At 41.5% G+C, this 72,089-nt stretch overlaps 1 protein-coding gene across 1 annotated transcript; it reads left to right on the top strand.

The window, feature by feature from the left end:
* The first annotated feature begins 31,633 nt into the window (after window positions 1–31,633).
* COX7A2L (cytochrome c oxidase subunit 7A2 like) lies at window positions 31,634–51,588 on the top strand. Its single transcript, XM_089529193.1, has 3 exons — window positions 31,634–31,801; window positions 49,985–50,119; window positions 50,735–51,588. Exons 1-3 carry the CDS (start codon window positions 31,730–31,732, stop codon window positions 50,876–50,878), a joined length of 351 nt encoding a protein of 116 aa, XP_089385319.1. The 5' UTR covers window positions 31,634–31,729; the 3' UTR covers window positions 50,879–51,588.
* The last annotated feature ends 20,501 nt before the right edge of the window (window positions 51,589–72,089 follow it).

The following is a 72,089-nucleotide window of genomic DNA, read 5'->3' on the forward strand; positions in this document are numbered from 1 at the left end:
ATCTTGATTTAACTTCTCCTGCATCTAAACAATCTTGCACATGACTCTGAATAATAATAATAATAATAATAATAATAATAATATAGTTTATTTATACCTCCCACCTCTCCCATGGATCGAGATGGGATTACAACCTTAAAAGACACTTAGTACAATTTACAATCAATACAACAATAAAATACTAACACTGAATTTACCAAGAATTCCTATTCTCTAAAAATTGCAGTTCGTCCATTAGCCAACAATCAGAGTCAAGGAAGAGCAGTCGTCATAACCTTTTATATGGCCATATTCTAAATGGAGACAGGATTAAATTCTGAGAGGGAGCAATATGTTCAGTGGTTATGAGAATACTGACTGCTTGGTCTGAGAAAAGAGGGCATCCTTTATAAACATGAATATAGATAATTATATCCCACCACTGTTGCCATGTTTTCATTTTCTGTTCTTTTTTATGTGGGTATCCATGTATCTTTTTTGCCCATAATACATTATAGGACATTTACAGCTTTTCTGGGGAGTCTTTATTTTCACCAGGTGTTGTGTTTTCTTGAGTGCCATGAAAGGGTTGAATACCAGTCAACTAATGAATGAGACTGGAAACTTTTGGCATTTGCTGACAGTTTGAGGTTGGCAAAAGATATGAAAGCAGAGAAAAACTGGCAGAATTAACTGTTCTCTGTTTCTAACTTGTTTGTATTGTACAGTTGTCATAGCTGTTAGAGAGGAGAGGGGTTAAACTTTGATTTTCTTTGTTCACTTTTGCAATATTTACCCCTTGGGAACCCACCTTTCATTTGTCTCAGCCTGGGAGGGTGTGCATGCTGGCCTGTGTGCCCTACATGTCCAACAATTTTGTTGTTGTGTGCCCTCAAGTCATTTCCAACCCTAAGGCAAACCTATCATGGGTTTTTCTTGACAAGTTGCTTCATTGCCATGCTCTGAGGCTGTGAGAGTGTGACTTGCCCAAGGTCGCCCAGTGGGTTTCATAGGGAGCTGATTTGATTGCCAGCCAAAGGAATAAGCCTTGGTAGAATTTGTGTGGAAGACCAATTCTACCATTGGCTGTGAGGGATGATGGCCCTCATCGACCAAAGGCTGCTGCATTATTCACCAGATTTGCTTCTGAGTAGACAGGCATAGCATTGCCCTGTAATTCCTGGGCTAGCTATTGCTATGTACAACTTGAAAGTAACTGTAACTTGGCTCTTAAGTGCAAACAAAGAAATAATATGCAGCATCAGCATGGAAGAAAGCACCACGTTGAAGCAGCCACCTCAACAGCCAGTTAGCAGTGGGCTCACCATGGGGCTCAGTTGAACACAGAGTGGATTGACAGCCCTTGCCAAAGATATGCAGCTGTCTCCACCACTATTCCCAAAAAGGAGGAGGAGGAGAATGAAGAAGAAGAAGAAAGGGCTAGTCAGGGCCCAGGCAGTAACCTTAGGAGTGCACCGCCTCCACTGCTTCCATGTTTACTCCTTCTCTACCACCGAGTCATCTCCCTCTCTTGCTTGCCTAGGAATCCTGGAAAAGGTTAGTAGGTGGCAGCAGCAGTTCATCCCCACCATGGCAGAGGTGGTCTCGCTAGTGGAGGGGGACAGCTGGGGGTTGACAGCATGAGTTATCAATCCTAGTGACACAAACCCTAGTGATGCCACTGACCATAGCTCAGTGCTTTGCAGTTTCAGTCCCTGGTATCTCTGAATAGGGCTGTGAGAGACTGCTGCCTGCGGGCCTGGAGAGCTGACAAATAATTATGCAGACTATGGATGGGAAGCTTGTTGAAATACAACTCCCATCATCCCCGATGACTGACAGTTCTGGCTGGGACTGATGAGAACTTAAGTCCAGTATGATCCAGAGGGCTGCATGCTCACCACTCCTTGTGTTGATAACAGTGAGCTAGATGGATGAATATTTTGATTTTGTATAATTTGTATGATTTTGTGTGTCCCACTTTGGCCCAGTATGGAAAGATTATTTTGATGGACAAGTTGAGGTCCAGTGACTAATCATTCGATACCAACATCTGAAGTAGCCTCCAAATCCTGGCTGCTTTAAGAACATGGCACAGAGATAAGGTTCCGTATGATTGTTCATCAACTTGAAGACACCTCAGTAGCCATCCCCAAAACAGCCATAATGGATATATCTCAATTTTACCTCCTTTAAAACATTCATGATATGTTTTAAATGGTATCTGAGGGGGGGAAATGAATAGTGATTTCCTGATGTCAGTGACAGATATAATGCCACAAATTTGTAGCACAGACAAAAAAAAGTTGATCTCCCTTCAGCTTCATATTTTATTAAACAGTTTAAAATGTAGCTGCATATAAATCACTAAAGCATTTATTTTCAAAAGAGTCTCTCAGTCTAGCATAGCAGTTGAAAGTTAATTGTTGGGAATACAACTCTCAGAATTCTCACCCAGGGGTTTCTGGGCGTTGTAGTCTCCCAAAGTAACATTTCCAGGTTCTCTTTGTGACTCATACACTGCCCACTGTGAACTGCTCCACAGCTGGAATTTGACCAAAGTAGCTTTATTGATTCTATGATAAATACGTACATACTTTCATTTGTCATATATATATATATATATATATATATATATATATATATATATGAGAGAATGACTTATATAACACCCAACTGGCAAAGGGTCTTAGGATGGCTTACAATCATAATTGTACAATCATAAATCTAACAGTTAATAAAACAGCAACCATAACAAATAAATCAGCCACTTCCAATTTTGAAATCTTAAAAGCTGTAGAAGTTTAAAAGCAAGCAATAAAACTGAGTATAAGAACAAACTGAAGATTGAACGCCTGCCAGAAGCAGATAGCTAAATGAATATAATGAAGATACCAGGCAAAGCTGCCTAGGGAAGTTGTTACACAGATGGGGGCTGCTACAGAGAAAACGTTTTATTTGATGGACAAGGTAGCTGAGGCTGTAGTGAAATGACTAACCATTTGATAGAAGCTACCATAGAACAATTTGACATGGCCTCCAAGTGATGATCACTGTAGCTGTCAGTCACACCATTGTGGCATATCCTCCAGCTTGACTGATTTGGAAGGGACAGTCCTGATCAGTTTTCTGTTGTCCCATCTTTTTTAGCTCTAGCAAGTGGAGTTCGTGGAGCAGGGGAATTGTATGATCATTCCCATACAACTGCAGCCACTCCCAGCTAACACTAGCTGTAGCAGTGGCGTCATGGGGAAGTGAGAGGGGTTCAGACCACACTGGGTGACACCTCAGAGGAAGGGTGGCACCTAGTTGGGCCCTCCTCCCCCTATCAAGCCTTCCTGGCTGCTCCATCTCAGGGATCCCTCCCTGGGGAGGAAGCCCAGTGATGGAGGAGCAGGAGAGGGGAATGCGTGCTTTTCCTGGGTGATACCCTCCACACCAGGTGATATCTAAGATAGTGATACCATTGAGCTGTAGTTCTTTGTAACAAATTTCTAAACACTCTTCAAAGGCAGCCCCAGATACAGTAAAACAAATAGGATGTTACCAGGGCCATATCACCTTGCTTTCTCCAGGAACAGACACACTCAATGCATAAGCTTTGCAAAAACACTCCTGGATGCTGCAGAAACCTGGATCTATAGGTTCAACACTGAATCCAGGAGTAAACTGCACACCTGCATCTTAAGGGGAGTGCAAGGACGTAGCCAGGATTTTGGGAAGGGGGGGGGGGGGTCAAGACTAAGTGCCACCATTTTGAGAGGCTAAGACCCCCCCCCCAAGACACAAAAAGAGGGTCGAGCGTTTACCCGCGACACCTTGATGGCACCACTTTAACTTCCGTTATGGCTTCGTGCAATGGAATCTTGGGAACTGTAGTTGAGTCATCTGTCAGGTGCCACAACAAACTACAAATCCCAGCATTTCACAACATGGAGCCAAGGGCAGTTAAAGTGGTATCAAACTGGATTATTTTTTCAGTGCAGATGCAAACTGAGTCCTTCCTCTGAAGGTGTTAACATCAGATAAATTCAGCTCGATAAAGCAAAGTGCAGCTGCTCGAGCAATGAGCGGCAGCCACTCTGTTCATGCTCAGAGACACTCTGCTCATGCTTTGAGACACTGTATTCCAACATCTGAGCTGAGCTACAAACCCAGGCTGCATCCACACATTTCATTCCCACTTCCAAGAGGGATTTTTAATTTTGAGATACACACACACACACACACCTTTTAATTCCAAGACCTATCTATCTATCTATCTATCTATCTATCTATCTATCTATCTATCTATCATAATTTTTAATTCCAAGCCATTATACGTTCCTTTCTTTTTATAATAAACAAACCCCTTTAAGAGAATCCTATTTTGGGAGAAAGGCAGGGTATAAAATCAATCAATAAAAAATTATAGTGCAATAGTCCATCAGTGCATGGCTTACATTATAAGACTTTATACCTTTATACATTTAAAAACTATTAAAATCACAGTAGGCTCAGAGTGCTACAGAATCATGGAATCATAGAGTTAGAAGAGACCCCTAGAAGGGCCATCCAGTCCAACACCATTCTGCCATGCAGGAACTCCCAGTCAAAGCATCCTCAACAAATTATGTAATGGAGGTGTCCATCTGCATTGTAGAAAGATATACTATAGATTAATGCTATGGAAAATCACCACCTTGAGTCTGTATATTGGGAGAAAGGCGGGATATAAGAAAATAACAACAACAACAATATCTGGGTATTGTAGTTTTGTGAGACATTTAGCCTTCTTTGTCAGAGAGCTCTGGTGGCACAACATACTACAAATCGCAGGATTTTCCATAGCATTAAAGCAGTGTCGAACTGGATTATTTCTGCAGTGTGCAGCCTTATTAAACTGCAGTTCCCATCAGTCTGTGGTGCTGCTGGATGATGGGGCCTGCAGTCTAGCATTGCCTGGAGCAGGACCATAGGACTCCACAGCCACGATTCATCATCTTAGATTGATTCCATATATTAATTAATTAATCATAAAAACATAGAGTTAGAAGAGACCCCACGAAGGGCCCTGATCCAGTCCAACCCCATTCTGCCATGCAGGAACTCTCCATCAAAGCATCCCCATTGACATGCTGAAAAAGGGCCAGCTAACTGTATTTTATACTATTTGTCTTTTAAAAAAGAGAAAAAACAAGGCTGGAAGGAAGCCTCTTGCCTTTTTGCATCACAGACCCACCTCTTTTTTGTTGTTGCAAAAATCCAGAAATGACTGTTTTTGAAAACCTGAGTCCATTCTCAGGAGAAATGTCCAGAGTAGAGTCTGAGTCTCCTTTCTCTGGACTTCCAAAACCCCAAACTGACCCTGAGAGCATCTGGTCTGACCCCCAACTCAAGGAAACTTGGAAATCCTGAAGGTTTAGATCAATTACTGAATTATTGAATTATACAAGGCATAGTGGTCTCAGGGTTTTGTTGAAGCTCAGTATGCAGAAGCACAACATTATTTTAAAAATATTGTGCATTAAATTACCTTCAGTCTATGTCTATGAGATGCATATGAAACATACATGGATCCCATCTCCCAGTATATCCCATTAGACATACTGTATATAAATATACCAAAATCTGAAAAACTCCAAAATCCAAAATACATCTAATCCTCAGCATTTTGGGTAAGAGATGATATTATTATTATTATTATTATTATTATTATTATTATTCTATATTGTACATGGATATAACAGCTAAAAGTTAGAAGTCACCTTTTCCTTCTTTTCTTCAGTTCTCCCTGAGGGAGGAAGGGGGGGGGAGGAGGAGGAGGAGGAGGAGGAGGAGTGGAAGCCGGACTCTGAAGGAAACGAAAGCAAAAGGAGTCACAGGGACTCCCTCCCTCCCTCCCTCTGAGCTTTCCAACACTGGCGTTCAAGCTCCTTCCTCCTTCCTCCTCCCTCCCCCCTCCATTAAAGCCACAGAGCAGAGGGAAAAGAGGAACTTTTGTTTTGTCTTTCCTCTGTTCCCTCGCCGTGGTTTTAATGGAGGGGAGGGGGGAGGAAGGAGCTTGAACACCCCCAGGGCCTGATAGGGGGGGTTCCGACCCCCCAACCCCCCCCCCCGGCTACGTCCTTGGGGAGTGTAACCTCATCCATCACAGGCTGTATCTCTATTCCTTTCAATTGACCAGGAACACCACTGTCTTGCCTGGATTGAGATTCAACTTGTTTAGACTCATCCAATCCATTAACGATGCCATACACTGATTTAGAAGAAAATAGCTTCCTTGGAGTTAGATTGAAAAAGGAAAGAGACTTGGGTGTGTCATGGTTTGACCTAGCTTTGTTTCGTGAAAGGGAGTGGTACTGGTCAAAAAGAGGGTCTGCAGTCCTTTACATTTATTCTTGCTTCCAGAAACTTTTCTGCTGTCACCAGGTGGATGGCATTATTTGTGGCTATCTAAGCAGCCTCAAACTTTAAATTCCACAAATGAATCCCCCTTTTTTAGAATGGTAAGGTTTTAGGCATAGGGCGGGCAACCAATAACTGCAAGTCACAATAATAAATCTTTATTAATCTAATATAAAAAACAACAGGAAAAAAAGTTTTCTGCTTTTATTGCTCACAATAAGATCCAAAAATGGTTTAACAACAACACAACAGTGATGGTGGTGATGATGATGATAATGATGATTGTGACGTTTCATTTTACAGTAAGTCCTAATTGAGCAATAGGGAAACAAATAAGAATAAACAGATTCCTCTAAGCCTAATTACAGTCCCTAGGATCTATAGGTCTAGCACATCTTCAGTTGTCTTCCTCTCAGGTTTCAAGCAAGTAATACTTTGCAAAGGCCTAGCAGCAAGCTTTTCTCCCAAACTGTTCTCCCACAGATCAGGCTTCATACTCTGTCTATTTCTGTTTCCAACTTCTTTCTTGGGTTACTCTTGCTGGCCTCTTTTGACTTCTGCTCTGTCTTCTCTCCACTTCATTTTAATTTTACTTCCAGCTTTCTTTCAGCTCTCCCATTCACCACCACCCACTCCTAGACCTAACAGACTGATTTACTTACACACACACACACACACACACACACACACTTAAATGGTGGCAACAAGAACACAGACATGCTAAAGTGTGCATGTTCATGTTGCTGCCATTTAATAATATGAGGCATGTTAATCCACATATTTTTTGTATTTGTGTGAGGTCCCATAACCAAACCACCATGGATCCGAAGGGCCCAATATACAGTAGTTAGGCATGGTACACACTGTCAGAAAGCAGTGTCCTGGCAGTGATAGTAGGGCTTGGGAGCGTGCACCAACCGCATGCTCCTGAGCCCTATGACGTGTGGGTGGCGCCATTATTGAGCGCACTGCCCACACAGGGGGCACGTAGATGACGTGTGGGCATCTATGCACCCACACGTCTTTTAGAGGAAGCAGCGTCATAGGGCTGCATCACAACCGATATGCAATCACAAAAAAGAATCCTCTCTAGGCGGCTTATTTTTTGATGTGCAGTGTTGCCCTGTGGTTTGGTTGCTGCGGCAACACTGTGCAGCAAAGAGGGGCGACGTTTCACTGCCAGTGTGTACCAGGCCTTAGTTTCCAGGCCTTCTTGCTGTTTGGCTTTCAAACATTTCCAACTTGTGGCAACCCTAAGGTGAACAAATCACAGGGTTTTCTTAGCAAGATTTGTTCATAGAGGTTTGCCACTGGCTTTTCCTGAGGTTGCAGGAGTGTGACTTGCACTAGGTCAACCAGGAGATTTCTTTGCCAGATGGAGGTTTGAACCCTGGTCTCCCAGAGTTGTATTCCAGCATTCAAACCACTACACTGGCTCTTGAGGCTAGGTACAGTGAAACAGTTAAAAAAAACCACCTTTGACTATAACAGCAATTAACTACTATAGTGGCTGGCTTCGGGTATACCTGTAATGTCTAGTCTTTTAAAAGAAATATTCTGAGCTCTGATTCCATGAGGGTTAATGGCATGCTGGGATTAGGCAGGGGGAAAGCCAAAAGTGGTTCGAGCTAGCTGGGGTCTGTTCAGATCGCACAATTATAGCACTATTTATTTCACTTTAATTGCCCTGATTCCATCCTTTGGAATCCTGGGGATTGTAGGCTCAGGACAGACTGCTCCAAAAAGGGTGGGCCTACCACAGCCTATTTCCCTCCGGAGGCATGCCGCAGCCACCAAACCACACAGCGTTCCTCCAGAGTAAAAACAACGTGGAAAAAGCGGGTTCTTTTTATGGTGCCAATGGTGCACTTGTGACGTAAGCGATGCACAGCTACGCGTATATGCTGCACATCGCTTACATCAAAATGGCGTGTGAACAGGACCCTGTTTTCCATTCTGCCAGAAGGCACAGATTGTTCTTGTCAGTAGTCTAGAATAGCATTTGCAGAGGGCTTTTGAAATTAGGCCAAGAGCTGCCCAGCTGTGTCTTATGTAATAAGCTGTACTCTTCCTCATGTTTAGCTGCACACATCTGTTCCTTCTGTGCTCCTGAATTGTACCTTCAAGGCCATTGTCATCTTCATAATTCTCCTCCCTACCCTTTCTATGTTGTCTTTGTCTTAATGAATGTGTGCTAGAGAACCACATAAAACACACTAGTCAAGCTCTAAATACAGCAAAACAATTTTGTCCTGTGCCATAGTATTTCCATCGATACATCCTACTGTGGCATTTGCCCACTGGCATAAAAGTTACACTATACAATGAGAGTTCATTCAGGCCTTTTAATGTATTTCTTTCCATTGTGCCTTTGCTATGTGTTGTTAAATTATAGAATAAAGTTGCTAGTGCTCCAGGCAGAAGTAAATTAGGAATAAGGCCAGCAAATTTCTCTTTCAGGAAACGTTGGTCTTATTTGCAACAGTCGCAGGGTATGTGTGTGGGTGTGTATTCCTAATAACAGATATGCTGTTTCAGATTTACTCAAAGTCTTGAGTTTGCTTGACCTATAAGCAATGGATAACATTCTGGTGTTATTACCTTCCAAATTTTATTTTAACTAGGTACCTTGAAGCTATGTTATGGCTGGTTGTTTTGAATCAGTATGACAAATCCAACCTTCTTCTGCATACTCCTTCTTACCAACAGCTAAGGTTTATGTATTAATATATTTATTTGTATTTCTGTCCTTATAGTTCCTCATTTGTATTGCCGGTCATCCAAACTATTCTCAGTTTCCATTGTCCAATAGACATATATATCTGTTCCAAAACTATGTATATGTGTGTGAATGTGCATGCATGTGTTCTGACTGCCAAACATCTATTTTGCTTCCGTCACAAGTATCATTCTATGACAAACACATTTCTCTTTTCTGTTGGAGTGCTTGTGAGGCTTCTGTAACATCACATAGGTGTAGGGAAAGGACGCAACCTCTTTTTAACCCATGATCTATTTTTGTATTTATCTTTTTAAGACTTCAGTGGGGGAAAAAACTAAACGATTACTTAGGAAATTCATTTAGGAAATGTAAACTTTGCATCTCAATACAGTCAGCCAAAGCAGCTTACGTTATTCAGCCAAATACACACTAATGAAAACAATCAAATCATTAAACTATAAACTACAGGTTGAATCTCCGTTATCTGAAATGGTTGATGTCATGGCCAGCCAAGATGAGCTCTCGGAGGATGAGGAGGAGGAGGATGAACCTCCTCCAGAGCAAGGGCTGATTGAGGCTACGCCAGGTGTTAGTTCTACTCTGCCAGGTCCCAGCTGTGCTTCCCCAGCCCCAGAGCAGGAGGTCCAGCCAGGTCCTAGTGCTGAGGAGAGGCCTCCTATGGTGCCACAGCCTAGTGGTGACTCTGGAGACGAGGCTTGCCTGCAGGTACCTTCTTATCAAGAGAGACGGCCCGAGAGTGCTTGCAGGTGCAGATCCAGAAGGATTGCAGAAAGACAATTAGCAAACCAGCCTCAGGTGGCTCGAGGGAGAGTTTCCCTGATTTAAGTGGGAGAGAGGCTTGAGTTTATTGCATGAGCCCTTGGTGTGATTGCTGTCGCTCTAGCTCCTGACATCTTGTTACCTTGCTACCTTGTTATCTTGACCTTGGACCAGACCTTTGTTACCTCTTGGCTATTGTGACCTCGGACTGTTTTGACCATGCTGATTTCTGGCTTCCTGACTTCGGCTCGTCTTTCGGTATGCTTGACTTTCTGTAACCCCGACACTTGGGGCCAGAAGTGATTAGGATTTCAGGGTTTTTTGGATTTTGGAATATCTGTATTTGGATTTATGTATCTAATGAGATAGCATGGGCACAGTACAGACCGCCCAAAAATGGCAGTCTGCAGGTGCCCATTTTCACTCCAGAGGGATGCCGCAGCGGCTAGACTGTGCTATATCCCTCTGGAGTTAAAAGAACCAGTTTTTCCGAGTTCTTTTCCTGAGGTCTTGGTTATGTCACGAGTGCGCCAATGGTGCACTCATGACATAATGGACGTGCCACGATGTGCGGACGCTATGCGTCCGTTATGTAAAGATGGCAGTGCCCATGTGGACGGGATGCTGCCATTACTCCATCACCCACACGTAGTAGGGCTCGGGACTGTGCAGTTGGTGCACGGTCCCGAGCCCTACTATCATCGCTAGGATGTCACATCCTGGCGGTGTGTACCAGGCCATGGAGACAGGACCCAAGTCTAAACACAAAATTAATGTATGTTTCATGTATGTAGCCAGAAGGTAATATTATACAATATTTTTAATAATTTTGTGCATGAAACAAAATGTGTGTACATTGAGCCATCAGAGAGCAAAGATGTCACTATCTCAGCTATCCATGAAAAAGTTTTGGTATTTGAAATATTTTGGATCGCTTAATTCTGGATAAGGGAGACTCAACCTGTGTTATGATAAATGGACAGCAGATCAAAATGCATACAATTTGTAAGAGTATCAAAATATTAGCAACATAGTGGAATAGTGACAGAAAAATATCTGCTGTACAAAAAAGATTTTTGATGGGGGAAATAAGGGGTTGAGAAGGTCATTTGTTTATAATATTCAACTATCGCAATGGGAAAGAATGTGGTTGAAAGCTTTGAAATTGTGGGATAATCTCAAAGAATTTTTCCCCCAAGATGATATACCATTGGAAGTGTGAACATCAGACAGGTATTTTTTATCTTATGTGGTGGACTTGTGATAGAGTAAGAAAGTACAATGGGTCCTTATTATCAAGAGGGAGTTCATCCCAGCACCTCATCCCACCCCACCCCACGGGTGGGAAAAATGCTGGAGCTCAAGCCCATATTAGTCAATGGTCAGCGTATGCAGGCACTCACATCAGCACACTTGTGGGCTCACACTGCCATTAGCTAATATGGGGCTAGGAGATCCACAGGAACTCCAATTCATGAATGGTTAGTCCACCAATACCAATGACGTGGTTAATGAAATTGATAGACTTTGCAGAAATTGATAAATTATCTACTTTATGGAGGAAATCCATGGGGATTTTCATGAAAGACTGGTAACCCTTGAGTTCTCTTCTTGCAAGAATAGAAGAATAAGATGTCTTGACTATTGAAGCTGATTATCTAGATCCATTTCAAACTGGCTTCAGGGTGGGTTATGGAGTTGAGACTGCCATGGTTGCCTTGGTCGATGATCTCTGTCTGGGCATTGACAGGGGAAGTGCGACCCTGTTGGTGCTTTTGGACATCTCAGCGGCCTTCAATACCATAGAACATGGTATCATTCTGGAACGCCTGAGGGAGTTAGGTATCAGGGGCACTGCATTGCAGATTCCAGATGGTGATGCTGGGAGACAACAAAGAGAGCTGACATCTAGCATCCCTCAGGGCACCATTCTGTCTCCCATGCTGTTTAACATTTACATGAAGCCACAGGAAGAGATCATTCGGAGACATGGGGCGCGGTGCTATCAATATGCTGATGAACACACAAATCTATCTCTCCATGTCTCCGACTGCTGCAGTGACCAAGGATGGCATCTCTCTTCTAAATGCCTGTCTTGAGTCGATAATGGGCTGGATGAGGGAAAACAAACTTAAGTTGAATCCAGAGAAAATGGAGGTGCTTGCGATAGGTACCTCTGGTCCAGGGATGGAGATTTGCCAACTGTCCTGGATGGGGTCACACTTCCCCTAAAGGATGAAGTTCGCAGTTTGGGAGTGCTCCTGGACTCATCTCTACAGTTGTCATCTCAGGTGGAAGCGATGGCCAGGAGTGCTTGGTACCAGCTTCGGCTGATACATCAACTGCACCCCTACCTGGCTCAGAGGGATCTTGAAGCAGTGGTACTTGCACTGGTAATCTCTCGTTTAGATTTCTGTAATGTGCTCTACGTGGGGCTAGCTTTGCACCAAGTTCGGAAGCTTCAATTGATCCAAAATGCCACAGGAACATCAAGATCGGACCATATCACTCCAATACTAAAATCTTTACATTGGCTGCTGATCAGCTTCCGGGCGCAATACAAAGTGTTGGCCATTGCCTTTAAAGCCCTACATGGCTTGGGCCCGAGTTACTTAAGGGAATGCCTCTCCCTACACAATATGTCGCACACTCTTAGAACATCAGGGAAGAAATTACTGGAATATACGAAAACTAGATTGGTCACTACTTCCCACAAAGCATTTACAGCCATGGCCTCTAAATTATGGAATAACTTACCGGAAGAGATCCATCTTATTACCACATTAGAAGCCTTTAAGAAGGCACTTAAGATGGATCTCTTCCGGTAGGCATGCCCATCCGATCTTCTATAGTTGATTCCAAAGAACACTCCCACTTCTGATTTGATAGCATGGAAAACAGATGACGACTTGGATATTTTAACTCACTGGTAGTAATGTTGCTGGCCGTATTGTTGTATTTTAGATAATATTGTTTTTTCTATTTTGTATTTTGTACTTTGTATTTTGCACTGTTGATTTTTGTTGTGATCCCACTTTGATCCACAGGGAGAGGCAGGAAATACAAATAAAATTTATTATTATTACTGTAATAGATCACTGGCAGGTTTGTCTTCATGCTCACTTTTCCCCATGGTTTTTTATCCAGAATAATGCCATTCAGGTTGTTTTAAGCCTCCCTAAATACTCTCATGTCTCAGTTCCTTGTAGATTCCTCCATTGGCTACCATTCTGAGGATCTTATTCATTTTCACAAAGCATTGAAAGCTGTCTTCTTTAATTCATTGGATTAAGCTGCTGAGTGTGCCTAAGGCTGCCATGATAAGTAGCAATGGTGGGATAATGGAGATTTTATTTTTTGTTATGATAGCATCTGGCTGATTGTTTTGTCTTTGATTTTATATGTCCTTTGTGTTCTGCTCTTTGGTGAAAGGGGCATTATAAATAGATGATGATGATGATGATTATTATTATTATTATTATTTTAATTGTGGGTTTTGGAAACTAGTGGAAACAATTGAGTGGTAGAAGCATAAATTATTGATAGTAGGAGAAGTGAAACTCTAGTTTATGTATAACCATTGGTAGGATAGCTGAGAGTAAAACTTGCATTATTTTTCTTTCTGTATTTTCTCTTATATTTTTTTCTTTCAATAAAAGGTGAAGAAAAGGATTGTGCGTGTCTCCCCCAGGCAGTCACTGAAGAAGGTTCCTCTCACAGATATCTGTGTTGCTGAGATGTAGAACAGCACCTCCCTAGTGGATGGGCAGGTTTAGATGGAAAGGTGCAGTCTTTTACCTAGCCTGGTCTTATACTGTTTAGGGCTTTAAAGACAGTAAGCAGGGCTTTAAATTGAGCCTGGAAGTGTGGAAGCCATTAAAAAAGATGCTGATGCAACCAGGGAGTAATGTGATCCAGATAACTGGATCTGGTCAATATTTTAGTTGCTGCTTTTCAGACCAGCCAAAGTTTCCAAACACCCTTAAAAGGCAGCTCCACATAGAACACTTTGCAGTGTCTCCAGTCTTGATGTAACTAGGACAAGTGTCACCACTAATATAATAAGTGAAGCAGCCAGCTTCAACAGACATTTATAACACATAGAGATGCAGTTGCATCCACTGTACTGCCTGGAGGCAGTGTGCGTTGCACTGAATTGTAAAATTGAGGGAGCAGTGTTTTATTACTTTTCTATCGCATTTTGTATTCAAGGATCTTAGTGAACATGGAAGAGTTCTCAGTCCACAAGCAGCACTACATTTTGGGGGCTGACTCCTAAGCAAAAATACATTATGCAAGCTTTCGAAGCTTTGGTGGCTTGTACTCATGCAGGAGAGAAATAGTGATCATGTTAGAGTCACAGGCCTATATTTTGTCTGAGATGTTGTCAATTAGGATGGTATTGAAGGATTTCAATGCAGGCAGAGGCCATTCCCCTTATTGGCCATGTGAGGACTAGAGCCAAAAAGCAATAAAAGACAGATAATAAAATTTCAACTCCTATTAGTGCTGTCTTCCTCAGGCAGCTGCATGACTCTGACCTGGAACTATCAGGCCAGAGTCTCTGGGGATAATAATGTAGATTTCTTGTTGCTTATTAGTATCTGACCATCTTGTCTGTTATTCCAGCATCCTGCTCCTGTTCAGATGGATGCCTCAGCTTCAACCCTGGTCGATGAATTACTTTTGTTCTACGTAGTTCCTGCCTTCATAGCATGATGAATGTCACACCAAGGCTCCTGGCTACACCATACCCTCCAAGTGCTCTGATTTGGCAGTGACAGTCCTGATTAATCCCCTGATATTCCATTTTTCCACTGCTGTTAAAAATGTCACAGTTTCTCTCTTGTCATCTCACTTTCCTCTGTCATCAACTTACTTCTGTTGCTGTAAGCTGAGTTTGAAGTGTGAAAGTAGTTTGCACTCAGGGCTTTATCACACAAGGCCCTGCTCCTCAGAGGGGTACATGTGTCTGCTTTCTAGTATTACCTAATTTGCAAGGGGTTCCAAGAGGCCAGTTCCCTGATAGCAGGTACCCATATTTGAATCTGTCTTGGCTGCCTCTTGTTTGGCATTCTGACAAGAAAAAGAGAAAGGCTGCTTTGTGAGTCAGTTTCCTTGGGATAAGAGAACAATATCTATGGTTGTCTTTATATATATATATTAAAAAACGCAGAATCTTTGGCAGATGTTGAGAAAGCACAACAGGGATGCTGCAACAAAAGTGGGTCATTTTTTCATCCCAAGGCTCATTATAAACCATTCAGAACACACATCCATTTCCCAAGGCTGAAACAGACATGGACAAAGTGCAGTTCTCCACGTGTTTTTGGATTGCATTTGCCATTAGACCTAACTAACATGCTAACAGTGAAGAATGGTGGGATTTGGTGTCCAGAAATAGTGGGAGGGCTATACCTTGTTAACCCCGGGACAGAAAATCAGACGAGTTCAAAAGGTCTCTATTGTCTGAAACACACTGCAGAAATAACCCAGTTTGAAACCACTTTAAATGCCCTGACTCATGCTAGGGAATTCTGGGAACTGTAGTTTTGTGAGTCATTTAGCCTTCTATGTCAGAGAGCTCTGGGACCACAATAAACTATAATTCCCAAGGTTCCCTAACACTGAACCAGGGCAGTTAAAGCAGTCCCAAACTGCATTATTTCTGCAGTATGTTTTGGACTTAACTGCAAATGGTGTTGAATCCATCAATGGGGTTGCTTTTATGGTGTCACAATAATAATAATAATAATGAAATTTATTTATATCCCGCCCCTCTACAAAATGCAATCAGGACAGCTTACAAAGATTAAAAAATTTACAATCCAAAACCCTCACACACCCCTCCTCTAAAATACTATTAAACAATGTAAGAATTAAAACATACTTTAAAATTTATTGTATTAATAGACCGTGATTGAGGTGAGGTCGGAGTTCAGCAGTTAGATTTCTTCTAGTGGCCGAGGAACTATTCAGGAAAGGCCTGCTAGAAGATATCTGTCTTCATAGCTTTTTAAAAGCTGTTTAGGGTGGTAATATGACGGATCTTGTCCGGCAGGTCTTTGCACAATCTGGGGACGATAGCTGAGAAGGTCCTCTGGGAGGTTGTGGACAGCTTTGTAGATTCTTTTTGTACAACATTGCCAAAATCCGACCATATCTCTCCACCTCTACTGCCAAGATCCTGGTCCATGCCCTAGTGGTCTCACGACTTGATTACTGTAACATCCTCCTGGCTGGGCTTCCTCTTTCTCACCTCCGTCCTCTAATTTCTGTCCAGCATTCAGCTGCACTCATTATCACATCCACCCACCACTCTGACCATATCTCTCCTGTGTTGGCATCCCTTCACTGGCTCCCCCTCCCTTTCCACATTCAGTATAAGTGTCAGGGATGATGGGAGTTGTTGCTCTTCACCTCAGGCTGTAACTTACCACCTTGTTAATGAAGCTGAGCTGACCAGCTTTGGTCAGTGGTTACTGCTTTCACCAAAGCAGCAGAGTTTTCTGAGAATAGGCTGAAGACCCTGACAAACTTCTCCAAGCCTTCTCACTCTTCTTCTTCAGATGTCTCCAAACACCATCAGGATTCTGCTGGTTCTTGTATCTTCACTCAAGACACCAACACAACTCAGTAGTCTTAGATAAAAGATCTACTTTATTCTACTATATACAGTTACTATCTCTACATGCCCAACAATCCACAATATCTCTACACTCTACCAATACTCCACAACTACCCACAAGTTACATTAGCAAAATTGGCAATTATTATAGCAAATGTTTGTTACCACCCACTAGACAATTACCACCCAGCGGGTGTGTACATTCACAATGATTGGTTGACTTTTGTTCATCCCATACTCAAGTCCAACCCATGAACATCATCTGATCACCTTGTACATGTAACAAGTCTCAGGTGTTACCAATGTACATTCCTTAATTTTGTCCTTGGCTCCCAAGACTTCTAAATTATATCTTCCTTTACACCTGTGTGATTTCTTAATTGTTCATGCTTAGTCATTCTGACTCTCACATACATATTTTATTTCTATAACTGCATGTCCCATGTTGCATTTCCTTGACAATAAGCTCCTGCTGTCAACGTTTAAAGCCCTCCATGGGCTGGCCCCTCCTTACTTATCAGACCTTATTTCTCCTCACCTTCCCACTAGGGCCCTCCGTTCTGGTAGTCAAGGTCTGCTGTCCCAGCCCAGGATTTCCTCTGCCCCATCTAGGATTTGCCCCTTCTCACTCACTGCCCCTCACTCCTGGAACCTTCTTCCCCTGCGAGCAAGAGCCATCACTTCTTTAACCAGCTTCAAAAAGGAGTTGAAGACCATCCTGTTCAGAGAAGCATTCCCAGGCATTGCATAACTGTCACTTGGTATTTGATGTTTCTTTGTTGTCTGTTTTACTGAATCATTTCCTGTATTGCTATGTATTTTATATGTATTATCCTACTAGAAAGGCCCCTTCCCCTCCACCACTCCCTTCTCCTTTTGTGTCGTGTCTTTTTAGATTGTAAGCCTGAGGGCAGGGAACCGTCCAATTAAAAAGACTGTATGTACAGCGCTGTGTAAATTTACAGCACTTTATAAATAAAGGTTAATAATAATAATAATAATAATAATAATAATAATAAGGCTGTAACAAATTCCTCCCCGAGGATCTAAGTGTGCGGGGAACATTATATGGAAGGAGGAAGTCCTGAAGATAGGTTGGAGCCAAGCTATTTAGGGCTTTAAAGGTAATAACCATCACCTTGTACTGGGCCCGGAAACTAATGGGCAACCAGTGGAGTGATGTTAAGATCGGTGTTATATGGTCTCTTCTGGATGTACCGGAGACCAATCTGGCTGCCATGTTCTATACTAATTGACGTTTCCATACCAAGCACGAGGGTAGCCCCATGTAGAGTGCACTGCAGAAATCAAGGCGTGAAGTTACCAGTGCATATACTACAGTCTCAAGGTCCCTGACTTCCAGGATAGGGCGCAGCTCGTGTATCAGCCGAAGCTGATTTGTCATGTGAAGTGGCGGATCTAGGAGCACCCCCAGACTGTGAACACAGTCATTAGAGGAGAGTGTGACCCCTTCCAGGACTGGAGGTTGTATCTCGATACCTGGGATCGGAGCCGATATTATTATTATTATTATTATTATTATTACTATTATTATTATTAACCTTTATTTATAAAGCGCTGTAAATTTACACAGCCCTGTACATACAATCTTTTTAATTAGACGGTTCCCTGCCCTCAGGCTTACAATCTAAAGAGACACGACATAAAAGGAGAAGGGAAAGGAGGTGGGGCTAGTAGGCTAATACATATACATAGCAATACAGGAAATGGTTCAATAAAACAGGCATCAAAAGAACATCAAATAGCAAGCGACAATTATGCAATGCCTGGGAATGCTTCTCTGAACAGGATGGTCTTCAACTCTGTTTTGAAGCTGGTTAAAGAAGTGATGGCCCTTGCTCGTGGGGGAAGAAGGTTCCAGCAGTGAGGGGCAGCGAGTGAAAAGGGGCGAATCCGAGATGGGGCAGAGGAAACCCTGGGCTGGGACTGCAGACCTTGACTACCAGAACGGAGGGCCCGAGTGGGAAGGTGAGGAGAAAGAAGGTCTGATAAGTAAGGAGGGGCCCGCCGATACCGTTAAGTACCTCCATTTTGTCTGGATTCAGCTTCAATTTGTTTTCCCTCATCCAGTCCATTACTGCTTTAAGACAGTCATTGAGAGGAGAGACGTCATCTGAAGTCAAAGCTGAAGACTGAGACATGGAGAAATATATCTGGATGTCATCAGTGTGCTGATAACACCCCACCCCATGCCTTTGGATGATTGCTCCCAGTGAGTTCGTGTATATGTTGAAAAGCATCGGGGACAGGATAGCGCCTTGTGGGACACCACAATTACAATCCTTCTTTGCCGAGCAATTCCTGAGGACCACCCTCTGGAATCTGCCCGAGAGGAAGGAACGGAACCACTGGAGTGCAGTGCCTCCTATTCCTAACCTTCTCAGGCGATTCAAGAGGATGTCATGATCTATAGTGTCAAACGCAGTTGAGAGGTCCAGTAGCACCAACAGGGTCACACTACCCCTATCGATGTCAGATGACCCCCAGATGAAGGTCATCAGATAAGGCGACCATGGCAGTCTCAACTCCAAATCCTGTCCTAAAGCCAGTTTGAAATGCATCAAGATAATCGCTTTTCCTCCAAGACAGCTTGGAGTTGAAGAGCAACCACCCTCTCAATCATCTTGCTCAAAAATGGTAGTAAGAGGAACCACCCTCTCAGTCACCTTGCTCAAAAATGTCGTTCTTCATATCCAGGGGGTGAAGGGAAGGTTTTTTTTTTCAGGGCGGCCTAACTGCCGTTTCCTTCAAACAAAATGGAACATGACCCTCCCTAAGGGATGCATTGATGATGTCCCTTAAGAGCATCCTCAAGCCATCACCCCCTGGACAGTCAGTCACAAAGGGCAAGGGTCAAGAGGGAAAGTTCTTTTCCTCACTCTTCCAAGGAGCTTGTCACTGACCTGCTTAATAGATGGAATTTGACAGGAGATCCAGATTATGTAATCTTCAGTTTGTAACTTTCCTGTGCCTTCCTGACACTTCTTCCATTCTTTTTTTTCCTTTCCAGAAAAAGCCTGTGGAAGAGGAAAAGATGGAGCACCTGCACAACTTTTGATTGGAAGTTGTTGGTGTGAAAGCACCAAGTATTGAAACCTAGGCTCCATTCACACTGGGCACAAAAAGCGACGTATATTGTTGCGATTCTGGCTCAAATTTCTTTTCCGAGTCCTAATCGAATCTGGTCCTTTGTTCCCATTGGGAAAGGCTGCAAAATGACTCGATTTATTTTGAACCATGTTTTCATTCCCATTGGATTTTTCACAGCTGTATTTTAAAGCGGAGTAATTTGCTCACCGTTTCCATTGCCCTTCCGGAACCTCTTTTTTTTAAAGCACCTGTCAATCAAGTGCTGAGGCTTGATTAGAGGTCACAGTGACGTCAGTTGCTTTGATGCATTTTGGCGTGGGCTATTTTTTATTCCCCGTTCCCATTTGTGTCTTTCAAACCTGTTTTTCTGTTTTGTTTTGCTTTTAAGCAGTCAATCAATCGCTTAGGTGCTTTTCTCCTCTGGAAAAAGCAGAAGGAGCCTCCATCCCCCCAAGTTCCTTTGCCTCCCAAGCTCTCCTGGGTCTTCCCAGAGCCCCTCTGGGAAAGGGAGAAGGAGCCTCTATCCCCCCAAGTCCTTTTGCCCCCCAAGCTGTCCTGGGTCTTCCCAGAGCCCCTCTGGGAAAAGGAAAATGAGTCTCCATCCTCCCAAGTCCCTTTGCCCCCCAAGCTGTCCTGTATCTTCCCAGAGCCCCTCTGGGAAAAAGAGAAGGAGCCTCTATTCCCCCAAGTCCCTTTGCCTCCCAAGCTGTCCTGTGTCTTCCCAGAGGGCTTTTCTGGGGGGCGATCAAGCAGGCATATAATAATAGTTTTAAACTCCTCACACGTCGATCTATGAATGTGGAGCAGGGGGTAGGTTGCAGGGGGGCATAATGTGTTTACCGCATTTGGAGGTCAATGTAGTAATTTGCTATGTTTGGACACCTGACAGAGCGCCTAGGCGATCGAAAGCTTAATTTTAAAAATAATAAATTTGTCTACACACGCGATCACCTTACCCTGCTTCCCACTCCACCAGGGGAAAGGCTATGTGAATGGGGAAAAATGGCGCTGGTAATGCAGGAAAGAGAACAAAGTGGGTGAAACCCCAGGTCAGCCCCTTGAGCACTGCTCCTCCCATCCCCAAGTTCCCGAATCAGACACCCTTGTTGTTCCCATTCACTTGCCCCAGATCAGACTCGAGAGGTGCAGGAAAAACCTCCGAAAAAGTACAGTCAGATTAACCCGGGTTCGAGCCCCCCTGATTCGGGTTTTTACCTGGAAAAATCGATTACATGGGGATCAGATCCGAATTCCAATGGGAACGAAATTGGCACAGTGAGGATCGAATGCACAGTCAAATGGGAACAATGGCCCCATAATCCAAGTCTTGATCTGCTTTATAAGCCAGTGGGAATGGGGCCCTAGTTACTGAAACCATGTAAAGAGATGACCTTATATCCAGACTTATTTCCTTCCCCAGTATAGGTATATGTAGGTGTATGTGTGTGAGAAAGAGAGGGGGGGGGGGGAGACAGGGAGAATTATTAAAGCTACAATAGGGACCTGTGTCTGATATAGAAATCTATATTCAAAGAATATAATTTTCATCTTCAACAAAGATGGAGGAAATACAAGCTCTGGCACAGAGCTTGTGAGTAATTTATGAGTGCTGAGAAATCGTGCATGTTGCAGCAATGGATTAATACTGCTCTTCCTTTTCAACTATTGAGGCTTTCAGGCAGAACATTCCCATTTCCTTTGAAACCTCTGCAACACCCAAGACGTTTTTCTTCTTTTTAGACTGACAGTTCCTGTCCAAACTGTTTGGGCTTATCCATACATCTGCACATTCGGGTGGTTTGTCCATTTTACATCTTGCTTATGCAGTTTTAAGTGTTATTTTCTCCAAATGTATTAGTTGTGTATCTTGTTTTGATTTTATTTATTTATCTATTTATATCCCACCTCTCTCACAAATGGGAACCAAGACTGCTCACAATATTCCTTAAAACAAGGTATATGTATTATGGGTATGATTGTTCAAGAAAAGCTGTTCCCCTCAAGATGTTTTCTGGTTCTTTGGGGCACATTTCAATATCTCCTCTTTGCACTGTTGTTCTCTCGTATTTGGCATCCAGGTACTTACAAGCAAATAATTTCTCCATGTTACAGTGTTCAGGGCTATAAAGATTTTCTCCTCTTTTGATGTTGCTTCTCCACAGTGATCTATGGCTGTTCTTATGTTAGATTTGATTTCATTGTCTACCGCACAAGTACCTGCACAGACCTTATGTCATGTTAAGTGTAGCAGCTTTAGGAGTAACTTATATAGCAGAGAGCCTGCCATCAATGATGCAGCTACTATGGGTTCATTAACTGATGATGAAGATGAGTAGAACTGCAGCTCTTAAGACTCCCATGGAACAAACACCTTTTGAAGCATGAAGGAGCCACTTACTACAGAAGACTACCTGGACATCCAGTCATTTACTGATTCCTTACAAATATCAACAGTGAAGAAACACTGGAATCCAACTGGAAGAAGAGAAACGTCCTTTTCAAAATTGCATATATCCCCTATGTATACACCCCATCAGCCTACAGCCAAAGCTTGAAAGATGCCAGATATACCACTCATAGGCTGTTGAGTGCAAAAGGAACTGAAAGCCAAAAGACCTTCCAGATCACTGAATGGAGAGGAGCCAGAAGATAGACACCCCATCAACAGAGAGGCCAGAACAAGCTATTTGAGTTGCTTTAACATTTGATGAGGATCAGATTCTGAATTTTGTTGGGACAATGACCTTGTTCTCTTGGTTGCTGGCATAGGCAACTTCAATTTACTTTGTGGCTGTTTCTTCCTGCTTCCATTGTCTGATGGGCCTTGGATTAGGACCTGCACTTTGATCTTGCTTACTGGAACCTATAAATTTTGTGGTTTATGTAAGTGCCAGTTGTGTAAATGGTAAATGCATCCTATGGGATTTCTGTTCCTGGTTCCCTAAATAGGTCACTAAGCAGTGATAATTGGATGTCCATATGTAGAGCATCTTGTTGGCTTTTTTTTTAAAGTGGGGTTAGGACTCGATATGGTGATTTCTGTCTGTGTGGTTCCTGTTTCTGTCCACGTGGTTCCCAGAGGTCTTTGTTGCCTTGGTCATCTCTTTGGTCTTCCTCCTCTCCGATGTACAGGCAGAGTCCTTGTTAAGGACCAGGGTTTCCCTCTCCAGTATGATGCCATGATGGCTTTTACATGTTGTGTACATTGGTTCTTCTGTGTTCTATCTTCTGTTTTGTTATGTATGGAAAAATTAGTTTGATAAGTCAAAATGAGTTTGAGGAGGTTTCTTTTGATATACTAAGTCTGGATAATTTAAGTTCACATGAATCAAAAATTGTTTGAAAACACACTCACACTTGCGTACAGAGAAGCTTTCCCAGGCATTGCATAACTGTCACTTGCTATTTGATGTTCTTTTGTTGCCTGTTTTATTGAATCATTTCCTGTATTGCTATGTATTTTATATGTATTATCCTACTAGTGAGGCAGGCTAACTCCAACAGGCCTCCCTGGAAGAAGTTTACCTATTCATTAAGAAGCCAAGCCCTCCCTCCAGTCTATCTGCCTTGGTCCTGGCCTCGGAGTTAGAGAAGAACTGCTGGCCCTCATCCCCTTCCCCACCACCACTCCTCCTTTTGTGTCATATCTTTTTAGATTGTAAGCCTGAGGGCAGGGAACCGTCCAATTAAAAAGATTGTATGTACAGCGCTGTGTAAATTTACAGCGCTTTATAAATAAAGGTTAATAATAATAACAATAATAATAATAATAATAATAAAAACAAGTTTACCTTTAATAGCATTTTTATTTCAAAATTGATATGAATTATAATTCACATCATACAATTACAGACTATTTATTCCTTGTCAGTATAATTACAGGAAAAATGATTTTTTTGAAAGCATATTGTTCATTATGCAGTAAGCATTATTGGATTGTAGAGCACAAATAATGAAATGAAACGATCAGTTTCTTTTATTAATTTTCATTCTCACATCCATCTTTACTAATTTGAAAAGTTCTGGATTTCCCCAAAGCAAAACTCTTATGTAATAAGCACCAATATCCCCGTGATTTCTCTACCTCTTAGCACTTAGTTGTTCTTGAACAGAGTGATAATGCATCAGCATTAAGTGCACATCCAGGAGAAAGTTACTATAAGCATGAGCATAAGTGGAGAATATGAGCACCTACAATTAGAAAAGATATCCAGAGGAAAAGAAAAAGTGAAGACAAAATCTAAATGTACAACGAAACATAAAGGGAAATATTTTTCCATTTATCACACTCTTGCTCCACCCCTTTCCTCTCATGCCTTCCTGCAAACCATAAATACTTGCATGATTAACAAGTACCTGTAAAATAAATCATGGGTCTTAAGGGGAGTAAGTGGAGAAAAATCTTAATAGATTGTTACGGTTTTAGATTGACCACTTATTTGTGTCTTTGCTTGCCTGGAGGCTACGTGCAAAGATAAGGATCCGACAGGTAACAGAGAACTTAGAGAAGGCAACTAACTCTGTTGATTTCTAACAAAACAATCTGCAACACCCTTTCTTAACCTGACTCCCTATAGAATGATATATTGGACTGGAACTCACATCATTGGGAACTGGCCATGCTGGTGGATGATAGGAGCTGTAATCCAGCATGTTTGGAGAAAACTAGGTTAGGGACATTTTATCCTTGGATTATCTACTCTGGCAGTGACCAGTTTTGGCTGTTAATATCTCTGATTTCTGCAATTTTAGCTCTGTCATGTGCTTGACCCTGGTTCGGTCTGGCCCTAATGTTTGGCAGAGCGACATGGTCACTTCAAGCAGATGAGCCTGGGTGTCATGAAAGAGCAGTAAATTCTTAGTCACTTACTTTGTTAATGTATTTTTACTGTCTAATTGGAAGATGAGCTTGCAGAATTTTTTTTGTCTCTTATACCAAAAGAAACCTGGGTGAATTTAGCAATAGCAATAACATTTGTATACTGCTTATTAGTGTAATTAAGCACTCCCTAAGTGGTTTACAATGTGTAAGATAATTGCCACCAACAACCTGGGTACTCATTTTAGTGACCTTGGAAGGATGCAAGCCTGAGTTAAGCTTGAGCTGGTATTGAACTCACAACCTTGCCACTTGTGAGTGAGTGGTTGCAATACAGGCATTTAACCACTGCGCCACCAAGGCTGCTTATAGGTATATGGACTTCAATGAGGGGCATTTTCTTCTAAGCATCAGGGAGCAAAATGTCTTGGGCCTGTCCTAGGCAGAATCCCATGAAATCTAATAATTCATAGCTGCCCCAGCATATGCACATAAGCAAAACCAAGTAAGGCCTGGCTTTTTTCTTTTGTCTTTTCTTAATTCCTCATAGTCAACAAAGTTGAACTGCAGAGACAAGGGGCCTATCCAGGTTCCATAGGCTTTGCATATTTCTTATTTAAGTGTAAAACCACCCAAAACATATTCCCTTATCTTTTATTCAGACCAAACATCTGAATGAATGGACCCAAAGAACAATGAATTCTTATAACTCATTGCAAACACAGGCACGGTTTAACGTGTTTTATTCTGAATACAAATTTGTATTCTTCTCCTCTTTAATTCAGAGTTTTGAATGGGGAGATGATTTATTGAAACCGACCAATTTCCTCCTTGGTAAATGAATATAAACATTAATATTGCATATTACCTGTAGAGCTTGGAAATAACTGCTTGATCAACTTTTAAATGATAATTTCTTTGGAATTTTGCCTAATTCACTAGAATCCCCAATTGAAACTAAGTTAAAAATAAGCTCTACAGTATGAGGTCATTAGAATTTGTTGAAATTTGTTAGGCTGCTTCTTTTTCATTCTAGATTCAGCAAAAGAAGACTGTCTGCTGCCTCAGGAGAAGTATTAGAAGTGGAAGAAATATTTCAAATAGTTCTGTTGTTAGACAGGCTAATCGGGAGGACAGAAGGGAGAGAGACTGGGGAAGAAAGATAATGAAAGAAAGAGCACAAGTCATAACATTAATCAAAGAATGGAAAAGAAGGGGGGGGGGAGACTTGTGAAGGAATGGAGAGTGAGAAAGAGTGATTTATTTTGAGTAGAAAACTCTCAAGCAGCCAGGAACCTTTCAGTATGTCAACCCTAAAAGGGAGGTGTTCTATACATGGGTCTGTATGGAGCAGGATGGTGAGTATACTACTTCTTTACTAACATCTCCTTCTCTGTTGATTATATTCTGGACAAGTTACATTTGCATGTTATTGAATAATACATGGTCTTGTCTAATATTGGGGTGACCTGCAATGAATCCCTTTGTGATCTTTTGTTGCTCACACAATCCATGTCCATCCAGTATGTTACTGATTTTGTTTGTTTGTTTGTTTTAAATAAAATTCCAAGTTAGGCATAATTAGAAAAAGAATAAGAAATAAAACTGCTGATATCATGCTGACTTGGTACAATTCCATGGTGCAACCATATCTTGTATTTTGTGTACAGTTCTGGCAACTGCACTTAAAGAGTATATTGTAGAGATAATAAAGGTGCAGACAGGGGTAACTAAAATAATAAAGGGATTGGAGCAACTCAGCTATGAAAACAGATTTCAATATATGGGGCTGTCTAGCTTAGGGCAAAGGCAAGTAAGGGGAGACATGACTGAAATGTATAAAATTATGAACCTCTCATAATCCCAGAACACAGGCTAATCTAATAAAGCTGAATGCTGGCACATTCAATGTTAAGTACATAGAGCACAATTAAAGTGTGGAATTCACTGCCACAAGATGGAGTGATGGTTGCCAACATGAATAGTTTTAAAAGAGAACTGGACACACTCACATCAGTGACTACTAGTAAGGATGATATTTTGTCACCTTCAATATCAAAGGCAGTATCTCTCCGTGTATTAGTTGTTAGAGAATGCAGGATGTAGTTCTACTCATGTCCTGCTGATGGACAGGACAGCATGTTGGTTGGCCTCTGTGTGAACAAAATGTTGGACTAGACAGTTCCTCAATCTAATGCAGCATAGCTGTTCCCTAAATTAACTCAGATGGAAAGAGTCAAGGAATTTTCTATTAAAACTAAATAGAAAAATTAAGAATGAAGGAAAACATTGCTTATGAAGAAGAACAGTTTTGGAAATAGTGAAGCCCTCTTCCAGGTCTAGGCAAACAACAGCAAAAATTGGACTGCCTTTTCCTTTCTGGGAGAAGTCCCAGCTATCTTAATTAAAATCAACTGAAACTGAAAAAACAGATTATTACTTAAAAATGTTGAGAGCCAGCTGAATACTGTTTGTTGGGGAATACTAACAGACAGCTAGAATTATGTATTGCAATAGAAGACAACTACTCCCAGATTTTCCTGAAAATGGAAATCCTACCACAGTTTAAAACTATTCATCTTGCTGCACTGATTGGACTAAGGCTACTCTGTTCTTTTTGACTTCAGAAGTGACATTAGTGGAATATTTGTTACCTTAGTTGTTTTGTTTTGCACTGCGTATTACCAGTGAACACTGTTTTGTGGATTCCCATCCCCCATACCAATCTTCCAATTTCAAGCCTTTCACAAATGATTGCTGTATAAACAAGCCATGAGTGCACACAGAAATTTTCTTATTCTAAATCCACCCACACAGTTGTTCTCTGCGATAGAGGGATGGAGCTGCATCATGGGTACATTCACAACCCTCTGGAATAGCAGATATTGGTCCTGACGGAGAAGAATATCCTGCACAGTAAGTTTTTCTGCATAGGGGAATTCTTTCCAGAAGACACTCTTTTACCTATGTCATATATAATTTTCCTATACGTTCTGAAGAAGCTGTTCCATGGAAAAGAAGACTGTTTTGTAGGTCTTCCTGCTGCTGCCTCAGTATCATTTTCACATAGTGAGTGTGAACAGTGATTATACCACTGATTTTCACTAACTCCCCCAGATTAAACACCCCAAACATTAAAGGCTAATTTTCATTTTGGTTACCCTGATAAATGTTTGCATTTATTAATATATTAATAACATTATTGGTGGATATAGATCCAGGACTCTACTTGCTTCCCCCCCCCCCCCCCAAACCCTGGGGATAAACAAGATTAGTCTGTTCTTTACTCATCATTCAATTTGCTTGTTGAACTTTCCGTCTCTCCCTGGCACTCATTCATTACTTAATTTAGCTGTAATGAAGTTCACTGAACCTAGGAAGTCAAAGTGAAACAAACGTGGTTCCTTACCCCACCACCTCCAAATTTTCATATATGAAAACCAGGTCAGAAAACCATTAGTATGCCTCAAAAGATGTAGCCAGACAACAAGAGGCAAAAGTTATTGAGGAAGAACACACAAAACTATTCTATCTACCATGAAAAGACGTGACTCTTTGGAAAAGACAATGATGCTTGGCAAGGTATAAAGTAGGAAGAGGAAGACTATGCTTTAAGTGTATAGATTCAATCAAAGAATCCACAGCCCTGAGTTTGCAAGACCTGAGCAGGGCTGTTGATGACAGGGTGACGGGCCTCATTCCTACTACCTTTTAAACTGGATCGTAAATCGGTTTGAACTGGTTTAAATGATCATGGTTCACACTTGAACTGAATCGCTGAAGCGATTTGGAGAGGGAGGCACACACCAGACCCATTTAACCCACGTCTTTTGGACGCTAATTCTTTCCGTGCTTTTTTTGATAAATCAATTCAGCGCAAGTGTGAACCAGATGCAGATCAATTGATTTACATTTGCCCTTTGGCCAGCTGGAGCAGGTCCATTTTGAATTGATTCATTTGTCAATGTGAACCACAAGTGCATTATTTTATTTTATTTTGCAGCAAGAAAATGCAATCAGGGCAAATGTAGTATGAGCCATGCTCCGCTGCCAAACCGATCAATTTGGATCGCAAAGCAATTTATTTGTAAGTGGGAATGCGGCCTTGGAAGTCTCTTATTCACAGTTACCATAAGTTGAAGTTGATGTTGTGGCAGTTAACTACAACAAATTAGATGTGATTTGTAATAGTTAGTCTGTTTTGTTTGATACTGTTCAAACTGCCATGGATCAATGCTCTGGAATTCTGGGAACAGTAGTTTTGTGAGACATTTAGCTCTCTCTGTCAGAGAACCCTGGTGTCACAACAAACTACAATTCACAGAATTGTAAAGCATTAACACATGGCAGCTAAAGTGGTGTCAAACTGGATTATCTCTGCAGTGCGGGTGCAGCCAAAGAAAGGAATTCCAGAGCTTGGGGGCAATCACTGAGAAGGCCCTTCTCTGGGTTCCCCTGGAAGGCTTTTGGAGAGTGTTGTGATTTAGAAAGGGCCATTCCCAAAAGATCTCAGAGTTTGCAGGGCTTCATATGGTTAGGTACCCAGGACTAAAGCTGAGATACCAACATAAATAAGATGAACCAGAGACAGATTCACACACAGATATGAGCATTGCATCATAGATGACAAAGGGGGCAGTTCTAGATTCTTTGCATGTATTAGTCGGACTGTTTTCAATACTTTTAAGGAAGATAGCTAGAGAACTGCATAAGAAATAAATCCGCATGATATACTACTGCATTTAGTGTAATCAGGATGGGTTATAGCTGGAGCTAAGCTGTAATTCTACATATTAGAGGCAATAAATACAGTCGGATTGTGTATACATAGGTTTCTGCTGCTAACTCTTTTCTATTCCTTAGATTTCATTAGGTTTTGTAATGTTCTATATTTATACCACTCACCCTATAGCATATTACATAATAAGGTCTTAGAATGAGCAGCTTATTCTATTGTGCCAATGCTATGTGAATAGCATTTGGTATCCAGCCAGTGATGGCAGTAGTATGTGGTGAATACAAACAGTTAGGAATGGGGTGTTAATCTGTTTCTATAACTGAAATTGCAAATTGCTTGAGACAACTTCTTGCAAACACACACACACACACCTTCCTTCAGATTCTTGCTTTGAATAATTGTAATTTCCACTTTGTCGTATGAAATGTTATATGGTATCACTCATTTGGTTTCATTTCAAGCTGTAGTTTTAACAGCTATACTTATTTTATTGCCCTTTTATTTTACTGCCCTACGAGTCCTATGCTGTTGAAAGGTGGGATATAAATTAAATAAATAAAGGGTGCCCTCCACAACACAATCTAATTTTTGAAGGTTGATGCACATGGCAAACCTATAACAACTGGAGAGCAAAGACCATTGCATTCTCTAACTTCTGACTAATGAATTTACAGTGTCTACATATAAAAAGTAACTAAGTTTTCATCACTTATGTTAGAGATGGGCAACATACAGTTCACCATATATTGGTGGATTGCATAATTCCTTACCATTGGTTATGTGGGCTAGGGCTAATGGAAATCATGGTTCATGATCTGGAAAATAACAAACTACTCATACCTGGCTGGTGCCAAATGCATTATAGAAAATAGGGCTGGAGAACTCCAAATATTGTTTGCTTCCAAATCCCAATTGTATAGCCAAATGGCCAGGGATCATAGAATCATAGTTGGAAGAGACTGCAAGGGCCATCCAGTCCAACCCCATCCTGCCATGCAGGAATTCTCAGTCAAAGCATCCCCGACAGATGGCCATCCAGCCTCTGCTTAAAGACCTCCAAGTAAGGAGACTCCACTACACTCCGAGGAAGGAGTGTGTTCCACTGTCGAACAGCCCTTACTGTCAGGAGGTTCCTCCTAATGTTGAGCTGGAGCTTGCATCCATTGTTCCGGGTCCTGTTCTCTGGAGCAGCAGAAAATAAGCTTGCTCCCTCCTCAACATGAGATCCCTTCAAATATTTAAACAGGGCTATCATATCACCTCTTAACCTTTTCTTCTCCAGGCTAAACATCCCCAGCTCCCTGAGTCGTTCCTCATAGGGCATGGTTTCCAGACCCTTCACCATTTTAGTTGCCCTCCTTTGGACACATGGCTCCAGTTTCTCAATGTCCTTTTTCAATTGTGGTGCCCAGAACTGGACACAATATTCCAGGTGGGGCCTGACCAGAGCAGAATAGAGTGGCACTATTACTTCCCTTGATGATGGGAGCTATAGTTCAAATCATCTGGAGGGCTACAGTTTCCCCCCAGCCATCCATTCAAGGGTCAGGGATGTGTGAGCTGTTCCATTCATGAGCTATTTGATCACCTCCACCTCCGACCTCCAATAAGATATTAATACTAAGAACAACAAATATATATATATATATATATATATATATATACTTTTTCGAATGCTGCATAAACTATGTGGCTTTGCCCCTTTCCCACCCTCTGTGGCTGCATCCGCACTTCAGAATTAATGCAGTTTGGAGCCACTTTAACTGACTTGGCTCAATGCTATGGAATTCTAGGGATTTTAATTTTGTGAGGCGTCTGTCAGAGAGCTCTGGTGCCACAATAAACTACAAATCCCAGAATTCCATAGCATTGAGCCAGGGCAGTTAAAGCGGTCTCAAACTGGATTATTTCTGCAGTGTGGACGCAGTTATAATCCTTCCCTTGCTTTCAAGGAGAGAAGAAACATGCTTCTGCGTTAAAAAAAAAACTTGTGTCTCCCTAACAACCGTTGCCAGGAGACGAGCAACGCCTCCCTCGAAGCTGATTGGTCGCTTTGGACCTTTCTCCCCGCCCCCCAAAGAATCAATGGACAGCACTGACATAGATTTAATGAACAAGTGCAAGCAGAGTGACAGACATTAACTTCAGATACTCTTTTTATCCCGAGCGTATCGCGATTCTTCATTTTCCTATCTCTATGCTCTTAGGAAAGATGCCGGCGCAGTAGGTTCCCTTTGAGTCTGCCCACAATATTGCCTGTTTCTCAATAGCTTTCTTTTACCCCCACAAAGGAGTCCATAGAGAAAATTTCCACACGATATGCAAATTTAAACCCTGACTTTTAAAAATTAAATATCATTAATGCCCAGGGAGTCTTCTTGGTTTCATTTTGGAGTTTCAGTCTCTCAGGCACTTAAGTAGACACCTCCCTCCACAGGGAGGGCCAAGAAGAAGCCAGTCGCAGGAGGGGTCCTTTTCCTTTCCGAGTCGGCACCGGCTGCCAGGCTGGGGATTCAGCGGGGCTGCGTGCGCGGAGGAGCGAGGCAGCCGAGCCCGGGCGCCGCCATGTATTACAGGTTCAGCGGCTTCACGCAGAGGCTGGTCGGGGCCGGCGCCTCCGCGGCCTACGCCCCTCAGGTAACTGCCAGCCCCTCTCCGTCGGGGCTTGACCTTCAGCGTTTGACTCCATATTGAGGGCGGGGGAGGGGAAGACAGGGAGGGAGTAGTGTATGGGTCCCCACGAGGAACAATTCTCTCAAGGTAACCCGAGAACGCGAAGGGAGCTTTATCAAGAAGGCGTCTTCTCTTGCACGCTTTAACCTACTTGTCCTTAAACTGCCCTTCGAGCTACTCTGCTTTAAACTACTTTTATAACTACTATTTAAACTGCTGTGCTTTAAACTACTACTTTTTAAACTACTTCTATTTAGACTACTATTCCAGATGTAGCTTAAACATCTAGGACCCCAAAGGCATCTGATCTGATATTGGAAGCTGAGCAGGGTCAGCCCTGGTTAGTACTTGGATGGGAGACCAGCAACAAAGATCAGGAGCTATAAGCTGTATTTCAAAGCAGGAGGCTGATAAAACCACCTCTGAGTATTCCTTGCCTAAGAAAGCCCTGTGAAATTCATGGGGTCCTTGTAAATTGAGAGGCAACTGGAACGCACCTCCGCAAATACACACACAGAGGTTAATAGGGTAATACAGTCAGCCCTCCATATACACATATCTTTTTATTGAAGGATTCAACCATCCCTGGCTTGAAAATATTTAAAAGATATATAAATTCCAAAAGGCAAACCTAGATTTTGTCATTTTATATAAAGGACACCATTTTACTGTGCCATTGAATGTAATAGGGCTTGAGCATCCATGGATTTTGGCGTCTACAGGGGATCCTGGAACCAAGCCCCAGTGGATACCAAGGGCTCAGTGTAATAGGTTAAATAATAAGTTAATAGGATATTATTCAAATGACGATGTTGTTGTGTGCCTTCAAGTTCTTTCAAACTTATGGAGACTTGGGGTCGCCACTTGTTGTTGTGTACGTTCAAGTCATTTCTGTCTTATGGCAACCCTAAGGTGAACCTATCATGGGGATTTCTTGGCAAGATTTGGCAAGTGGAGGTTTGCCACTGTCTTCCTTTGAAGTTGAGAGAATGTGACTTCCCCAAGGTCCCCAAGGGTTGCCTGGCCGAGTTGGGAATTGAACCCTAGACTCACAGTCCAGCACTCAAACTACTACGCTACAATGGCTCTGTATTTCAGAGAAAGGAGCCAGTCTGCCACAGTGGTTTGGGATTGGACTGTGACTCTGGGGACCAGGGTTCAAGTACTTGCTCAGCCTTGAAACTCACTGGGTGAATTTGAGCAAGTCACACTCTCTCAGCCTCAGGGGAAGGCAATATCCAACCTCCTCTGAACAAATATTGCCAAGAAAGCCCCATAATTTGACAGTTCATTGCTCTCAGGCTTACAATAGAAAAAGTCATGACACAAAAAGAGAAGGGCAGTGGGGAAGGGGATCAGGTCCATCTCCCTCCAAGGCCAGAGTGGTAGCAGTTAAGATAGAGGGAGGGCCTTTCTTTTGCTTTTGGGGCTAATCATGGTGGAGTTGTGCCCTTTTTCTCTCCTTCCGAGGTCAGGGTGGTAGCAGTTAAGATGGAGAGTCATACTGTTTAGCATCCTACAAATGAAAATGGAACCTTTATGCAAGCAAGAATCTAGAGGAAGGGCAGGTGGGCAGGCAGGCAAGCACTGAGGGTGGGCTTTATTGTTCGCCACTGTGTATCATCTTTTTTCCTTCAGCCATTACCAAAATTGCTTCTGGGAGGTTCTATGGGATCTCTGGCAAAGCAGTGGGCACCAAGGTGAGGCAACATCCATGGCTGGCTTCTCAGGAGGTTTCTGAGAAGGTGGTCAAGGTACCACTACCGCCCAAGGGCACATTAAGGATATTTGTTAATAAATGACTATGCAGTTTATCACACGGAGGGCAAATTGGTCTAATCCCATGCAGAAACGGGATTTTGTTTGTCAGATGTGTGGCATGAAAGAGAAATATCACAAAAATAATCCAAACAGAAAGCTCCTTTGTACTTTTAGAATTTAGCAAAAATAAAAAGGAGCTGGTTTTGACGACTTTACCTTCAGGTTATTTTTGCATCATTTCTCTTTCATCTGAAAAACATCCCGCAAATGCGGGTTTTTTTCAACTTTCTGTTCAGGTTAACTCTGAAAGTTGTCTGAAAAACAACCTGCAAATGTGGGTTGTTTCCAGTTTAAATTTAGTTTCTGCATGGGATTCGTCCCATGTGATAAACTCATATGAAACCATCTTCTTTCACTGTCATGGCTGAAATACCTATTGTGCTATGGAAGCAATTGGAAGAGCTGCTGCCTGGAGAGTCACATCATGGGCTTTTCAGTTTCCAGCTCCAGGGATCCAAAATGCCTTCCCTCCCCACAACAAGGACACCCATTTGCCCAGCCATTTGCTCTTTCTAAATATTGTTAACCTGGGGCCATGAGGGTGCTGAAATATTTTCCACCATTGGATTCATCCACTGGAGCGATGTTCAGCAGGCAAGAATAATAGTCCATTGGATGGAGCCACGCAATTGCCGTGGAATCATAGGGCCCATACAAATAGGCCAAAATAAAGCTGCTTTGGGTCACTTTGGAGGTATGTTGTGTAAATGATGCATGTGTCCTAAGACTCCAGAAGCTGTGCCAAAACCACGTTCTGGTCCTTAGGACTGGAGCATGGATTTGGCGTGGCTTCTGGACTCTTAGGATGCATGTATCATTTAAACAACATACCTCCAAAGTGACACAAAACAGCTTTATTTTGGCCTGTCTGTATAGGGCCATAGTGTTGTAACTGTGTAGTGTGAAAGTCTCCAGGTAAAGGGATTAAAGACCAACTATGCTCATCTACAGGTTTTTATCTAGGAAGGGCTGCCTCCGAATTTAAAAAACAAAAAACAGATGGAAAGCCCTACGATTTTTGAAGTGACATAAAATTTCATCTAAATGGAGGGCAAATGATACTCCAAGAGAAGCACAACCAACTGTATTTGTAAACACAAAAATGAAGAAACAAAAGAGAAAGAAGCAGAACTATTTCCAAGGTTCTGATTTTTATTTTGCATTATGGTTGTTATATCTATTTACCAAGTTTGGTTTGGCAAGTTTTAAAATTATAAGTTTAATTTGATTCCTATGAATCTCCTGAACAGCCTAACAAGTGGCCCCTGCAGGATGCCCAGAGGAAGGCAAAAAACCTCCATGGTCTCAGGCCAATCTGCCCTGGAGGAAAATTCCTTCCCGACCCCAAAAGTGGCGACCAGTGCTACCCTGGGCATGTTGGCAAGAGCCTTCCTTATGCAAGCAAATGGTGAAACTCCCTCCTTCCATCTCTCCATGAAGAAGACATGCTGGCATCTTCCAGAGTCCATCATCGTCATCACAGAAAAGCCATCCTGTCTGGACAGCGTGATGTTTCTTTTGAATTTTATTTAAATTTAATAAACAATGCTGCTATTGTATCTAACGATATTTTAGGAAGCAGGATTTTTTAAAAATGGATCAGCAAATTCTTGCTGGAATATCATTTTGAGATGTTGTTCTGGGGAGGAGTGCTGAGTATACCATGGATGGTCAGGAAGACATGGATATGGGAACATATCAAGTCTGAACCCTCCCTAAAGCCCAGGATGAGCAAACTAAGGCTGTCGTATTTTGGTCACATTATGAAAAGGCACGACTCCCTGTAGAAGACAATAATGCTTTGAATGATAGAGGATAGCAGAAAAAGAGGTGCCCCACATACCAGATGGATAGAGTCAGTTAAGGAGGCTACAGCTCAGAACCTCAAAGAACTATGCAGAGTGGTTGAGGATGGAGGGGCTTGGAGAGTGTTTCATCCATGAAGGACTGGATTGCCCTTGTGGTCTCTTCCAACTCTCTGATTCTGTAATTCTGTTAAGATGTTGTCTGTCATTCTCAAATGTTCTGGATTCACAGGGTTCATTTCTACACATCACTTACCTTGTAATATTTCTTCTGAAATTGACTTGTGTCCAGATGTTTACATGAATTCATGGGCTTCTCCTCATTCACTTGCAGGAGTCTGCTATGCTGGAAAGAAAACAATTTATTATGATATGTTTAAAGAGCCTGCAAAGAAAAGGATGAGGTTGCAAATGGCTTCCAAATTTTTTAGAACCAAAGCTTTTGCTTCACCTCAGATATTCCTAGTTTTCTTTTATTCTGGAGCTTCAGTCCTTTTGATAGTTTCTTTGAAGATCACTTCTGCTGAGATGTCTACGTTCATTCTTAAATGTTCTGCACCCACAGGTTTATTTGTAGACAACACTTACCTTGTGATAGTTTCCTTGAAGTTAACTTCTGTTCAGATGTTGTCTGTCATTCTCAAATGTCTTGCATCCACATGATTCATTTCTGGTCATCACTTACTGTGCTTTGGTATAGTTTTCGTTGAAGTTGACTTCTGTTGAGATGGTCTTTCTCAATGACCTCTCTTCAGTCACCCACAGGAGCCTGAAATACCACAATTAAAACAATTTATTATGCAGTGTGTACAGTGCCCAAAAAGAGAAGGATGTGGTTGCAAATGGCTTCCAGAAATTTTAGAACCAAAGCATTTGCTTCACCTTGTAGTGAGTGAAATTATGCTGCATTCAGATATTCCCAGCTTTCTTGAATACTAAGCTTCAGTCCTTCTGTTGTCACCCAATCTGCAAGATGGAGGTGAAAGAGTATGAATGCACAGGTGTTGGTGTGCAGAAAAACTGAAGAAAGGTGGCTGCGACTATAAGTGAAGTGGAGAATACTCACCTGGAGGACTACGTCTACCTGGACAGCCTTTGGGATTAAGGAATACTCACACTTTTTGAAGCAAGCCCCCCCCTCCCCCCCCCCCCCCCGGTAAACTGGTGGCTCTAATAGGTGCATAGCTTCAACCATTCATATCTACCAGCCATGGGGAGGGTTTCATGAAGCTACACTTGATTGGAATCCTCTCTTAGTTATGCCAACTACCAAGCAAACCAGGCTCCATAGCTGGTTTGGAAGAAGTGAATTGAAAGGAAAGGAGTTGTGGTGGGAGAGATCACCAGGGAAATGTCTTCATCCTATAATTTGCATTCTTCTGAAGATCTGAATGGATGCTGCAAAGCAAAAACAGAATGATGATGGAGTTCACCTTTGTCTTTCAACAAAAGTGACTACAAGGGAAAGGGAAGGACAAACAGTCAAGAAAGAAGTGTAAGAATACCTCAGGGACTATTATGGCTTTGAACCTTGGATGCTCCTCTCTTCTGGACATCTTGCTGATGCATTTCATCCATGAAAACAAGCTGTTGCCATATTCCTCCAGGGTTTGTGGCTTTCCTCTGAGATGTTTTCGTTCATTTTTAAATGTTCTGCATCCACAGGGTTCATTTCTGGAAATCACTCACCTTGTGACAGTTTCCTTAAAGTCAACTTCTATTGTGACATTGTCCATCATTCTTAAATGTTATGAATTCACAGCTTTCATTCTTGTACATCACTTACCTTGTGATAGTTTTTTTAACTTCTGTCGAGATGTTTTCATGAATTCATGGGATTTCACAATGACCTCACCTCATTCATTTGCAGGAGCCTGATATGCTGGAAAGAAAACAATTTATTATGCATGTTTATAGTGCCTGAAAAGGAAGAGTGAGGTTGCAAATGGCTTCCAGAATTTTTAGAACCAAAACTTCACCTTGTAGTGAGTGATGGGATGCTGCACTCAGATATTCCCAGCTTTCTTGTATTCTGGAGCTTCAGTCCTTGTGATGGTTTCTTTGAAGATCACTTTTGCTGAAATAATTCTTAAATATTCTGCACAACACTTACCTTGTGACAGTTTGCTTGAAGTCACCTTCTGTTGAGACATTGTCTGTTATTCTTCAGTGTTCTTCATTCAGACGTTTCATTCTTGTACATCACTTACCTTCTGGTGCTTTCCTTTGAAGTTATTAAAAAATAAAAATAAAGTTGACATGAATCCATTCTCTCCCGCCAGCCTTTCCTCCTCCTTTCCACCAATTGGCCCACTCTCTTGAATGCCAAGGCTGACCAAAGAAATTTGCTGATCAACAAATGCCCTTCTCCATTTAAGTGCCTTAACTGCCATAGAACAGTAAGCGCATCACAATGGAAGCCATGGAGCATCTGCCATGCTCTGTTCAGCCCACAGTTGAATGAGCATTCTGAAATACTCCTGAGAGTCAAATACGGTTCCATTTTTTTTTTTACATTGATAGATACTCCTATGATGCACCAAAGGCTTAAAATTGTACCTTATTAGCAATATACCCTAGAGAGAATCTACATTTAAATTAATCCTTTCATTTGTCCACCAGGATGAAATTAAGGAGGAAAGAACCCTTCAACATTTGCATGGTGTCCTCAAGCCCTTGGGAGTGAAGTATGGCTGTACCTTTCTGCATTGATAGAAATTCCTAGGACACTCTAAATCAGTGGTTCCTAACCTTTCTAATGCTGTAACCCCCTTGTGATTGGAAGCCCTGCCCCTTCTTCCAGCCAGCGGCTTTCCTGATTGGTTGGGAGGCCAAGAAGGGGTGAGACTTCTGGCTGCCTACAAGTCCCAGCGGCCTTTGCAGCTGGAAGCCCCATCCTTTTTTCCGGCCAGCAGCCTCCTTGATTTGTTGGGAGGCTGGGGCAGGACTTCCAGCCGTGAGTCTGCCATGCTGGGCTAAGGCCCCGCACGATCAAAGCAGTGGCGGCAAGCCAGAGGAGGCTTGGCATCCCTGGAGGAGGAGGGGTGAGCCCAAAGTGGGCGACCCGTGAAAGGGTGATATGACCCTCAAAGGGGTCACGACCCACAAGTTGGGAGCTTTATAACCTATTTGGCAACAGAGATCATTGCATGACAGAATATATTTTATTGCTAGATGAAAAATCCTAGCCACTTCTGAAGGATAGCAGAGGGGATAAGAATGGATTGGTTCTTTCTGTTGATCAAGTGCTATGCTGATGGGGTGACTTATCCACCTGGAAGTTGACAGCAGGCAGAATGCTTTGTAGGCATATAGTGGTTGCCACTAGTGTTCTCCACTGCAACAGATCTCAAAGTGGGATGCTCCAGGGATGCTCTTGGATCTGTTGGATTCAGTGTCATTTTGCTCCCCTAGCAAACCCATGTTCAGGCCTAGAACTCCCAGAGATACTCTCCCTTTATTTGAAGCCACTCAGGGAGATGAACAAAAATAAACCACTGTCAAAAGTGAGAAGGGGGGAGGTAGCTTCCTCCCTCCTACTACAGGCTTTTAGAAATGGATTTCCCCTAAGACGTTTTGCTGTCTTAGGCCCTGTGCAGATCGGCAGTTTGGGCCGGGTTGGGGGTGGAGTCAGGTCATAGCATCTACAAGATGCATGCCCTGGCTCCACCCCCAAGGCAGCGTGATGCTGCATGCCACATTGCCATCCATTGTTTCTTATCTTAGCACATTTTTAAAAGCATTTGCAATATTTCTTCCAAAGATAAAACAGAAACTTTTGTGAAGTCAAAAGCATTCTCTGAAGATGCCAGCCACAGATGCTGGCGAAACGTCAGGAAGAAACTCTGGAACATGGGCACAAAGCCCAAAAAAACTATAGAAACTGTTTTGTCTTCCTAAGTTGATCATGGAACATTTACAGGGTAAAGTACGCCCGCTCCTTACACAGGCACACTATATGTGGCTTCCAGCTTACGCGGAAGCCATGTGATGATAAAAGCAATGGTGTGTGTGCCGGCACCCACACGCACCCCATTGTTTCCAATGGGGTGCAAGCATACATGGATTTCCGCTTATGCAGGGGGGCGGTCTGGAATGGATCGCGCACGTAAGGGGAGGGCCCACTGTACAATGTTACTTGACTTCAGCAAGTTTGTTTTGACTTCAGAGAGTTTTCTCTATCCACTGGAGTCTGTGCTGCAATAGTAGAGAACTGGTATCACCAATTCATCCATCTAATCCCTTGCATGATCCATCCAACAAGGAAACCAAAGCAGAATTACTCCCACATACTCTTCCAATCCCAAACCCTGTTTGAAATGAATCCAGAAATCATTTAGATGCTGCAGTGCCACGCTAGACTTTCTTGATCTCATATATATATGGGCGGGTTATAGACCGCCCATTTGGGGCGGTCTGCACCCGCCCCTTTCCCCGGTGTATCGGGGCCTCAGCGTGTAGAGCGGCAGCCGCTGAGGCCCTGATCCGCTGCTTTTCAGGCTGCGGGGAAGCAGCAAAACGCCGCTTCCCCGCAGCCTGAAAAGGGGTGTCCTTGGGGCTTCAAGCCCCAAGGACACCCCGCGGCGGCGGGGAGAAGGAGAAAGGGGCCGCTTGGCCCCTTTCTCCATTGCTTTGCTGGGCGCAGCCGTCAGAAGACTGTGCCCAGCGAAGCAAAGCGTCGCCGCAAACCAGGAAGGAGCTCCGAAACATAGCTCCTTCCTGGTCCGCGGAAAGGGCACCCTAGGCGCCCTCGCGTGGACCGACGACGTCACGTCCACGCCGCCCCGTGTAGAGGCGGCGCGGTCGTGACGTCGTCATGGCGGCCCCCATGTGGAAGGGGGGCCGCCATTTTGTACGGACTCAGTCCATACTCGGGTTAGGGGGGTGCGGAGCACCTTCCTAACTCTAGTACGGACTGAGTCCGTACTTTAATGGCAGTTTGTAACCCGCCATATATATATATCAGAGTGGATTTAATTAAAATCACTACTCGGAAAGACTCGGTTTAATCATGTGATTTCTCTCCCCCCCAAGAGAAAAGGGTATTTTTCCATGCTGTAAGAAGCCTAATACATATTTACCCAATTTAGAGTTTCATTTTTAGAATAATAACTTTTCAGATTAGTTTCATAGTTATATAAAAATACTGATTTAGTTATACTGATAGAATCATATAATAGACAGATAATTATGAAATTATTGTGAAGTGGACTATCTCCAGTTTAACAGGTTAATAATTTGTATTTGGACAACTCTTCTGCTGTACTTTATTGGAAGGAGAAAAATAATACTTATCTTAATAACAGCAGTTTAAATTAACTAAAACAATAATCCAAAGACATGTTGAGTATTCTGTTCAAAAGGTTTCACTTCCATTTTTACTGTCGCCCCCTTCGTCCTCATACTCAGCTTCTTCTGCAGATCTATTCCACTTCCAGTCTCCCAACAATCTGTTTATTGAATGTTTTTAAACTCAGTGTTTAAGAGGTAAGGGATTGATTCTGTGTACATAGATTTGCAAAAGAAAAACGGGATTGTGATCTATACAGACACAAATCCACAGTGTTGAGAACTGTAAAACCAAGCATTTGTTGTAATATCCTCTAAATTGAAAAGTGGCCCAATAATCTTACATAAACCTCTGGATTAATAGAATTCATTTACCAAAATATTTAAACTGCCTGAATATACTGTATATTCTCATGCTACTTAATTAAAAACTAATCCCAATTTCATGATGAATAAACTTTGAACCATAATGCATCTTAAATAGAAAACAACCTTTAAATAGCTTAATCCTCAAAAATACTTAATTTAAAAGTTAAATTAAAAAATACAAATTAAAGTTTTAAAAATCTGATTTTTTTTAAAAATTGAGTTTTATCCACTCTGCCTTGGAGCAAGAAATTGTGCCTCTACCAAAGAGGCATCATCTCCCTTAGTAATGGCATCAATCCCACCTTAGTCAATTTAATACGTGGGTAAAGGACAAATAAATAGTCCTCCCTCCCCCAGCTATCCTGTCTGCATCCCCAGGATGTAGAACCTGTGATTAACCGAGTACAAACTGAGAAGCAGTTGCCAAAGCTATATCAATCTGACCTGCCCCAATACTGGATTCTGAGTCAAGGAAGAGCAAACAATTTTATTATAGAATAAAGCAAATTGCTCATAGCTACAGATTGCTCCTGCTTCCCCCATGACCCTGTATGTTGCAGAAAGACACTACTATTGTATTCCATACTGGTGTGATGGTGACAGAGAAGCAAGCTTCCATTGTTGACCTCACTGCAGCAATAGTTGGAATCTAATCTGTGCTCAGTCTGATTTGTCTAGAATTTTTCACTATGGGGCACCACCTATTGTCCCTCCGCTTTCAGCAAGGTCAGTTCCTTATGAAACTGAGGAGATGACCTGGGTCTATCAGTGGGGAGAGTCTACTTAGGGCTACCATCCAAGCTATTTCCATATTCTGCAGAACAGAGTATGATCCTATAGTACTGCCCACTAATGAGGCAGGAACATCCCCAGGCACATACAAATAAATGGGTTAGGTGCCTGGAGAAGACAATTTTAACCAGTCATCTACACCTCTGGAGATTCATACAGCTAATCCAAGATTAACCAAATAACTATCTGACCATGACAGTGTCACAGATGCAGACAAGAAAGCTTTAGCTTTCAAGATTGAGAGGATTAAAAATCTTTGTCTTGATTTAGGATTGATCATGATTCATTCAGACGTGATAGATCAATATCACTAATATTAAATATATTAAGGAAAGGGGATTCCTCTGAAGTTTACATTACTGAGCTTTCCCCAAACGTAAGGTAGTTAAATTGAGATGATGTCTGATCTGTCTATTGTTATAGCCTTTTATTTAGCTACTTGACTGGTAGCTGTAGGGACAAGGAGTTCCATAAAGACAAATGAATGTGCTAGCAGGGAAAAGATATGCTCCTAAATGTTTTGGTTTCATAGGGCTAACCATAGGTGGAGAAGTAAGAGCCACATGCAGCCACCAAAGCTACTTTTGATTCCCCAGCACCTCCAATTCCCCCCCCCCCAAAAAAAACATTTTGGGATTTGGCCTATATGCCCTCATGCTGCACAATGGATGTGGGAAATGGCAATTTTGCCATGTGTTTGGCCTCCTAAATTGTTTTTAAAAACAGGAAGTGAACTGGACTGGTTGTTTTCCTGTTAAAAAAACAAACAAAGCAAAAACACTTAGCTTTGGCTGTGGCCTAGAAGGACCTCAAGACATGACAGAATTGCCTTCCATGCCATTTTTTAAAAAAAACATCCAATGAAACCCTATTTTTCCAGGAATGGGGAGCACTGCAGGAATGTGTTGTTCCTGTTACAAGCCGATAACAGCATTTGTAAAACATATTGTCATTAAGAAAAGACTTTTCAAAAACAGTCATAATAATAATAATAATAATAGGATTTATTTATATGCTGCCCAGTCACTGGGAATCCGGGCGGCTTACAACAGAGGGGATAATAGATGGTTCCCTGCCCTCAGGCTTATAATCTAAAAAGACACGGCACAAAAGGAGAAGGGAATGGTGAGGGGGGGAGGGGATCAGGTCCAGCATTCTTCTCTCCCTCTGAGGCCTGGACCAAGGCAGATGGACTAGAGGGAGGACTCTTCTTCTTCAGGCTAGCCCTGATGGAGCTGGGCCTGCCTGGTCAACTCCCTCATAGGCCGGAAGATGACAGTTATGGAGGGAGGAGTCTCTTCTTCCAGGCTAGCCCTGATGGAGCTGAGCCTGCCTGGTCAACTCCCTCGCAGGCCAGAATATGACAGTTATGGAGGGAGGAGTCTCTTCTTCCAGGCTACCCTGATGGAGCTGGGCCTGCCTGGTCAACTCCTCGCAGGCCGGAGGATGACAGTTATGGAGGGAGTTATATAGTCATAAAGTTATATTCACTTACACAGCAAAATCCAATACTTCCTAATTAATTAGAAAACAAAATCTAAACTTATATTCAGCAAATATTAAGAAAATGATAGCTCATTGAATGCAAGTAGATGATTCATGTATCTCTTTTAAAGCAGACCTTTGAACGTGGAAGTGTTCAAACCAGGCTGATGTTAAGTATACAAAGGCACTACTAAGTATGGCAGCACACTACCATGTGCTAGTATTGGAGAGATGTGGGTTGTTGTGGTTAGGACAGGTCTTAATGTAATCCTAAAAATCTGAGATTTCCTAGTTGCCATAGCTGAGACAGAGTGAAATGAAAATTCAAAGTCCATACTAATTTTCTTTCAAGAGAGAGATTATTTGGCCCCTTGGATTGTGTATAAACAACACTGATGGAATCTATTACTGAATTTCATTACCTGGGAGCAATCATCTCAGCCTAAACTACTTTTCAGAGGATATGTTCAAGTGGATATGGGTAAATATGTTAAAGTTGGATCCAGAAAAAATGGAGGATATGTTGTTGGAAAACTTTCATATCTAAGGGAAATTAATCTACATTTCCGCTTTATTAAGTTAGGACCTTTTTGATTACCTGGAACAAAGTTTTGCTTTTTAAGACTTCAGTGACTTTCTGGCTAAAGAACTTGTCAGACTGACCAATCTTTTTCTGATTTCCAAGTCTGAATATTATAATATGCTTTACGGCATGTTGCCCTTGGAGATGACACAAAGGTTTCAAGTGGTGCAAAATAGTGCTCTTCCTCTTATAATTGCATCGGAGGATGTAAGCATATTCTCACCAAACATAGCAGTGACTACGGACAGGCTTCTGGCCCAATTTAGGCTGCTAGATTTTACATATAAAGCATTAAATGATCAGGGAACTATCTACTGGAAGGACCAGCAAGTCAGCTGGAAGACTGCCATATGGAATAGTTTGGGGAGTGTACTTTCCCCATTCCAGTTGTCTGTGCCTGAATCTGGATCCAGTTCAGTATACCAAACCTTCTTGCAAGCAGTCCACATCTTTTTGAGCTGCTATGTTATGTGCAAATATTTGTCACTGTTGCTATTTGTCTCTCAGCTTTGTTCCTCTGTCCTGTTTTGCTTAGGTCTCCTTTACTCACCCTTGATCCAAGTAATAGCTTCTTGGCCCACTCCTTTTTTCCTTCTATGACCATTTTGATGGGTTCTCCTTGTTCTTTCCTTTCTTAGGCTGTCTTGCTCCTCAGCCTCCCACCTGGCATCTTGCTCTGTATCCTTTTGTCTCTTACTGCCAAGATTACAAAGCACATGTTATGGGTTTCTTCCATCTAGATTGCCCTCTCACTTCTCTCTTGGAAACACCATGCTTCATTCTCAGTTTATTGTAATACAGTTGCTTCTCACTATGCAGATCATTCTGTGCTTTCATAGCACCTCGTGGAATAGTCAAAGGGGGGTGTCACAGTTTAATGTATTATCTGTACATGTACAGAACGAATCTACAAAATACACCTAATCATAGGCTATATTTCTGAATTCTGAATGTGTGAACATAGAGATTAACTATGGTTGCTAACTTGGTAAAAAAATCTCATATCTAGCGGTGAACAAAATCCATACTGTGTTTTTTTTTAAAAAAAGCACAAACAAACAAGACAGAACATAAATAGTTTCAAATAATGTTACCCTGACACATGAAAACTGTTTTTATCAAAAGTCATTGATTGGCAGACAATTTGATAGATGAACAAACAGAAAGTAATTAGTAGACACTCATTCTAAGCATGCAGTTATTAGCCTTGTTAGAATGCAAATTTGATATGAAACATATTGTGTTCACATTTGCTGTCTGGCATAATAAGGCAGAGACTTTGAAGGTAATTTTGGATGCGCTTCGTAGACATTTTACTTCAGTGCAGACCTATTAAATTCAGTAGAACTGCTCAGGAGTAAGTGGGTTGTAAATTCCCTGTGTGTGAAGCAAAGCCATCTAGAATTAACTACATCTTGGCTTTTCATCAGCAATGCTTGAATGCATAAATGAAGACGCACTGCCTTGCAAAGACAGCGCTTTCAGCTCTTAATTGAATTCATCTTCCTTAAGGAATGTTCACAGTTGTGTTCAAAACTTCTGGGGATAAGGGCTAAATGCTGGAAAAAAACTCATTTGTCATAAATAAATAGGTGTGTGCATTCCAGTGGGTGTTGAGAATGTTTCAAGGTACAATCCTAGACACAGGAGTCATCTGCATGGACCACCTAAACACATCTTGGAGGTCCCTCAGGGTCCCTGTTGCAGTGTGTACATTAAGATAGGTGGACACCTCTGTGCTAATCACCCACTCTCGAATGCCATGAAAAAAGCCTGATGGAGAGGGGGCTTTCTCACTTTAAGGTTGGGTTTGGGAATAGCAACACTAGGATACGTACTTTGCTACATGCAAGATTTACATTTTCTGATGCAGGATTCCAGCTCTCTCTCTCTTCTTTTGTTTGTTCTGCCTTTTCTCTGTGGTGCTCTGGGAAGCATACATGCTTCCTCCCATCCCATCATATTATCAACAGTGCTATGAAATAGAAGGTGATTTCTTTAAGTCATCCATGTTCAAAGTAATTTGAACATTATTATTATTAAACTTTATTTCTAAAGCACTATAATTATACACAGTGCTGTACAAAGTCGGTAAAATTAAAGAGAATATAAAAGCCTGCCCAAGGCGTACATTCTAAGATAATAACAATTAAAAGGAATAGATAAAATTACCATTTAGAAAAGAAAAAAAAATTAAAAACATCAAATATAAAACAAATCACATCACATCAAATATTATCAGACAGCAGGATGACAATCACAGATTCCCTGAGAACGCTTCCCTAAACAATATGGTTTTCAGCTCAGCCTTAAAGCTGGTTAGGGAAGTGATGAGCCGTGCATGCAGAGGAAGAAGGTTCCAGGAATGAGGGGCAGCAAGAGAGAAGGGACGGATCCGGGATGGGGCAGAGAAGATCCTGGGTTGAGAGAGGAGACTTTGGCTACCAGAGCAGACAGTGCGAGTAGGGATGTAGGTAGGGTTGCCATAAGTCAGGACCTCCAAACTGGGACAAATGTAGGGCAACATTTTCAAATGTAGGACACGGTTTTTAAAAAATGGAGGACGCGCAAAAAATTGAGGATTTTTTTAAAATGTTAATATAAATGCATGTTTTTTAGGCATGATCAAAATGGAGGACATTTTGGCATTATTCCTAGACAGATGGCAGAAATGTACCTGCCCTCGGGTTCAACTGTACTTCTCAGAAGTGCGTACTTGGTCAAGGGACGGTGGTTTTTCTTCACTGCGCATGAGTTTGTAAAAATCACAGCAACTTACATTGGCCGTGCTTCAGAGGCTTGTTGATATCAATATCACCATCATCATCATCATCATCATCATCATCATCATCACTATAATTGTCCAGGAAAGGCAGACTTGTTAGCATTCAAAGCGCCATAAATACACAGAAAATGCACTTGCATATATTTAATAATAAAAAATAATGCGGAAAAAATAAAAAACAAGGCAGGGGTGTATATATTTAATAATAAAAATTAATCTAATAAAATAAAAAACAAGCAATAATAAAAATTAATGAAATAAAATAATCAAACTGTGAGTGTGGTGTAGTGATTTGAGTGTTGGACTATGACTGTGGAGGTCAGGGTTTGAATCCTGGCTCAGCCATGTGATGTAAGCCCAGTGGGTGACCGTGGGCAAGTCACACTCTCTCAGCCACAGAGGATGGCAATGGCAAATCCCCTCAGAAAAAAACTTGCCCAGAAAACCCCATGACAGGGTTGCTGTCTGCAAAGAGGTCTCAGAGTGGGTGATTTCTGCAGGGCAGCCATAGGGTGAATCCACACTGTAGAAACAATGCAGTTTGACACCACTTTAAACTGCCATGGCTGAGTGCTAGGGAATCCTGGCGTCTGTAGTTTCTTGTGGCACCAGAGAAAAAGAGAAGGCCAAGCAGCCCACAAATCTACAAAATCCCAGAGTGCCATAGCACTGAGCCATGGCAAAGTAGTGTCAGGCTGGATGGTTTCTGCAGAGCAGAGGCAGCCATAGGATATAGCTATACCGGTGGTCCCCAGACTGTGCCCTTTAAGGGATTTGAGACTTCAGCTCCCAGAATCCCAGACTGTTGGCTAACATGGCTGAGGCTTCTGGGAGTGAAGTCCAAAAATCTCTTAAGAGGCATAGTTTGGGGACGACCACTGATCTCCACTGTAGGAACAATGCAGTTTGACACCACTTTAAAACTGAGTGCTGGGGGACCCAGAGATTTGCAGTTTTTGTGGTGGCACCAGAGAGAGGAGGCTAAGCAGCCCACAGATCCACAAAATCTCAGAATGCCATATACCACAATTAAAGCGGCATCAAACTGCATTAATTGTTCAAGGTAGATGCAAACTCCCTGCTTGCTGGAGGGAAAAAAACCAAACACTCCTGCAACATCTCTGGCAGAATAAGCAAGCTGCCCAGAAGGATGGCAGGGGCTTTGGGGGGCGGGGGGGAGTGATGAGCTAAAAAGGTGGGCTAAAACACCTCCCCACTTACTTTTTTGACAGCCTCTATAGATCCAGGGATGGGGACTCCGCCTCCTTGCCTCCACTGTCATAAAGGACCCCACTGATGTCTAATAGCAGCCCTTTAATGCCTGCCAGGGCTTTTGCCCACTCAGCCATAACCCTGAATGGAAGCAAGAGCTGAGCAGGGCTATGGAGACACATGCTCAGAGCTTCCCTGCGCGCAATGGCCTCTGGGAAATGTAGTCCTCCCTTCACAACCAGGGACCAAAAACTCCAGTCCTCCTGAGGAGACTCTGGCCCTAGTGAACTCTGCGACCTAAATAATAATAATAATAATAATAATAATAATAATAATTTATTTATACCCTGGCTCTCCAATGAGATCAAGGCTGCTTACAACAATATTAAAAACACTAAAATAATGACCACAAAGGAGGACAAGGCAAAGCAAAATGAATGCACCACATTCCCAAATAAAAGCTCAAAACACTCCTATAAATAAATAAATAAATAAATAAATAAATAAATAATCATGCTTTTTAGTCAAAAAATTAATGAAATAAAATAAAACAAGCAATAATAAAAATTAATAAAATTAAAAAAATTAAAAAGTAATAATAAAAATTAATAAAATAAAATAAGTATTTTATATTTTTAAAAATAATTTAAAACCCCCAAAAAACCAAGGCAGACCTAATGGCCACTGACTCAGCTTTCCTCCTCCTCCTCAAGGCTATGGAATCCTGGGAACTGTAGCTCTGTGGACTATTCAGCCTCCTTTTGTCAAGAGAGCTCTGGTGCCACAAGAAACTACAATTCCCAGAATCCTATAGCACTGAGCCATGGATGTTTAAGGGGGGATCAAACTATTTCTGCAGCCTTTTGCTACCCCAAAGCCCTTCCTATTTACCAGCAAGGCAAAATCGCTTCCTTCACCAAGCCATTGAAAACCAACCCAAGGGGAGGGCTGATTGCTTCTTTCCCATTGGTCAGCTTCGGGAGAAATTTGCATATTACAAGTAAAGGTGTTTAGGGCCTCGAAAAGGATCCTGTGATAAAGAATTACAAGAATACTGAGTGGTATACATTTAAAAGATGAGGCATTTAGACTCCCAGTGCAACATGAACGATTTATGGCCTTTTTTTTCTCTCACTGTAACCTAGAAAGTAATGCCTCTTGCAAGACATATATACCAAGTGGGCTGGCAATAGCTCTGAGTGGCAGGTTCCCTGAAGACCTGCTCTCTAGGCTATCCCAGGCAGGGAGGTGGGGAGGGTGGCACACAGCCACGGGGAGGGGTGGAGCTGCCTCCAGGGCCTCGCGGGGGGGGGGGGAGTCCCGGGGGCGGGGCCAAACCAGGGCAGGACCGTGTGGACCCGCCCCAAACCGGGAAAGTCCTGCCCCCAGGCGGGATATGGCAACCCTAGATGTAGGGAGAGAGAAGATCAGTTAAATAAAGAGGGGCCAGCCCATGCAGGGCTTTAAAGGTGAGTAGCATAAATGCATTAGATGAGTCTTTCCAGTTCTGTAGCAGCATTAAATGCTACATTACACTGCACACACACATCCAGCCACTGTTTTGAGACCCACAGGTATGCACCAAAGTGAACTGCAATGTTATCCTTATTTTAGGATTTTAGTAGTTTGCCTTTTGTATAAGGATATGGAGCAACAGAAACCCAAGTGGGAGAGCTGCATGATGAGATGAAGAGTTTTTTCAATCTTTTAATGGTGTGGCTGATTTTACTCCTGTATGACAAGGTGTACCTGCCAAACTTCCTTTTTCAAGTAATACTAAGAGTGCTCAGTAGTGCTCTGATCATGTTCATTACCTAAATAATCCTTAACTACAGCTCTATAAAATGGTGGTGGATTTTTCACATATTGCACATGGTATGTTGAGTAAAAGTGGCATTACTAAACCCATCTGCCATCCATAACAGAAATGAAACTTGAATATTTTCAACTACAGTCCAAAACATACCACAGAAATATAAAACAATTTAATTCTCTTATTTATGTAGGGACTCAAGCCAGTCACATCTGTGGAATCACCACCTCTCATCTTTGGAACACCAACAAAAATTGCCTCAGAAGCACCACCAACAGTTGAGTTTTGGGGTAAAAACAAGGTACCAGAACTACAGAAGTTCTTTCAGGTGAGAAGAATATTATTTTTTAGAAAAATTTAGAAGGTTCACATTGTGTTCTTAGTGTAATTGATAGTTAGCACTTCTTAGGTTTTGCACTCTACATTTTTATGACACAATTCTACAGTGAGCCCATGCCATACGTGAGCTTGTTATAGATGGCTTCCAGCTTATGCGGAAGCCGCCAGGAGAATGGGAGAATGGTGAGCACATGAGCCCCATTATATCTAATGGGGCTCAAGCATACATGCTTTTTACCCTATGCAGGGGGGAGGGGAGAGTCCGGAAGTGGGAATTGTGCAGTTCTCAGGTGACTGAAAGGCACATAAAAACACACCAGATGTTCCTAGACTGCAAGTGTAGCAGCCCTGACCAGCATAATGATGAGGACTGTTAAGAGTTGCAGTCCAACAGCATCAGGAGGGCTGCAAGGTTCCCACCCCTTCCCTAGATGCATTGCTTGATTCCCAAAAGACAAGCAGACAGACGTCCTCAGTTTCATAGTTGCTGGTCAAGCTTGGCACAAATAAATTTTCCTTTCTGGATTGGGGTTTCAGTAAGTCACTTGGGATTAAAGTGTATATGAATTTCTTAATGTTTATATCATGTCTGTTTTACTAACAGAAGCCTGATGGTTTGCCGGTGCATTTGAAACGGGGCCTTCCTGATCAGCTTCTTTACCGGACCACAATGGCACTAACAATAGGAGGGACCATCTACTGTCTGATAGCTCTCTACATGGCTGCCCATCCAAAAAGACAGAAGTGAATATCTGACCAATGAGGGCTGGTTACTATCCTCTAGAAGGAGAGTTTGCATTTAACTCTCCGCTGTTCCACTTCAGTCATGTGACTGTAGCAGAGATTCCATATTGAGATTAAGGAAGATAATTTAGGAGAATAATGACATTTCAATATTTAGGAAGAGGAGAGCAAAATTAGTACCAGGTGGTGGGGAAAAGCCACAGTTTCCAGTGTCATTCTGCATTCTTGGCACCTTTCACTATGAAATAGAGAATGGTCTGTGTATGTTCCAAAGAGCAAGGCATGGCAAGTTCATGATGGGAACTGGAAATGAAGTTATGTTGATATATGTCTTTACTTCACCCTCCCTGCCTCTCAGGAACAAGGGCAAAGGGTTGACTTACAGAAGCAAAATCATGATACTGGCTCAATCCAAAATGGCAGATAAATTATTTTTCTTCACACATTTCATAAGAATACAGTGGTTGGCCTCAAATTCTGTTGAATGCTCTGAGTAGAGTTGCTTTTTCTTTTGTCAAATGCTACCTTAATGAGCAGATAACTTTCTTTCTCTGAAAATCTGTACACTTTGTTAGCCCATCTCTTGGAAATACAGTGTTGTCATGAAGATGGATACAGTGTGGCAGCACTAACTCCACCATCCTTCCCTGGTCCAATCTCTCTGTAATGAAGTTTGTTTTGTTTAAACATTGAAATAAATACTGGGTCATTTCAGATTTGTCTTGTCTTTTTAATAGAAAATATGAAATACATCTTTATATGATTTGCTTTTGAGTTTTGATAGTGGAAATGAACTACATGATCGTTATAAATGACCCAATGTTTCCCAAATGTATGACAGCCAAGTTATAGTAAATAAGTTGTATTTAATATCTATCAAATTTACTCCAGTGAGCTAGTGGTGATAAACAGAGTGGAACAAAATTAGTAGAATAGATATGAAAGTGTGGCTTAATTATATATGACAACATGCAAAATGCATATTTGAACAGAATCTTTTTTTTGCAGTTTAAAGTATTCAATTTCATTCCTTTGCAAATCTCAAGTTTCCCTGTTTTGTTTTCAAATGCTCCCTCCCTATTTTATCTTAATTATTTTTTTTTCATTTCTTTTTTTCCCTTGCATTCCTTATAATGGGTGAGAGTTTCTTAGGTTTTACTCAAGCCCTCTCTCTTGGACTTCTGCTTGGATGAACAAATACATCTGTCCCAGTCTCACTCATTTCCTTGTTTACTTCAAATCAAATTTTCTTCTGGGATTTTTGCTGCCACCTCACTGCATGGTATACAATTTATCTACCACAGTTCTGCATCAGTTATCTGAACAGATGCAGAACTATCACTCACATCACCATGGGTACCACTCAGATAAGGCATCATAATTTTGAAAAAGCAAATAAAGAATAATAAATGATAAGCTGCATCCTATTTTGATTTTCTTGTGTTTGTAGTAAAGCAAGCATGAATGGAAAGGAACAGAATTTATAAGATGTGTCAACTTTTTGGACTGCAAACTACAGTTCAATTCACTGATTACAGACAATAGCAAAATAAGCTTTAGGCCAGCTGCAGGTTCCCTGTTCCTGCATTACAACAGGGAAGTGAAATATAGAATGAGATGATAGGCAATATATTTCACTACATAATAATAATAATACATGTTAATTAAAATCAGGGAAGGCTGCTGTGGACGCACTAAAATACCAACAAGATTGTCCCTGACCCTATAAGAAAAACAATCTCTAAAATATTAATCAATTGCCTGTACCTAAAATACAGAGTATTTTGGAAAGGACACATTGTCCAATAGAAGACCAAGTAGTATGTTCTACATTGGTTATTAAATAAAATGCTAGCATTGTCATTCAAAAATATATTATCTGTTTGTCATTGATTTATCAGTGATGTATGTTTTGGTGTAACAGCTTCTGTGATATGGTAAAATGCATTATTTAGAACTAAGTATATTCACTCCTCTAGACTGCTTCATAGTGTCCTGTTGTGCACCCTTCATTCATGATCTTTGAATCTTTATCTCAGCTGAACAATGAAACTAAAACTTCAGCATAGAGGGTTGCAGGGGTACACAATCATGCCTTGTTCACTGCCTGTCAGAAAGATCAATGTACCAAAGTATAGACTATACACTGTGTATAGTATATTCAAAGGGTACATTGTGTCTAGTGTTTATGCCCATACCATGTCCCAATGTATGCTCATAGAGTTCCTGCACTTAACGCGGGAATTCCAAGTGAAGGTCTATGGCTCTTCCGGTATGTTTCAAATGCATATGATGGGAGAAAAACCCTAAACCCAATTACTAATCCCAACTACAATAGACCTACTGAATTAATGAGATTTGCGAAACTGTTGACTTACCATTCAGCAGCTGATTCAGTGGATTTGCTCTAGCTGGGACTGGCAAATATTGGGTTTGTTTGTGGCAAGGTTAGCCTCCATGGGCCTGAAACCTCCAAGTTATTCAACATACAAAGAGGCTTTATAATCCAGTGCTTCTCAGGCTATCTCATATGGGGAACTGGAAATTATCCCTCTTTTCCCACTGTGCTGGGAACTGGCACGGCATTGTGTCCATTGGTTACAACTATTTTATTCCTTGGAAACTCACCAGGGACAAGCAGACAATGATTTGGGGACCAGCCATGGTCCAGGGACACTGCACTGACATCAAGCACCCCATCAGAGAGCCATTTCTCCCTGTATTTGAGTCTTATCATTTGATTCTATAGAGGCACCATAAGTCTCAGGTGTACAAGAGACCGTGGGGTAGGGTGGGGGAGAATTACTTTTCCCCATCTAAACCACTGGTTCTCAACCTACCTAATGCCACAACCCTTTAATACAGTTCCTGATGTGGTGATCCTCAACTGATGGTCTCAGTTCCTAAGACCATCGGAAATATGTGTTTTCCAATGGTCTTAGGCGACCCCTGTGAAAGGGTTGTTCGACTCCCAAAGGGGTCATGACCCACAGGTTGAGAACTGCTGCTCTAAACTATGTGCACCCAACCCAATCTTCATTTTTGTTTTGTTGCTGGGCAGGCAAGAAAGCTAGGGCATGGTGGTGAATGAAGAGGGACCGAGTTGACAGTAGGCTGAATAACAACTACCTGAAGGAACAGTAGATAGAGACACAGCATTAGAGAAAGGTGGCCCCAAACAACAAAAGATGGGGAACACACACACACACACACACACAGTGCCTAGAGTTGACTGTTGGTAAAAAGGTACAAGACAGAAAAGGTTGCTTTGAAAGCTGGATGACTGCAGAATAGAGATGCCAAAATGAAAATACAAGGTTCTATTTTTACATCACTGCCCTACTATCCAGACTTTGAACTAACCAAGCTTATCTTTGGCTACATATTATAGTAATTATTTATGCTATCAGGGCAGTGACGAAATTGAACCTGGGTTACTCTGTTCAGACTTCCTTGTCTTTCCAGGAGTCAAAAGTAGTATTAATGCATTTTTAACCACTAATAAGCAGATAAACATCAAGGAACACACAGAAAAACAGAACTCACACATATCTTGCCTCTTTTAACCCTCATGCACCATGATAGGACATTTTAATGCCACCCAAAAACTTTTTGTTACAGAATCCACAAAAGAGTTAGCTCTTCAGTGTAGGCATGATGTGGCAATGTTACCTGTAAGCAAGTATCACCGATATTTGTCATTTACTATTTATTTTCAAATAAAACCAATCAGGGAAAAAACATCATGTCTCAACAAATCTGTTTCTTTGGCTTCTTTGGCACTTCTTTGTCTCAGCCAGTATATGCCCATTCCTATTTCCAGCAAATCATAATGCAGCACTGTTGTTAACTGCCATCATGTCAACTTCAATTTAGTGCAACCCTATGAATGAAAGATCTCCAAGAGCTCCATCATCAATGAACCTACTCAGGTCATGCAAGCTCATGGCCATTGCTTCCTTTATCAAAGCAAATCCATGCCCTTCTAATTCCTGTTGCCTTTCAATTTACTGAGCATTATAATCTTTTCTAATGAATCATGTCATCGCATGATGCGTTCAAAGTACAATAGTGTCAATTTAGGTATCTTGGCTTCTAGTGAGAGTTCAGGTTGAATTTGCTCTTGGACCCATTTATTTATCTTGGGCAATCCATGGTATCCTCAGAACCTTCTTCCACACCACATTTCAAATGAGATGTTTCCCTTCTCATCAGCTTTCCTCACTGTCCAGATTTCACAACCTTACATAGAAACCATAAATATTATGATGATTCTGACTTGGTATTTAATGAGACAACTTTACATTTGAGGATTGTATATAGTTTCTTCCTACCTGCCCTTCCAAGTTTTAGTCTTCTTCTGATTTCTTGTTTACAGTTGCAATTTTGGTTATGATTAAGTCAAAAATATACAAAATCTTCAATGATTTCTATATCTTCATTATCTACATTATCTACTTTTAAGTTATGTAAATCATCTTTGGTCATTATTTTTTTATTAATGTTCAGCTAATTATGTGCATTGGTTGTCAGTAATTTGGACCTATTTGAAGCAAATTAAAGTTTTGTCCATGGGAGAACATTGGAATTATCATTGGGAATGTTTAACTACAAGCCTAATAATAAAACATTGGGATTGTCAGAGTCAGTGTGGTGTAATTGTTTGAGTGTTGGACTCTGGGTGAAAGGGTTTCAATCCCCACTCAGTCCTGGAAACCCACTGAGTGACCTTTGGTGAGCCACACTCTCTCAGCCTCAGAAGGCAGTGTTCATAAAACCTTATGAAAAGATTACCCTAAGTTTGAGTTGGCTTGAAGGCATATTAAAAAAATTTAGAAAATAACTCAACAATATTTTTTTAGAATGGTTCATCAGATTTAAGGAAATGTTCAAGATGGGTAAGAAACTCTATGAATTCATATTTAATTGCATAAATATCCACCATAAAACATCTGAGAATGCCAACTGAGCAGAATACAATTTGCCGCAGAAATCAATACACTCCCAAGATTTGCAATGTGTTTCCAATGTGCACAAAACCTTATATACATTTGAAGTATCGATGAATGAGCATACATATATTCAAAAGGTGCTCACAAATATATTTCAATCTGTGAAATGTAGTGTACAAAAACACATTAAAGGTTTGCAGTTTTTAAATAATAAATAAATAAATACAACATTGCATATAGGAGGGGAACCTGTCTTGCAATCTTATGCAGGGCAGACATGAAATGAAAATGCTAATGGGGAAAAGAAGCCCTGTGAAAATAAAACTGACAGATCTGCTCACATGTGAAAAATATCATTTTCTTGTTAAACTAAATGTTCAGCTTCCCAGAAGAGCATACAAATGGGACATTTCCACAGCGCTCAGTTCAATTTGGAAAGAAATTGCTATCAAAGAATTTTTTGGTACTGTTAGTCACTTTATAACTAAATTCATATATATGAATATAAACATACAGATGGCTTATAGGCTTAAATGGAATTCAATGCCAGAGAAATATGAAGAGTTTCCTATTGAGTTTATCCATTCTAACCAGTTAAATTATGGCCACTTCATCCATTCATTCCACCTGTGAGGCAAAATAAATATATCAAGTGGCTAGTCATAAACAGATGTATCCCTTGGTATCTTACCTCCATAAGGATTTGGAATTCATGTCAGTGACACTGCATACAACACAGTAATTTCAGTCTTACAAACCTGTATGTATGTATGCATGCATGCATGCATGCATGCATGCATTTTTAAGCATGGAAGGCAATAGTGAATGCTTGTTCAATTTACTGAAATAGAAACAGCCCATCAAACTGAGGAATGGGAATGATAGTCCTCTTTCTTTGTGGTGTCCATTCTCCTTTCCAAGATATATGTGGGCTCTTCTTTATGCACAAGGCTTAGGTCTACTCCCAACCATACTATGGACTGAATCTAGGAACAAGTGAAAAAATCTGTCAGAGATGGGGATGCTAATCCTATAAATTGGTTTTTACAATAAGCAGGGACAAATAGGTTACCAAACTCTCCCTTCCTAATTCATTTCTCATCTTTAAATTAAGTTGGACACCCATTCAAATAAAGAATGGCTTCTGACAACCTTTCAAACAGAGAACTGCCCTCTTTAAAGTAAGTCCTGTACTCTCAATTGTCTTGATGGGGCAGGGACAATTACAATTCATCCTGTCATCCTAATTTTTAAGATGCTTTAAAAAAATCCCCATTGCTGCCTCCTTCTTCCATTTTCCCTGTTGTCCTCAGCTTACTTCACTTGCTGCAAAATGAATTCAAAGTTCAAAAGTAGTTTACATTAAATTAACTAAATAGAAGTCTTGCCCTTCCCAGTAGGCTTGGATAATAGCAAATTGCTGCAGCTTTTCATGTTTTTTGTGATTTCATCATCTTGGCAACACTCTGATGTTGCTTGGATGCACATTTCCCAGTTTACAGTACATCTATGAAATGTTGGAATGTATCATAAATCAGCTGGTAAGTCTCCTGATACTCCCAGTCCTGTCTTTTTGCCTCTAGAGAGCTCTGAGTTTTACATATCTACACTACATAGGGAAAAGGGAAAAAATACAGGCCAAACAATGCTATTTTGTGATGTGGGGATACCTAATTATTATTTGAGCTATCAGTTTATGTTTAGAACATTTACTTTTAGACAGCATCCACCCACTATTACCCTAGGATTACAGCTGTTATGAAAACATCAGATTTTCTTTAATACATTATATGCATTTTACCTCCTGTGAAGCCTGTTCTTTTAGTTAGAGGTCTGCATACCCACTAGTATTTCACAGATGAAAACTGTGAAATGTGTGGACTAGCAATCAAGGTATCGTCAAGATGGCAAAAGGCATTGTTGAGGCAGAATGAATAATCTAGGAGAGGCTGCAGCAGTTTGCTCTTGCCTGAGCCTTCTGGGACAAGATTCCGCCACTTTCTCTCTTTTCTGGGTTTAACTGAATGCATACTTGTGTATTTTGAACTCAGTCTGCAGAAAACAAAATCAGCTGTGGATGGGATATAAATAAAGGGATGGATACATTGTTGGAGTGCCAAATCAGGACAGTTGGGGGGGGGGGCTTAGGTTGCATCTGCACTGTAGAAATAATCTGGTTTGACACCACATTCCAGGGCTCAATGCAATGGAATTCTGGGAGTGGTAGTTTGTTGCTCTGGTGCCACCACAAATTACCATTCTCAGAATTCAATAGCATTGAGCGCTGGCAGTTAAAGTATTGTCAGTGTAGATGGATCCTTAGCCTGCCTCTGTTGCCCAGTGCAACATCACATAGACTCTTGTACCTAAATTCAACCATTTTTTCATTTACCCCGAAATAACACTTTTCTGTCCTCCCCCCCCCCCCCCCCGTATGCTTTCCCAAAGTCCCTGTACTTTGGCCTCCTGTTGGTTAGCTTCCTTACCTCCTAGCTCATAGGAATTCAGGATTTCATTCCCCAGACATCTTGCCTCTATTTCTTCATTTTCTTCTCTAGCCCAATGTTAACTTTTCACCAGCCATACTGACCTTTCCCTTTCCCTGCAGATACTGTTAGTATCCGTGATGTCACAGCAGCTCAATCAGACTGTATGGAGCTTATTCTACTCATCTTTTGAAGGAGTTTAACTTCTGTGGTGAGAATGTAGTCTAAAGAATGTATTTTCTTGTTGTTAACTGCCATCAAGTTGACTTTGTCTTATGGCAATCCCATAAATGAGAGACTGAAGTCATCCTGTCATCAACAGCCCTGCTCAGGTCTTGCAAACTCTGGGCCATGGCTACCTCAATTGAGTCTGTCCACCTGGAATGTGATCTTCCTCTTTCCCTACTGCCTTCTACTTTACCAAGTATTATTACCTTTTCTACTGAGTCCTTTTTTCTCATAATATAGCCAAAGTATGACAGTCTCAGTTTAGTCATTTACCAGTATTTACCAATATATAATACTAGCCATTTGGTCAGTATTTACCAGTATGCAACACAAGTCATTTGGTCATTTACCAGTATATATCAGGGTTAGAATTTGTTTGTATTTTGTCTAGACTCAATCTGAGTTGATACAAACATAATTCTACTGGAGATTAACAGTTCTTCCATGTTTGATTTAAACTGAGCCAACAATTTGCACAGAAATGGCAAGCTATTACTGAATGGATTCCCCCCAACTGTTTAGAAAATTGAAAACCACTTTATAGATGGATTGATTCAATCAAGGAAGCCAAGGCCTGAATAGGGTTATAGATGAACAGGACCCTTGGAGGCCTCTCATTCGAAGGGTCACCATAAATTGAAGTCATTTTGATAGCTAATAACAACAAGAGCAAATATAGCAGCCAAGAAAAATAGTGGAATCCACTCTAGCACAGCTGAGGAGATTCGAAAGATCAAATGTTCTAAGAAGAGGAAAATACCTTTAGCAAATCTCCCTGACATAGCCTGCTTCTGCCACCTTTCATCAGTACCACAGGAACAAAACCAAATAAATATTCCATAGTGATGTAACATTTTTTTAATAAAATATGTTGGAATAGGTCTGTCCTCATCTTCCCCAGGAAAACCACTACATAGCATGGTGCTTCATTTTAAAAGACCAAATTGTATTCTAAAAGCCAAAAACAATCATCCCACATTAAAAAGTAAAACATCACAGTTGGACTATGAAACCAGACTAAAGTAAAACAAAATAAAATACAAGCTTGTCAGAGGGAGTTTGGATGAGGCCACAGAAAAGCCTGGTTCATGTGTGTCAAATATTCTAACCGTGGCTCTTCTAAGCTGGCCCACAAGAGTTTTTTGCATAGATCTTAAGTAGGCAAGATGCAGGGCCAGTTGAACAATTCTTGCTGCCTGAGGAATAGGCCAGGATGACATGGACCACTCTTCAATTCCACATATAAAATAGCAGTTCAGTGTTTACTTTGATGGAACAAGATCATCCATAGCCAGTTAAGGTAGCAGGATAGATTCAAGGATGTAGGCCAGGCAGCTTGGAGCAGACATTTTTATCTGCCAGCAGATGATAATGGGCACTGCCATTACTCACAGTTCTCACTCTCCCCCTTCTGCCTGATGCATCTGTGTCACTCTGCCTAATGTTAAGGCTGGTCGCAGCAAGGGGCATGTTTACAATTGAAGTGGTGTCCACCCGCTAACACTGTACCTAGGGTCCAATCCATACTGCAGAAATAATAGTTGGACACTGCTTTAACTGCCTTGGCTCAGTGCTAGGGAATCCTGTAAATTGTAGTTTATTGTGGGTCCAGAGCTCTCCAGAGCTAAATGTCTCATAAAACTACACTTCCCAGGATTCTCTAGCATTGATACAAGGCAATTAAAGTGGTCAAACTGACTTATTTCTGAAGTGTGGACTGGACCTAAGACTTCCTAGTGAGCTGAATCACTGGTTTTCTGTTTCGCCAACCACAGTCTCTTGTCACTATGCTACAGTAGTTCTTTATGCAGAAGAAGTGATTATCTGCTCTGATGGCACATTTCGCTTAGTACTGAGCTGGAGTTTTTAGCTGTTACTGGCTGCTTTCTATGTTTAAATTGCCCATATACTTTCAGAAATATGAACTTTTTGGATGCATGGCAAACCAAAGAATCGTTATTGTCTTAGATGCAGAAGCAAAGGCCTTTCGTAGATGAAACCTTATTTCAAATAGTGCAACCGACATAAATCTTTTGAATTTACCTCCATTTGATTGAGTGCTATCAAGTATTGGAACATCATAGGCATCCTGATCTATTATTAAAGCCTTCAGGTTCTTAGCTATTATTATTGAGCTGTAAAATTAGAATCCTGCATATATATGAGCATTTTGTCACTTAAAGGAAATTAGAAAGTTTCAGTACTCTGACCTCTTACTGTTTTAGCTTGTCTAATAAATTTTGTGATTTAGGAGGAACACGTTTCTCTTTCCCTGTTGGATGACCCCATGCTTGCTGCTTCAGTCTGAGCATGATGCGTTTGTACTCAGTTTAAAGCCTGTCTGAAAGAGCTTCATTTCAATTTCAGAAATACCTGATCTTAAGTTAATATAAATTACATTGACACTGGCAAATATGCTGAAGAGAATATTTTGTACTTCAAAAGAGATGGTGGGGAGAGACATTTCATGAATATCCAAAGGGATATTCAATATGAGCCATGGCTAGAATGGAAAAATACTACATATAGAGAAAACACATCAGAATTTGGGGATTGGGAATGATTCCATCCCATAATTTTCTCTTCATGGAATCCAGTGGAAGCACCTTCCCTCCATCTATGTTGGGCGATATAGAAGTATAAGTTTTTACACCAGAAAACATACTAGAAAAGGGTTGCAACCATTGTCAACCATTTATGTGAACAGTTACAACTTTTGCCCCAAGTGGATTATTGGGGCTTTGAAGAAAAGGAAGCAGTGGCATTGAGCTGAGACATTCATACTACACAATTATAGGGCTATATTCCACCTTAATTGCCATGGCAACATCCTGTGGAATCCTGGGATTTGCAGGTTAGAGAAGAGTATTTAAAATTCTCAGTCAGAAAGCTCTGGAGCATCACCAGACTATACATTCAAGGATTCTGTACAATGTTGTCAAGGTAGTTGAGGTGGAATAGAGGACTATACTTGGTGGATATCCCTAGAGTAGACTCTGCAACTCTCTTCCGAAAGAGGCCAGAATGGCCTCTTCCTTGTCCATCCATTGCCAGGCCAAAACCTTTTTTTCAGATAGGCTTTTAAAACAGAAAGTTTTTAAAGAACTGGGTAGGGGTGCTGCATTGTTTTAAGTGAACTGTTTTAAAGCACTTTTTAATTTTTAAAATTGCATCTTGTTCTTTTACTGAATATACAGTTGGCCCTTCTTATACACTGATTTCTTATACATGGATTCAAGCATCCATGGTTTGAAAATGTTCAAAAAAAGTATAAATTTCAAATATCAAACTATGATTTTTCATTTAGCTATGTGATTATATTTAATGGGACTTGAGCATCCACGGATTTTGGGGGATCTTGGAACCAAACCCTAGCGTATAACAAGGGTCCACTGTATTTAGGTTTTTTTTATTACTGTAAATAGTTTAATTCAGTTATAATGCTAAAAATGAGGCTTTCGCTTCAAGGACAAACTTGCATTTGCTTGCAGATTGGAAGAGGAAAGTAAAGAGAATGAACAAAGCAGGATCAAGCAGAGTGAAAGTTCCAGCAAAAGACAAACACAGTTTTATGGCTACTGGCTTTGCTCAGCTTTTTGGAAGTGAACAAGGCCACCCTTGTCTTTCATTTAGGTGCTGTCTGTCTATGAAGTATGCCCCTGAAAGACCCAGAAATATACCCCATAACATTTAGGTCTTGTCTGCACAGGGCAGCCCAGAATATCCTGGCCCCAGAGCTGCCTTGCTCTCCTCCCATTACCTTGGCCTTCCATTCTGACATGAGGCAGCTGTTGGCATGTATGTCCTGCTGTGACACTCACTGCACCCACCACCATGATGTATTGTTTTATTCTGAAGTCAGAATGAAACAGCCAGTGATGATCATATGGCTGGGTGGCTTGTGACCTCAGAGTGAGTGATGTGTGGCAGTGGCTGGGCCACTGGGTGGCACAGGGGTACATGTTTTAAAACAACCACCCCACATCAGAAGGGAGGAATCTGGATCTTCCGGAAAGATCCAGAGCAAACAGGCAGTTATTTTAATATGCTTTAAGAGGGACATCCCCCAGTTTTGGTGCTGAACAGGCCAGATATCAGGCTGTACATTGTCCAGTTTCCCTGCCAAGATGATGGGGGTAGGTGGATTTACTTGGCCCTGCCAAGTCTCTCTGTTATTACAGATTTTCTTAGTCTACTCTTCCTATCCTTACAAACCAATCTTTAGATAAATATTTTTAAAAAGTAAGAACATTTGCTGTCTCTGACCCTGTCAGGAGATTATACATTTGATTGAAAATGGGTATCTTCAAATAACAGTTTGTTTCACTTGGTTGATGGATTCTGATGAGAGAAACAACTGTATCCCTTGGAAGACAGTGTGTCCATCTGGGAGATTTCAGCTAAATTACACAGAACATTTGAATGTGCCTACTGCTCCCCCACAGTTTTTCCAAGACAATTGATTTAAGGTGGGTATAAAGCTCTAAAATAGAGTGCTAAAACAGACAGTGTCTCAGCTCTTGAAGATGAGTTCAACGAGTTTAATTTTTACATTTAGTGACAATGATAAGTAACCATTTTCCCTTCCTTTTATTCTTCTTGTCTTTCCCCCTCTTGTCTAATTTTAGCTTGTAACTCCAAGGCATGGGGATCAATTATGCAAGCCACAATGCATGTTAATAGTACTGTATAAATAAGTAATAATAAAATTATTCTCTGCACAGCAGTGAAGCTGACAACTATTCTTGTAAGCAGTTCCTGGAATATTCTGGTGATTCGGGGACTACAGTATTTTTAGGCTAAGTCTAATTCCAAGGGATTACCTTTGCATTGAACTGAACAGATCTTTTTTAATACTTAGTTTCTCATCAGTGCATTTTCTTCCCTGATGCCATCCTATCTTTTGAATGGTTGGGTTACAGAGGGTAAGATATGGCTGATGAAGACTGTAGTGCAGAGGTGAGTAACTCATGGCATACGCTCTAACATGTCATAGATTAAAAATGGGACATATGTGGCCAGAGAACATCAGACTGTGGTCAAAATGGCAAATGTTATTAAAGAGGAAGAATACTCCACCTAGCAGAGGCTGCCACAATTTGCTCCCCCTCCCCCAAGCTTACAGTGAAAGGCAACATTCTGCCTCTTCTTCTCCTCTCCCCTTGTTGAATTAATTGAGTGCAAACTACTTTTGCACTTTAAACTGTGTTAACAGCAACTGAAATAAGATGAGGCCAAAGTAAGAAAATGCAGGGAGAAGAGAAAACCATGGAATTTTTAAAAGTAGCTGAACAAATGAGATTAAGGAGGATTAATTGGGAATGTCCTTGCCAAATCAAGACAGTTGGAGGGTATGTCATGGGCCCTCAGAGTTTTGACAATAGTTCCCATCACATCTGAACATTGGCTATTCTGGTAGGCTAGTGCTGATGGGCACTGGAGCTCATGAGCAAGAAAGCCACAGCTTCTCCATCTTTGCCTTATAATAGGGGACTTTTTCTTTTTGTTTTTGGAGTCCAAGTGGCCAATAGTATCCCACAAGCATCCTTTTTTTTTTTTTAGCATTCTACCTTTAACATATTTGATATAAATTTTATAGCTGCACCATAGTTTCTTTAATAAAGAAGTTGTAGTGGACTCTACAACAGGTATGGCCAGGAAGAAAGACTGTTGTGTCTGCAAAATATCTTATATTCTTCTCTGAAACAAAGCAGCCTTCTGGGATTCTCTAAATTTAAAGTCCCTTCTTTTTCCTAGCCAGCAGACAGTAGCATCTTTCCAATTAGAAGATATCCCAACCTTCAAGGCTCATTATTCTAAATTTATCTCCAGATTGAACAACCACTATTCAATCTGTAATTAAACAATGTACCAGAGAGCCCTAAATGCTTATTTCTTTGACCACATTATTTTTCATTAATTGACTCCTTTTAAGATCTTCCTTTTATTATCATCATGGGTTTTGCCAGCAGATTCCATGACCTTGAACAACTGAAGGCCACTGAAGGAAAGGAAAGGAAAGCCACCGATCTGTGGCACATCACATTGTCATTATCTTCTCAATGATCTCCATGCTATTTGCATTCACTTACCTTTTGCACCTCTAAAAACACTGTGCAACACAGACCTCTCGAACTGACAGTTCAACCACTTGCAATTGCCCCTTTTACAACACTTCTCTTGCTAGAGTTTGGGAAAATTCCTTTTTGAGCAACAGCTCCCAGAATCCCCCATTGGCCAGCACGGCGAATATAAGAATTGGAGTAAAAAAAGTAACTTTGCCAAGTCTGCCCTTTCCCTAGCTGCTGGTGTCATGATACATGTCAATATACCAGGATGCAAGATCTAAGGTCCTTACACACAGCACAATTGCAGTGCTATGATTCCACTTCAGTTACCATGGCAAGATCCTATGGAATCCTGTAAACTGTAGTTTAGGGAAGGGCATTTGGAATTCTTAGCCAGAGAGCTATAGTGCCCCAATAAACTATAACCCCCTAGATTCCACAGGACACAGCTGAGTGGTATTATTGTGTTATAACTATGTAATGGGAAAGGGCACCTGATAAAGAAAAAGCAGAGAGACTTGTATTTTTCTAGCTTGCAATTACACTATATATAGAGGTAGAGGAAAAACTTGTTAAGGATATTAAGTGTGGGCGGAAACATCAGCACACATCAAATATTTTCCAGTAACTCTGTTTGTATATTCATTTATGAATAGCACTTATTTACCTCCCACCTAGTTTTCAAGGATAGTTGATAACATTTGAAATAAAAACACTACAGCACAAACACCAAATATTTACTATTGCAACTCACTATGGAAAATTGGACTGGTGGAAAAGAAATAAATACCACCTGACTGAATATTGATCTGGCTTATTGATTGATCTAGATTGCAGACTGGCAACTGTGGGAAGCTAGGGGTCATTAGCTCCCTAGGAGATCTTGGAGGGTCATATCCCTCTATTGCAACTGCTAGTGTAAAATATAGTATTTTACCCCATATGCCCTCTAGGAAGTCATTTGGGACCTCCCTGGACTATTTTAGGCCTGAGATAGTCCTTTTTAGAAACACAAAATGAGTTGAAGTCACTTTTTAGTGACTTCTTTAATTTGCCCTCTGTGTGTGTGTGTGTGTGTGAGAGAGAGAGAGAGAGAGAGAGAGAGAGACAGAGAGCTGGTGTAAATGCACCCAATCCACTTAGATTTTGCAGGCAATTTATTTATTTATTGCTAAACTTGGTTTTGGCCAAACATGGTGGAATTGTTCTCCACATTGGAGGCATTTTGGAGCAGTTTGTTTGTTTGCTTGCTTGTTTTGCATTAATTAATTAATTAATTTAAAAAATTGAGCCCCAGGGCCTAAGAAGTGTCCCTGAGACCACACGTAGCCCACCTTTGATCTAGATACAGGATTGTTCTGGCCACCAGAGATTATAGTGGACCAACATGGGCTTTTGCTGCAACATTGAAAACATTTTCTTTCAACCCACTGGACTTGACTGTGGTTTTCCATTGTTTCAAATAACAGGAGATGGCAGGGATTTTCTCTAGGAGCTTTTCCGTACAAATCAAACCTTCCATCACTGAGCTACAGTTCTTCAATTGTTGAAGATACCACTGAGTCTGCCTCTCTGCTCAGAACCCAACTAGCCTCAAACAAGCAAACGACTCAGTATACAAAGTCAGAAGATACACTACCATCTTCAGTAGCAACTAGTAGTCACGAAATATCTTGATCTCTATTGTGATAAGAATGTGTGTTGGGCTGGATGATCTCACAGAAGTCCTTCCAATTATATGTTTCTGTGAGTACAAAGGATGACAAGACTGATTTGAACAGGAGATTAGAGGAATAGGTTAGGAGATGTCTGACCTATTATATTATAAAAATTGGGATGATGGCATTAAGAACCTGATTGTGGAAAAGTAGGACTTACAAGAGGCCCTCTTGCCTTGCATGATCTCAACTCTCTGGCCTCATGAGTGAATTACAGCCATTTTCTGGCCTCAGGTAAAGCTGGGTGTGTGTGTTGATGGGCAATAAAAAGCTATTGACAACTACGAGTCTTGAGGGGAAGACTGGGAAGGCAGAAACTCAAGACAGTAGAGGGGACACGGGGTTCTTCTTAAAACTTGATTTGCAAAGGAATGTCACCTAGGACCTGAACAATTTTTCCGAGACCTTTCCTGGCTGCCAGAATTGACAGGACACACCCAAGAGAGCTGTAGCAGAAAGAGACCCAGGAGATGAGCCCATGTATTTAAAAAAACAAAACAAAAAAAGTCAGGAAAGTTTGCAAAGTAAAGAGAAGTCTGGGGTGGCTGGTACTAAGCACCCTTTCATATTTTCTCAGGGGCTTTCTATTTATTGGTTTATTTGTGTTTTGCTACTTCAGACTCTAAATCTCCCAGTGTTATCACTTCCTGAGCTTCACATCTTACCAGCATCCTGCCAAGGTCCTTGTCATCAGACCACTTGTGTGTGTACCACAGATGCTTTTCCTGGAGCTTCCCTCATGGATGCATGTTCCATCTGAGGAATCTCTGAAGTTAAAATAAATGTGAGTGGCTCTAGATTTAACAGAAAGGTCTTGAAAGATTTGATGCACTCCTTCCCATAAAGGATATGACTTCTGTGACATTGCCTTTTTGAGTGAAAAGAAAAGGGCTGTTCTGAAAGGTGGTTCACCCACCTTCCCTTTCCTTTGGTTACTGTGTTGCCAGTAAAACATGGTTGTGTAGAAGAGGAAATTTCAGCAGGTGCTGCTTGTTCTACAAACTCTCACAGATGAAAGTCTCTCTTCAATACAATAATGAAAGGGACAGGTGTCTTTCCTGTTATTTTACTGGGTAACCCTACTAGGAAATGATATCATCACACTATGTGAACATGTAAAGCAGGGGTAGGCAACCTTTTTGAGTTGGGGGCCGGGTTGCTGTCCCTCAGACAACTGGGGGGCCGAAGCCGGGGTGTGTGTGTGTGGAGCTTCCACCCTCCGGGGGTGGAGCTTCATGCCGGGAGTGGAGCTTCCACCCTCCAGGGACGGAGCCACACGCCATGGGCGGAGCTTCTGCCGAAGCCCCGGAGGAGGAGGAGGAGGAGGGGTGTGCTGACTGACATCATCATCATCATCATCATCATCATCATCATCATCATCATCACCACTATCATTGTTACAGCAGACCTTTTAGCATTAAAAGTACCGAAAATACACAGAAATGCACTTTGGAAAGTCACACTGTCTCACCTTCAGAAAGAGTGAGTGCCTGTCGCAGAAACTGACTGATATCATCATCATCATCAATCATCATCATCACCACTATCATTGTTAAAGCAGACATTTCAGCAATAAATGCACCGAAAATACACAGAAATGCACTTTGGAAACTCACACTGTCTCACCTTCAGAAATAATAAAAATACTGAAATAAAATAAAAAGCAGTAATAAAAATAATGAAATAAAATAAAAAGCAATAATAAAAATACTGAAATAAAATAAAAAAGCAATAATAAAAATAGTGAAATAAAATAAAAAGCAGTAATAAAAATAGTGAAATAAAATAAAAAGCAATAATAAAAATAATGAAATATAATAAAAAGCAATAATAAAAATACTGAAATAAAATAAAAAGCAGTAATAAAAATACTGAAATAAAAAAACAAAAATAAGTATTGTATATTTTTAAAAATTAATAAAAAAAACCCAAGGCAGACCTGAAATGATTCACCTTTCCAATTCCTCCTCCTCCACTTTCTCCTCCTTCTCCTCCTCCGCTTTCTCATCCTCCTCGCGCTCCTTCCCGGCCTGAGCAGAGCCCAGGCCCCATGCAGGCCGAGAGGGAAGCCAGTGGCGGCGCTGGCTTCTCCTCGGCCTGAGCGGAGCCCAGGCCGCAGCGGAGCCCAGGCCCCACGCAGGCTGAGAGGGAAGCTAGCGGCCGCGGGGAGGTGGGGAAGGTGGCGCGGCCGCGTACAGTAGGCGCTGCCTCCATCTTTGCCTCCTCCACCCCAAACCTCACTGCCCTTCTCTTCCTCCGCCTCCTCCGCGTGGCCATGCGCGGTGGAGGAGGAGGATGGCAGTGAGGCACCCGCAGGTGCCTGCAGCAGCGCCCAAGCTGCGTCGGGGTTGGCAATCGGTGGCAGCAATCAGCGGCAGGACCGGGCTGGGGCCGGTCCTGCTGCCTCGGTGGGCCGGATGCGGCCCATGGGCCATAGGTTGCCGACGCCTGATGTAAAGTAATGACAGATTTAGAAATGGAATGAAACTGAGAATTAGCTGAACTCTGGGAATACTAGATGTATCTTTAGGATGGAAGCGCATACCCTTTGACACTTGGGAGATTTTCAGATGGGCAAAAGTGATCGGAACATAGCAGGATGCTCTTGTCAGTTTCGTGCAATTGCACAGAGGTTATCAGATGACGTTGCATGACGTAGTGATAACCCTGTCATTATCCCGAGAATAAAGAGGAGTTTTCCAGTCACTTTTCATTCATTCATTTATTCATGGGAAACTTTTCATTCATGGGAGTTTCCCCTGAATGAATAGTGACTGGAAAACTCCTATTTATTCGTGGGAAAATGATGGGATTATTGCGATGTTATGCGACATCATCTGATAATCTCTGTTTAATTGCACAAAACTGACGGGAGCATCCCACTATGCTCCCATCACTTTTGCCTGTCTGAAAATCTTCTTGGTGTGGGGTCAGTGGGCATTGCAGTGTAACATCTGATGGTTAGAGCATTAATTTCTGTCTCTCCTCATATTAATAATGGTGGGACAGAGCAAAGAAGAATATAATCAAACACAGACCTTGGTCTTCAGGAAAGCTGATTTTAACAAGTTCAGGAAATTATAGGGTGGAATCCCATGGCTAGAAATAATGCAGTTTGACACATAGAATCATAGAATCGCAGAGTTGGAAGAGACCGCAAGGGCCATCCAGTCCAACCCCTTGCCATGCAGGAAATCACAATCAAAGCAACCCCAACAGATGGCCATACAGCCTCCGCTTGAAGACCTCTAAGGAAGGAGACTCCACTACACTTCGAGGGAGTTTGTTCCACTTTCGAACAGCCCTTACTGTCAGGAAGTTCCTCCTAATGTTGAGGTGGAATCTCTTTTCCTGCAGTTTGCATCCATTGCTCCGGGTCCTAGTCCCTGGAGCAGCAGAAAACAAGCTTGCTCCCTCCTCAATATGACATCCCTTCAAATATTTAAACAGGGCTATCATATCGCCTCTTAACCTTCTCTTCTCCAGGCTAAACATCCCCAGCTCTTTAAGTCGTTCCTCATAGGACATGGTTTCCAGACCCTTCACCATTTTAGTTGCCCTCCTTTGGACACACTCCAGTTTCTCAATGTCCTTTTTTAATTGTGGTGCCCAGAACTGGACACAGTATTCCAGGTGGGGCCTGACCAGAGCAGAATAGAGTGGCACTATTACTTCCCTTGATCTAGACACTATACTTCTATTGATGCAGCCTAAAATTGCATTGGCCTTGTTAGCTGCCGCATCACACTGTTGACTCATATTCAACTTATGGTCTACTTGGACTCCTAGATCCCTTTCACACGTAGTTTCATTCAGCCAGGTGTCCCCCATCCTATATCTGTGCTTCCCATTTTTCTGCCCTAAGTGCTGTACCTTACATTTCTCTGTGTTGAATTTCATTTTGTTAGCTTTGGCCCAGTTTTCTAGTCCGTTCAGGTCATTTTGAATCTTGATCCTGTCCTCTGGAGTATTAGCTACTCCCCCTAATTTGGTGTCATCTGCAAATTTGATAAGTATTCCCCCAATTTTGTCCTCCAAGTCATTGATAAAGATGTTGAACAGCACTGGGCCCAGGACAGACCCCTGTGGGACCCCACTGGTCACTTCTCTCCAGGATGAAAACGAGCCATTGTTGAGCACTCTTTGGGTTCGGTCAGTCAACCAATTACAAATCCATGTAACAGTTGCCTTGTCTAGCCCACATTTTACAAGCTTGTTTGCAAGAATATCATGGGGAACTTTGTCAAAGGCCTTACTGAAATCAAGATATACTATATCCACAGCATTCCCTTCATCTAACAAGCTGGTAATTTTATCAAAGAAACAGATTTGTCTGGCATGACTTGTTTTTCTAAAACCCATGTTGACTTTTTGGAGACTTATATTCGTTTAGGTTAAACAGGTATTCCTGTACTATCTCTTTACTTATTCTGTGCTGAAATTCCTCTTTTCTGTCCTCTGCTCCATTATCCTCAGGTTGAGCACCCTTTGCCTTTTCTGAGAACACAGAGGAAAAGAAGGTGTTGAGTAATTCTGCCTTTTCTCTGTTGCCTGTTAGCATTTTGCCATCTTCTGCACGCAGTGGCCCTACCGTTTCCTTCTTCTTCCTTTTGCTACGGACATATCCCAAAAAGCCCTTTTTGGTGTTCTTAACCTCTCTAGCAAGCCTGAGTTTATTCTGTGGTATGGCTTTTCTGACTTTACCCCTACACAGGCTCGCTATTTGTTTGAATTCCTCTTTGGTGATTTCCCCATGTTTTCATTTCTTATACATGTCCCGTTTAAAACTTATCTCAGTTGAAAGTTCTTTAGTCATCCATCCTGGTTTCTTGAGACATCTCCCATTTTTCTTCCTCACTGGAACTGTTTGAAATTGGGCCTTCAGTATCTCCCTTTTAAGAAACTCCCATCCATCTTGAACTCCCTTCTCTTTTAGTATTGTTGACCATGGGATCACCCGCAGTATTTCTTTAAGTTTACTAAAATCGGCTTTCCTAAAGTCTAGAATGCGTGTCTGACTATGCCTGGCTTCTCCTTTCCATTGTATAACAAACTGCCATGGCTCAATGCTATAGAGTCCCAGGATTTGTAATTTTGTGATATATTTAGCTTTATCTTTCAGGGAGCTTTGGTGAAAAACAAACTATACCCCAGGATTCCATAGCATTGAGTCCTGGAAGTTAAAGTGTCACATGCTTTATTTCTGCAGTGCAGATGCAGCCTAAGATGACAGGCTGGAAGGAATTCTTATAAAGTTTGCAGATAATACAAAACTGGCAGGTGGGGGCTAACACATTGGAAGATAGGGACAGAATTAAAAAAGGACCTAGATAAACTAGAAAACTGTGCAAAATTAATGAAATGAAATGAAATGCAAAATGCTACATTTAGGCCATAAAAACCAAATGCACACATAAAATGAGTGATGCATGGCTCAAGCAGTACTACATGAGAAAAAGATCTTGGGATTATTGTTGATCATAAACTAAACATATATCAGCAATGTGATGTTTTAGCAAAGAAAGTGAGTTCTGATTTAGCCTGCATTAATAGTTGCATAGTTTCCAAGTTGAGGGACATAATAATCCCATTGTATTCTGTTCTGGTCAGGCCTCATCTGGAGTACTGTGTTCAGTTCTTGGGCCCCCATTTTAAAAAGGATATAGACAAACTGGAGCAGTTTCATAGGAAGGTAACAAGGATGATAAAAGTTAAGGAGAACAAACCATATGAGGAAAGGTTGAAGGAGGTGGGTATGTTCAG

Source organism: Sceloporus occidentalis, unplaced genomic scaffold (assembly GCF_023333645.1).
Source record: "Sceloporus occidentalis isolate IW3139 unplaced genomic scaffold, rSceOcc1.0.p SCAF_6, whole genome shotgun sequence".
In the NCBI taxonomy this organism is placed as follows: Eukaryota; Metazoa; Chordata; class Lepidosauria; order Squamata; family Phrynosomatidae; genus Sceloporus; species Sceloporus occidentalis.

Coding starts and splice junctions, on each gene's coding strand:
- COX7A2L (XM_089529193.1), top strand. CDS start 31,730: ATGTATTACAGGTTCAGCGGCTTCACGCAGAGGCTGGTCGGGGCCGGC. Junction 31,802..49,984: donor CCGCGGCCTACGCCCCTCAG/GTAACTGCCAGC, acceptor TTATTTATGTAG/GGACTCAAGCCAGTCACATC. Junction 50,120..50,734: donor AACTACAGAAGTTCTTTCAG/GTGAGAAGAATA, acceptor TTTTACTAACAG/AAGCCTGATGGTTTGCCGGT.